Raw genomic sequence first — 71,939 nt, forward strand, 5'->3', positions numbered from 1 at the left:
AAAGGAATTTGGGGGTTCAAGCAGCAGGGATGAGAAATTTGAAATCATCTCTGATCTGGGGTGTATCCAAAGCTGCATAGCTAACATTTGCTGTTCCCAGATTTTCCATGCTTATTCCATCCATATGTCACCGGCTTGTTCTGTCGTTGCTGTGCACGTTTTCCCATCCAGTCGTTACCATAATTAAGTTTGGTACCCGTTAACTCCTGATGGATGCCCCAGCGTGCTTTTCGTCAAAGGCCAAGACAGCACACGGGCTGTGCTTTCTGAACACATGGTCCAAGTTAACAGTTTTCATTGACTATGAATCTATTAAAAAATACATATGGGACCAAGGTATATGGCTTAGTGCTGTCTCTGTGCCTCCTTCTTCAGTCTAATTGGGGTGCAAAACATTTTAATAGACACCGTGGAGTCTGTTTAACTACACCCTGTCAGAACAATGCCCTATTCACGTCCCAAACAGAACACTAGTGATTGGGCTAATATCTTGAAATTCAGAAACAAGTTTTAATTGGAACAGATGCTGCAAATACCGGCACAAAAAGCCAGCACAGGGGTGATCAAAACCAGAACTGGCCCATTGATTCATTTTTAATAGCGGCTTTCATTTTTTATTAGGGGGAGATGCAGAATTTGGTAACACGATGCAAACCGTCAGGAACAATACTTTGAGAAAAAGCACCTGATTGAAAATCAGGTTCTCTGTCAGATTTTGTTTTGGGCAAAGAGCTGTTACAGTTCCCATTGTACATGCCAGATTGTGTTGCTTGTTACGGTATGCTAGTATTGTTCCAGTGGCAGAAACTCCAGGTGATTTCTGTTTTGTCAGCAAATTCTGGCTTACACTTTCCTTTCTTTCTTTTTTAAAAAAGCTGTTTTCTCAGACTTGTTTGACCAGGCATCCAGGTACAATGAAAGAACATCCAAAACTGGCATACCTGTTCTGTTATTTAGCAATCAAATTTTTATCTCAATCTTCCTCCAAGAAGCTTTGAGTGGAATACATAGGGTTCCCCACTTCCCATGTCATCTGCACAACTCTGTAAAGGAGACTGGGCTCCAGCCGACTCAAGATCACCTGGTAAGCTTGAAGGCAGAATGGAAATTTGAACCAGCATCTCCCAGATCCCAGTTCAACTCCTGAACTGCTAAATCAAACTGGAATGAAAGGGACTGTATGCTTCCTCTAAGCTGTGGAGTTTTGTGAGCAAAAATTCTACTTTGTGAGCCACTGGCATTAAAGCTGTGAGCTACTACATAAGTTAGTTTGCTCTGGAGCCATTTTTCCTAAGACAAAATGTGTGAGCTGGAGGCTAAAAAACTGTGAGATAAGAACATAAGAAAAGCCATGTTGGATCAGGCCAATGGCCCATCCAGTCCAACACTCTGTGTCACACAGTGGCAAAAAAAACCCCAGGTGCCATCAGGAGGTCCATCAGTGGGGCCAGGACACTCGAAGCTAGCTCACATTAACTCAGCTTAGAGTGAACAAGTAGATAGGCTTTCCCAAAGTCCTCCTGGCTCATGTTGATGATGTCACTGGTTATGCAAACAACTCTAGAGGCCCATTTGCTGCACCCCTTCCAGTTCTAGATATTCCCTGCAAACATCCAGACTCTCTCACCAAGTCACCCAGCAAATGTCCTCTTTACTTGATCTAAGGTCTTTCTTGGATACCTCCCCATCTTTGGGGATGAGAAAAGCTGACAAGCATCAATTCTCTCCCTAGCATGCGCACCGTCACTATTAATTTTTAGGCACTAGATTAAGTCTGTTTAATGGTACATGTAATCCCTTTCTCAGTTTTTGATGCTTTTTATGATTATGATTTTACAGTGAAGACTGGCCACCATGGCAGGCCTGTGTTTTGCTGCCAGATGCACTTCTGCATCCTACCCACTCCAATTTCAGTGCATGAATAGTTCATGAACCTCTCAAAATATATGTACTTTTGGGACATTACAGAAATAGACCTCTAAAAGTACTCGTTTTATTGAGGCAACTGCTGATGCATGGAGGAGTTTGACTCGATCAAAAAAGGGCAGTTCAGGCACAGTAATTTCATTAATAACATTAGGTGGGAATTTCTTAAAAACAACAACAACAAACAGCCGCAACAAGCTTCCGTGACTACCGCTGTGTATTTGTACTTGTGTAACTAGAATTTTGCTTCCTTCTCTCTTCAAGCAACAGGAGGTTCCAAGCGGTCTTTGCCAGCTGAGTCTCCTTTGGAAAAGAGAACACTGGGGACTCAGGGCTATTCTTGTGGAAATCAGCTTTTCTACTCGTTTACAGGTTGAAAAAAATGAGGGAACCAGCAGCAGCCACCCACGCAAGGTGGCCAAGTTTTCCCTGGCAAATTCCCCACGCTTTTTAAGAGCTGTGTGACAGCCAAGTTTCCAACACGTGAGGATGTGAACTGTTGCCCTGGTGGATCAGACCCAAGATTCATCTCATATAGATTTTGTTTCCAAAATCTAGATGCCTTTGCATGGTCCTAAACTGTAGGATATGAACAGTGTATCCTGCCTTTGTTGCATATCCCAGTATTTGGACTAGGGGTGCTTCTGAAAGTCTCCTTGTCCACATTTTTTTCTGAATATTGGGCATTCTGAAGAAGTCCTATTAAGTTCTACAAAAAAAGCCCATAGGAACTAATGTGCATATTAGGCCACACCCACGGACATCACCATTGTTTCACATAGGGCTTTTTGTAAAAAAAAGCCCACCAGGGCCTTATTTGCATATTAGGCCACACCCCCTAACACCAAGCCAGCTGGAACTGCGTTCCTGTGTGTTGCTGCTCAAAAAAAGCCCTCAGTCCTAGGACGAATTTCTCACTAGTTGGGCTGGTCCTGACGTTGACTCATCTGACCTGTTGCACCTCCACCCCCTTCACAGAGTAAACCAGTTTGTCAGAAATGAAAACAACTGGTTTCCTTTTTTTGCTTTGGTATCACAGAAAATAATGTTTTCGTCTTGGTCAAAACTGATAAGCAGTCACTTTTTAAAAAGGAAAAGCCTGTCTTCCAAACCTCTTTCTCTTGAAAACAGCACCCCCTAGGGCTCATATTCAAGACTGCTTATCACAGATTAGTTACCCCCTGCAGAAAATGTACACATCCCTTTCTTATTCCTGATATTCAGATGCATTGTGGAGCATTTCTTTCTCTAACCTTTCAGAGCATAGCTTTGGATAGAGTAAGAAGTTGCACTCCATGCTATGAACTGTGAGAACAGGACAACGATTAAAAAAAATTTGCATACATTTTATGGGGAAAACTTAGTTTGAGGAACTGGTGTGGAAATCAAAAATCATGAGTTCAATTCATACAAAGGAGAAACAGAATATAAAAGGGATTCATCTGAAATATAGCCTGCCCGCCTGTGTATGTTTTTTTAGCTTTGTTTTACTTGTATATTATTGAGTTATTGCTGTATTTTAACTGTTTTATTACGACTGTGATCTGCCCTGAGCCGGTATGGGAAAGGGCAGAATATAAATCAACCAAATAAATAAATAAATATTCCCCCCAGTTCAAACAGCAGGAATGAGAGAATCAGACTCATCTCTAGGGACTTCCTACAGGTGGAAGCTCATTTGGGACTCCCTGCAATCTGCAGAGAGTTTAGACAAGCCCCAGAAAGGAGGGTGCTGAAATAGTTTTTCTCCTTTCCCCTCCAAGCCCCCTCCTCCTTTTGTCCTGTGCTTTGTAGAGCGGGGGTGTCAAACATCTGGCCTGGGGGCTGAATCAGGCCCTCAGAGGGCTCCTATCAGGCCCCTGAGCAACTGGCTATCATCTGCTTCCTTCTCTCTCTCTCTTGCTTCCTTCTGTTTCACAGCTTGCTTTGCCAAGCTTGCTCAATCACACAGCAGAGCTACAGACCAAAGCCTCTATTTTCTCCATTGGCTGAGGCTCCTCCCTTGGGGAGGAAAGGGGGGAGGAAGATCTTGCTTTGCCAGGCTATCACAATTGTACAGCAGAGCTACTGAGGCAAGCCTCTCTTCCTTCTATTGGCTGAGGCTCCTTCCCCTCCTGGTCTCCTGGGGAAGGAAGGAAAGAGCCAGAGCTTCCTTTGCCTAGTTCACTGGATTCCATGGGAGAAATACAAAGAAAGCACCTTTAAGACCAATGAGTGCTAATATTTTAAGCATGGTTTACGTTTTTTTTTAAAAAAAATCTCATTGTGTTTGTCTGTGTTTATATCCCTGCTATCTAATCTTAAATAGGTACACATATGGCCCAGCCCAACATGGCCCGGCCCGACAAAGTCTCATCTATAGATCCGGCCCTCATAACAAATTAGTTCGACACACGTTGAACGTGAGCCTGCAGGCAGGGATGTGTTCATTTTGTGTCTAGTAGATTTCAGGCACTTACATAAATACCGAACCATCACTGTGAGGGCAATGAGTTGTTTGCAGAGAAACTCTTCAAGTCATTTGAAATGCAATCCTAAACCGAGTTGCACCCTTCCTTAAGCATATCGAAGTGAATGGGTTTCAAAGAGCGCAACTCTATTCGGGACTGAACAGTTGGCCATTCACATTCAAATCCTGCTTTGATGATGATCATGCCTTGTTGCTTAATATTGTCTCCAAAGTGTTGCGCAGCACTTCAGGTTATTTCAATGACAATGCCTCCATCACCGCGGCAGATTTGGTGGGGGTCGAATGATTTTGAAAGGGGGGGGGGGAACGGCTTCGGAATAGCAAAACGGATGTGTGCAACTTACAGAATCTGCTTGCCAGCCTCGTTAGAAAAATAGCAATTGGGAAACAAGAACCTGCTTGCAGTCGAGGCTGGATGAAGGCCTACCCCTAGAGCAGGAGCACTTTGAGTGAGTGGGAAAGAGTTTTTCCTCTGTACAAACAGCAAGTGTTCTGAGAATGAGCCATTCCACATTATTTACCCCAAGGAACCCACTGACGTGTGGTTGCTCTTGGGAGGCGGGCTCCACTTTCCTGCAGGCCATACCTTTTGTGCTATCCCCGGGCTTTGCTGGGTGACACTGCCAGCCTTAATGGCTGCTCTGTGGCACTGTGCAGTGGGAGTGCCATCTCTTTGCTTTGTTTCTTCCCTCTCCCCCCTCAGCCCCTCACCCTGTAGGTGTTTCAGTCCTTGCTCACAATGGCAGCTTTAATTACTAGTATTTCTCAGCCAGCAATTCCACTGCGGTTGGCACTCGGAACAGCAGGGTCCTTTTTAAGTGAATAGGCCTGAGTGGTTTGCCTTACTGATGGCTGTGGGTCGAGATGCCCAGAACAGCCAATCCCTTTGGGAGCTGGAAGGCCCTGCCCCGCAAGCAGCTTCCTCACTGGCCGTAAGGTCTGCAGCTGAAGCATTATGCAAAAAAGCGGGGTGGCGTTAAAGATGGGGATCATTGCCTTTGTAACAAGAAACAGAGAAAAAGGACATGGGAGAGCAGGTTAGGGAGAAGCCTAAGATTGGATATTGAGATGTAGGAATTGGCCCTTTCTTTGGGGATTCGGATGCTGTCCTTGTGCGTTTTTTAGTTCCACCCATTTCAGGGCTGGTATTCCATATTCGTTCACTCAATTACAGGCATTTTCATTCCATTTTTAAAATACGACTGACACAAAAGTCCATTTCTGTTTTTAACAGCAACACCTCTATCAAATTTCGTTAGTGTTGTTGGAGTGGGGAGGGGACAACTAGTTTTTGTCCCATAAGGGAAGGGTCCATGTCAGAAGGTCAGGATTTTCTAATTTAAAAAAAGAGCATTTGTGAATGTTTGTAATATCCCTAATTTGACAGAAGGTTTGATGCAGCTTTTGCAGCTGAGTCAATGGAGAAACCCCTCCATGTTTCTAAGAAAAACAGCCTCCTATTTTATGCAGTGACTGAGTTTTACCAGGATCACACAGCATTTTTATACCAGTCCATTGCCCAATGCGAATGACACCAGTGTTCCCTCTAAGCTGAGTTAGTGTGAGCTAACTCACAGCTTTTTAGCCTTTTTGTCTTAGCTCAGGAAAATGGCCCCAGAGCAAAGTAATTTATGCAGTAGCTCACAAAGTAGAATTTTTGCTCACAAGACTCCACAACTTAGAGGGAACACTGAATGGCACTCACCTGTTGATAAACCAATCTTCCTTCCTTCCATTGCTTACTTTCCCTGTCTTTCTCTTCTCTTTCTCCTTGCCTCCCTTTCTTTGAGGAGGAAGGCCTTGGCACCTGGACCTTATTTGTTGACCATCCAAGGCAACTTGTTGGACTCTGTGTGACACATGCTCCAGCAGAGTTCTTCTGTTCTTCCCATTTGTTTCTTTCCCTTCCTTTGTTTCAGTTAGAAACAGCTCAAGGGTATGTGCTTGCAGACTGGAAGGGAGGGAATGGAATTGCTTGAAGAAGTTTAGAATAATTCTGGGTGCATAACACCTTACAGAGTAAAATAAAAGGTCCTGTCTTGACGAATTTACATGCACAATTTTGACTCCAGGGAAACAACACAGAGAGGGGAAAATAAGATTGCCAACCTTCAGGCGGTCTGTGGAGATCTCCTGGAAGCACAGCTGATCTCCAGATGAGATTGGATCCTTATTGGATGATGGACTCCAGGGCTTTTTTTGTAGCAGGAACTCCTTTGCATATTAGGCCACAGACCCCTGATGTAGCCAATCCTCCAAGAGCTTACTGTAGGCCCTGTATTAAGATCCCTGTAAACTCTTGGAGGATTGACTACATCAGGGGGTGTGGCCTAATATGCAATGGAGTTCCTGCTACAAAAAAAAGTCCTAGTGGACTCTATAGCATTGTGCCCTGCTGGGGTGTCCCCTCTACCAAACTCCACACCCAAATTTCCAGGAAGTTCCCAGCCAAGAACTAGCAACCCTAGGGGAAGAAAATGGAGTGATACTTAAACAAGGGAGGAACATGTATTAAACATACTTCAGTTAAGTTCCAGTAAGAGATGAAAACGAAATATGACATCACAGAAAATAAAGGTTCTGTGCCTTCAAGGAGGGGTTTCTTCCTTCCATTCTCCCCTTTCTTCCCCCACATTTGATTCTGCCTTCTCATCTCCTTTCTTGTTTTTCAGATTCTTCCCATAGCTGCCCACAATTCCTCAAGGAGTTTCAATTTTTTTAAAAAAATTAGGCATATGGAAGCAGCACAAAAGAGGGGGCTGTGTTGAAGGTCACCTTGAAGGTCACCTTCAAGGCTGAGCTTCTTAACTGCAAAAAATCCTCAGCTCTCATCTTGATTAACACGTCCCTCATTTATCCCGCACATCTCCAGACCGCTCGGATGTTGTCTGCCGGCATCAAGTTCCTGTTTATATAACGCAGCCTTACCCAGTGAGGTTTGAGGCGAGCCAAAATCCAAGCCGGGAAGAATCCTGACGGTTTTGTCTTTCATTTGGCCGATGGGTTTTAAATATTTAGAAAGGGGAAAGTAAACATCTTCGAAAGCCTCCATGCGTTTGCACTTGGAAGTTCAAAAAATCGTTAGCATTTATAAACCAGGCGGCGGGAGGGGAGGGGAATCCTCTTTGGTTGGACACTGGATGGACTCTTCAGACTTTCCACCCGAGTGTGTTTGTCTCTTGCGGCTCTTCCGACAGCTGGATCTGCTGGTGGAGTTTCCTGAAGTGTTTTTTTCTCATTAGTAAACTTTTCTTAACCTCCCTGGCTGTTAATGAGCTGCTTTGCAAAATAAATGGAAGGTGCCAGCTTGGCAGAGACAGAGCAGCGGTGTTTGCTTAGTGGAAACTGGAGGGATGGAGAAGATCAAGGAGCAATGCCCACGGCAGAGTTTTGACCTGCTTGCTGGCCATACTCCAGCTGTCTCATGTTACTGTAATCAAACAGTGAGGGCCTGTGTGAGTTAATCGTATAAACTGAGCTTTTTTTTTAGCAGGAACGCACAGGAATGCCGTTCTGGCTGGCTTGGCATCAGGGGGTGTGGCCTAATATGCAAATGAGCCCCTGCTCAGCTTTTTCTACAAAAAAGCCCTGTGTGAAACAATGGTGATGCCAGGGGTGTGTGGCCTAATATGAGCCTGCTTCGGCGGGGAGGGCGGGATATAAATGCGAGGAATAAATAAATATGCAAATAAGTCTCTGCTTGTTTTTTCCTACAAAGAAAGCCCTGTGTATAAATGTACAAAGCTGTCTTATATGTAATCTCTCTACAGGTCTATCCGGCTCAACGTAGTCTATTCTGACTAGTAGTGACTGTTCCAGGATCTGAGAAAGCGGAAGATCTTTCCTAGCACCTGCTCTTTGGAGAGCCTTGGAGACTGAACGCAACCTGTGGGACCTTCTTCATGCAAACATCCTCAGCAAGGATGTGATGGCTAAGGTTTCCAGGTCTGTGTTGGAAAATACCAGGAGACTTTGAGGGTGGATCCAGGAGAAGGTGGGGTTTGGGGAAGGGAGGGGCCCCAGCATGGTACAATGCCATAGAGTCCACCCTTCAAAGCAGACATTGTCTTCAGGGGAGCTGCTCAGTTGTAAAAGTGGGAGACCCCTAGGCCCCACTTGGAGGCTGGCAACCCTAAAACCTGACCTGTGGAGGCTTCTTCATGCAAAACATGTCCTGTGCCACTGAGCCACAGCCCTGCATAGGCAGCTCTTCCTAGTGTGAAGAATACCATAATGTAGCACCGTCCAATTGATGTCCCTGCTTCTGTAGAACTAGAGATGCTCCCAGAATTCTTATCAGAGGGTGTAATGACACGTCCAGTTCCATCACAAGAACTTTCAATCAGATGTGAGTTATGAGTTTGGGATCTAAACCCCTAGGTTGCAGGATCCCAGTTTGGATTGGGAGTGCCCAGAAAGGGTGCTGAAGACTGCTATCCTGACCTGAAATGTTCCTGGGAGGTGCTGTTTTGCTGGAGAACAGAGCCAGCCGTGCCACTAGATAAACTAGGCAATTGCCATGGGCACTGGCCTTCTGGAGGTGCTGAATTGGGTGCCCCCCATGTGACTTGGTGAGGTTATCAGTGCAGGGGGGGGGAGGGTGCCAGAAGTTAGCCTTGACTATGGTGCCAGACAGTCTATGACTGGCCCTGCTGAAGAAACTAGTAGGTATGCCATGTGAAGCCCCAACAGGGCAAAGAGACTGCAGTTTCTTAATTCTTCTGCAGGTGAATATACCAAAATCTTGGCATACTTCTAGTAGTGATAGAAACTTCATTTACACTGCAGAATGTAATACGCATTACATGATACCATGCACCACAACTGTGCAGAAATCCAACATCGATGGAACTTAACTCCAAAACAAAGCAAAACTTCCCATATTCCACTAATTCTTTCCCATGTAGTGTTTCCCTGATTAAAAAATGTCCATGAAGGAAGACGAAACAGACACAACACAGATATCTGTCCATTGTCTGTAATGGCTCTTAAGGTAAACTAGGTGGACAGTGTTCTCAGTTAAGAAAATAGCATAAGGATAACCACCACCACACTTTTCTTTAGCACTGTGGCTTTGATCTATATTGCCTCTTCCCCTTGTGGCTGTTTTTGGTGACCAAATTACACACTCAGAGATCCAATCGTGGATCTTTAGCATCATACGTACCTTGACCATTATAAGGTCTATCCGCAAAGAGCAGTAGGAAGAGCCAACAGAAAGAGAAAGAGGCAAAGGCAGCAGCAGAGTTTCTAAATATTTCAGTATTTCCACCTATTATTTGAAATGCACACATTTTCAGCCAAGCATGCCTTTGTCCATTATGCATTCCATTTTCAAGATCTATGTCTCTTTAAAAAGGGGGGGGGGGGGAGAAGTCAAACTATTTTCCCAGAGTTGGAAATAATATATGTGGCTGAAAGTGCCTCTTTTCAGATTGTTTTGAATTAAATCTGAACTCCTTTGGGGGGCTTGTACCTTCCTGGTTGTTCATCATGACCAAAGGGTTTATTACATTTCAGATGATACTATTAAACCGAGGCTCTCTCCAGAGATACTAGATAGACGTAATGGGTTTAAAAAGTAGAAGGCCATGTCTTAACATCCCCAAGGGAATTCCAAGTTACCGAATCAGTAATTTAAGTTTCCCTTAAAAGGACAATGCTAATAAGCTGGAGGTTTCTCTTCCCCTTTCCACCATCTTTTTTATTTGTATCATTTATAATTTGTTTCCCATTCACGACTCCCCTCTCCCATTTTGTGGAGCTAAAAGTGAAATAGTTTCCCTCACTGATTATTCCCCCCTTTTTCCTATTTAACAGACATTGATTTTTATCCCTTCTCCATCTCATCTCCCCACCCTCCTTTCTGTTGGCTTGGAATTAATACATCTTTTGGGATCATCAGCCTATTTAGCATTGAGAAGAGCCATTTTATTTCAGTGTATAATCCCGAACCTTTCCAATTTCCACAGTTCATAACAGCAAATATAGTAACTCAGGACTAAGAGCAACTGGGACAGTGGGTTACATTTCATGGAAAATTTCAGTTCCTACAAAATGTGCCCTCCTCCTAGTTTTGCCAATAATTCAGCAGGCCTGTAAAATGGGTCAAAAAACTGTTTTCTTGTTCAGGATGAAAGTAGGAAGCATCCTTCTCACTCTGATTTGGATACATGGTTAGGCACATCTGATTAGCTACGTGGTGCCATGTTCACACTAGCTACATGCTCCAGAATATGGCCATGCGGGTCTTAAGTGGTACTCCGCAGATGGCCTATATTCAGTCTGTGCTAGTGAGCTGAACTGGCTTCCAGAGGAGTACCAGAACAGGTTCAAGATGCTGGTTTTGACCTTTAAGGCCCTGAGCAGGCCTTTAATCTATAATGTAATTTAATGAATGTTTTATTAACTTGTATTTAATTTAATATATTGTATTTTATTCTGCCGTCAGCCACTCTGAGCCCTGCTTGCAGGGAAGGGCAACCTATAAATGGAAGGAAGGAAGGAAGGAAGGAAGGAAGGAAGGAAGGAAGGAAGGAAGGAAGGAAGGAAGGAAGGAAGGAAGGAAGGAAGGAAGGAAGGAAGGAAGGAAGGAAGGAAGGAAGGAAGGAGGGGCTGGATCATGTAGCCAGAAAGAAGAACCCCCTTTTAAAAAAATAACAAAACAGCATATTTCTCATGTTAGGGCTGCCACCCTCTGAGTGGTAACTGGTGATCTCCTGGGATTACAACTGATCTCCAGGCAACAGAGTTCAGTTCACCTGAATAAAATGCCCACTTGGGAAGGTGAACTCTGTGGCATTATACTCCACTGAAGTCCTACCCGTCCCCTCCCAAACCCCACCCCCCTCAGGCTCCACACCCAAAATCTCCAAGTATTTTTCAACCCTACAGCAGTCACTTCAGAGCTCCTTGAAAAACACTAGTTTAGCTCAAGTGGAAGTGCCTTGTGCCACAAGAAGAAGATGATATTGGATTTATATCCCGCCCTCCACTCCGAAGAGTCTCAGAGCGGCTCACAATCTTCTTTACCTTCCTCCCCCACAACAGACACCCTGTGAGGTGGGTGGGGCTGGAGAGGGCTCTCACAGCAGCTGCCCTTTCAAGGACAACCTCTGCCAGAGCTATGGCTGACCCAAGGCCATTCCAGCAGGTGCAAGCGGAGGAGTGGGGAATCAAACCCGGTTCTCCCAGATAAGAGTCTACACACTTAACCACTACACCAAACTGACTCTCCACAAAAAGTGAGCTCTGCATCAGAGGACCAGAGGCCCTGGAGACAAGTTCATACCAAGCAATGTTTGGAACTAAAAAAACCCAGAATGATGGAGAGGTCCTCCTAATGCATTTGGTTTCAGGTTTTAAAAAACTAGATGAGGACACTCAGGAAAATTTCAGATACATGTAAAAGTATATTTATTTCTCCACACAGGGCTTTTCTTGTAGAAAAAGCCCAGCAGGGACTTATTAGGCCACACCCCTTAACACCAAGGGAGCCAGAACTGCGTTCATGTGTGTTCCTGCTCAAAAAAAGCCCTGGGTGTTTCCATCTCTGCTTGAAAAGGGAGTTATGAACCAGATTTCTTTCTCAAACCATAATTCCACAAGAGCATCATTCTAATTGCATTTGTAGAAATCCAAGTTTCAATTGCTCCTTCTGCATACTTTTTTTTAAAAAGCAGTCTGTTTTCACTTAGCGGGAGTTTGGAGTTTAGTAAGCCAAACTGTGCATTGTTCAGAGATTGATAGAGAAAGGAGAAAGTTTGCCTTATTTTTTTTTTAAGAGAGAGAATTGTCAATAAAAGCACAAAGCCTTGTACAGTTCTTGAAGTGGAAAATTGTGTGCTCCGCCATTTTCAAATAAAGCAGGCAAAGAATGCCCTATAAATAGCATATTAAACTATTTATGGTTTGTGCCTTCTCAGTGGGGGAAACCAGCATCTGTGAGAAGCTGTTCACAGGTGTTTGAGTTGAAATTCTAGTAAACTACTCCTTGTTAAAAAAAAATAAAAAATCCTACCATGGACTTTTCCCCTGTTTTTCTCCATTTCTGAGTCAAAATCTTTGTCATTGGGTGCCACAGGAGGTGGAAATTAAGTTAGGTTTAAGTAAGAAAAAAAATTCTTGATTTAGGACTCACTGGAACTCACTGCCACAAGGTGAAGTGATGCTCACATACTTAGGGCCACATGCTTAGGACCCAAACCAAACATGGTGGTATCCATGGGTCTGACCTTTGAACGGGGCCATTTAAAAACAATTTAAAAAAGGGGGGGGGGTCCAATCCTGATTGGTCCTCCTGCAGCACAGTGAGCTGAGGTACTTTTGTTCCCCCATGCACCTTTTCAAATGCCAAAACTGGGGGTGGAGAGATTGTGGCCAATTTGGCACTTGAAAAGGCACAGGGGGAAACAAGAGTGCCACATCTCACAATGCTCTGACCCTCAGAGCATTTTGAAATCACTTTAAAATGGCGGCACTGTTCACAGGTGGAATCCAAGGATGCCATCACATCTGGCTTGGCCGTAAGATGGCTGTCAAAGAGAATCAGACACATTCATGGGAGCTAGGGACATTGTTGAGCATTAGTCATGAGTTCAGAGACAGTGTATCTCAAACTACTAGTTGCTTGTCTCGTCTTACGTTTTTATGATACAATTACTTTTGGTATCATAGTCATGTCCTCTTAGCCATATCCCTTCTTTAAAGAAATATATTTTAAATAATGCCATAGTGTGCTTCTGAGCCTGCAGAGAGACCCTTTCCATCACACCTAAAAAATGCAACCTGACCCTAATATATATACACACATACATGACTATTTTGTAAGCCTCTAACAGCATTATGTTTGGGTGGAGGGGCAGGGTATCAGTAAAAAATAATAATAAATATATATATATATGCTGTTAGAGGCTTACAAAATAGTCATGTTAAAAAACCATTAAGTAAAAGAGTAACACAAAAATAACCATATTATTTGTCAATAAATAAGATTCACATGACTCATAATGGCTGTTAATCAGTTAACACAAATCATCCACACAGAAATACAAGGAACCATATCTAAGAATGCATTCATTTAAGCCTCTGGGTGAGCTGAGGGTTTTGCAGAGGATTTTGCACCTCTGCAAAACCCCATGGCACAGAGTAAGCTGCAGTATTGGAGTCCATGCCCTGCTCATGACCTGAGTTTGACCCCAGGGGAAGCTGGGTTCAGATAGCTGGCTCAAGGTTGACTCAGCCTTCCATCCTTCCGAGGTCAGTAAAATGGGTAACCAGCTTGCTGGGGGTAAAGTGTAGATGACTGGGGAAGACAATGGCAAACCATGCCATAAAAAAGTCTGCCGTGAAAACATCGTGATGAGACATCACCCCAGAGTCAGAAACAACTGGTGCTTGCATAGGGGACGACCTTTACCTCTACCTTCAAATGTGGCACATCATTGGTCACGTTGGGCTACTACCCATCCAAAGAGAAGGTTTGAAGGAGGAGCTTATAAGTGTGCTCCGCCTTCCTTAAGCTTAGATGCCATGTCTGTGCTACCTACCCATCATGGAACCACATGAAATTAGCTCATCACATTTAAGAGCCAAACAGGAATTTTTCAAAGTGGGTTGAAGATGGGATTTTGTTTTGCTTGCATCCTGTTGATTCCAGGGTGCAGTGTTCTAAAAAGGCCTGGCTAGGCCATAACTAAGGCTGGCAGGGGTAGGGCCAGTTTCTAGAATGCAAGTAGGGCTGATTGTGAGCATCCTGAGGCAACAAAGAAGGAAGGACAGTTTCAAAACCAGAACTGCTTTTGGGCTGAGCATCATCAACCAAACTCAGGTGGCACATTGAGGGAGGAGGAGGAGGCACCTCTTTGAACATTTAATGTGCAGAGAAACAAAGCCAGTGGAACCCTGGCCAGGTTTGGAGCCGGGGAGGAATAGCCTGAAAATGCTGGTAGGGGATGTGTGGCCCATTGATTGCAACCTATACTTATTAAATGTGTGTAAATTTGAAGATGCAGATGAGCCATTTCATAAAGTCTAACTGTATCCATAAATGGTTCTCTTTCTCTCCTGTCTTTGTGCTGGGCGGGGGTGGTGGGAAGGAAGCCTGCTGGGACAAAATTAAGCAAAATGAAACATCCCAAAGCTAGGCATATAGACTTCATCTGGCAAAGATGGCTGCAAGTAAATATTTGCAGAGAGGGACCTCCTCAGTCAGGGTATGGCCACAGGATCTATCAGCAGGAGCCACTATCTGAAGGTGAGAACACCGAAAAGATTGGCATCGAACGTTTCTACACAGTGTCTGAATAAGACAAGGTACATTTCTCAGTGGAGTTCCACACTTCCCTGTAACCTTTTTGAAAGCAGTGAGATGGCTTATGTCCATATTTTCCCTGACTGAGAAAGTATGCCTTCCTTAGGGCTCCGGAGTCAAAGTGGTTGACTTACGCTTAGAAGTGCCTCTTCATTTTGCCTCTTTCAGCTGGGATCTGCTTCTGATTCATAACCACCTTTAATTAGGTGCAGGCACCTTTGCCACGCTGACTGCAAGGGAGAGTAATTAAATTTAATGGAAGCCACCCTCCCTTTGAAGCTGGCCATAACTTAAGGCTAGCGGGAGAAGCAATTAAAATGCAACCGCTGTGGGCTTTCTACCATTAACTACATGCTCACAGGTGACTTTTTTAAAAAGCGTATTAAAATTTTACTCTAGCTTATATTTCATGGTCAAAGCTGATAGTTTTCCAAACTACGTTCTGAGATTAAGTAATATATAATAACAACAAAAAGAGTAATAACACATTTGAATTCCTGTCCCACCCATTTTTTAAAAAAAAAACTCTTAAGAAACCTTAAAATATAATGCTACCTTTAAAAAATAACAATAGCTACAACCTGGCTACCACTATTCAATTGCTTCTAGGATTAAAGAAAACAACAGGCATGCATACTGATCCAGTTCTTGACTCAGAAGTTGGTGCTGTTTAAGACAATGGACACTTACTTGTGGTTAAGTCTCATTGGACAGTGAGACTTCTTAGAAAACATGCATAAAATTGAATTTCATGTAGTCCAGATCCAGAGAAGATGCAGTCAATTCTGTGCATGTGTTCTCACTGGGAAGTCCTATTATGTTCCATGGGAATTACTCTCAAGTATGTGTGTATTAGATTGCAGCCATACTGAAAACTAAGTCTTAAATACATGTGATGAAAGGAATGCAGATTCTTCCCCTGTTTGTCCCCACCTCCACCTCCCGCCACTCTAACTTGTCTCTCATATACAAAATTACTGATTCTAACCTCATTGTGGCTTAGGCTTGCCAATCCCCAGGTCCCAGCGGGAGTTCTTCTGCTTTCCCAGACTCCTTCCCGCTCCCAGTCAGCTGGCTGGTGGGGGGAAGCCCCACCCCCAGAGGACCATGTGCCTTTCAACCTCTGGAGGCTTCAGTCTCCGATTGAAAGGCTTCCTCTTGGGATGGTGTGTCTGTGTTACTTTGAAGAAGTCCCCAGCAACTCGTGAGTAGAGAGGCCAATCCCTCGCTTCAGAGTCGCCAGAAAAGGGGGGGGGGGGAAACGTCTACTCACTTCATTATTCCCTATGTGGAGATCGATTCTCATAGGGTACAATGGGGAATTGATCTGGAGGTTTTGGGGGCTCTGGGGGAGCTTTTTTTGAGGTAGAGGCACCAAATTCTCAGTATAGTATCTAGTGCCTCTCCCCAAAGAACCCCCCAAGTTTCAAAACGATTGAACCAGGGGGTCCAATTCTATGAGCCCCAAAAGAAAGTGCCCCTATCCTTCATTATTTCCTATGGAAGGGACATTTAAAAAGGTGTGCTGTCCCTTTAAATGTGATGGCCAGAACTCCCTTGGAGTTCAGTTATGCTTGTCACACCCTTGTTCCTGGCTCCACCCCAATGTCTCCTGGCTCCACCCCCAAAGTCCCCAGGTATTTCTTGAATTGGACTTGGCAACCCTATTGTGGCTTGAGTCTGCCTTCTTGTATTGTCATGTACAGTGAAGATCTTGTAGGAAAAAGAAGAGGTAAGTTGTGACAGTGGGTTAGTTTGGACTCACAGGTTTAATCATCTGTTTGCCAACACAATCAAGTTGCTATTCGCTGATGTGAATAAGTTGATCTCAGATTGAATACCATAGACTGAATAGATCAAGTACCTCAAATGCTGTGTTTTAAATAGAATGAGTCTGCACATTCAGCTGTTAGCCCCCAAGGGTACATGACTCAAGTGCAGAGGACTCAAACAATCTATATGTATGAACAGGTAGGCTGAGCTCTTCTGAATACTCACAGAGACACACATGACCCTGCTCTACTCCAAAAACATAGAGGGGCTTTCTTGTCAGAAATAACCCCTGCTCTACAGACAAATTCCCCACTCTTCACCTCATCCCCCCCACAGCCATCTTTAAAATCAGGGATATGCAAAATCTAGCACTTTGCTTCCACCAATATTTCCACCATCTCACTACATGTGCAGCACATTTCTCCACCAAAGCAGAACTACTTTTCCTGAACAGCTGCTGAGCAATACATGTGTATTATTTTCCACAATAGGCATAATTGCATATCAAGTTACCCATTCAAAATCAACCTCTCTCGGAGCAATATAATGCATGGATAAATCATGGCTGAGCGTTACAGCATCCATTGGCTTAATAGTACATGGACATACCATGTCATTGCTCCCCAGCTCCCATGGATTTGGCAATATAATTCTAAAATATATATAGATGTTGCAGTGGCAGTGAAAAATCAAAACTTCTAACTATCATCCTTTCATTTCTCTTTAACTTCTTTTTCTCAACCCACTATTGTGATCCATCTACAGCAGGGGTGTCCAAACTGTGGCTCTTACACACATATTGTGTGGCTCTCAAAGCCCCCACTGCTCCATTGGTTGGCTTTTTGTCTCTTTAAATCACTTTGCCAAGCCAAGCCAACTGGCAGCTTGGAGAATGCATTTAAAGTTGCTTTATTTCTACCTCTTCCTCCTCATCTATTTGTCTTCCTTCTTTCTTTCTCTCAAACATCTGACATTCATGTCTTGCAGCTCTCAAACATCTGCTGTTAATGTAGCTCTTACATTAAGAAAGTTTGGCCGCCTCTGGTCTATAGCTTAGTAACTGAAAGACACTTGAGGGAGGCTTCACACATTATGTGATAGCAAACCCAGGTTAAAAAGTAAACATACACTCCATTGGGCAGGGGAAGCAACTAGTCTTGGCTTCCAGGTAAACATAATCTTTATGATATATGTGTTTACACATGTGTTAATTGAATGTACACTTTGTATTTTTAAGAAGACACTTTAAAAATGTATATGTCATAGAGTTGCCAGCCTCCAGGTGGAGACTGAAGATTTCCCACTTTTATAACTGATCTCCAGCTGGCAGAGATCAGCTCCCCTGGAGAAAATGGCTACTTTGAAGGGTGGACCCTATGGCACTGTCCCGTGCTGAGACCCCTCCCCAAACCACACCCTCTCCTGGATCCACCCCCAAAGTCTCTAGATATTTTCCATCACAGACCTGACTCCAGTATATTATATCTCCAGAGGTCTGGTTGAGGTGACTTACAAGGTAAAAACAATATAACAATATCATCATCAAAACAACCAGAACAAAAATATTGATATTCAAACCAGCAATAATACAAAGAAAGGGCCCACTAGGGTCATAAAATCGACAATCAACATTCAAAGACAGTATTCATGAAACAAAACGAAGCCCACAAAAAGAGGTTTAAAAGATGGGATCCTTCAGCTAAAAGCTTAGATAAAAAATGCTTTGGCCTAGCTCCTGAAAAACAGTAAGGCTGGTAGTCAGGCAGCCCTCAAAGGTAAGAAGGCCTTGTAAAGATGAGACGTCACCACAGAACAGATAAATAAGTCTGGTTGCCTCCTGCCTCACCTCTACAGGTAGGGACATACAGAACAGAGTTTGGGAAGAGGATCTAAACTTGGTGAGTAGGACATACTGGGAGGGAATATTCTTGATGTTCCCAGTTCTGCCCACTCCCTCAACCTCACTCCAGGGACAATCCAAACTATGCTCCCTCTTTGTTGAGATGCCATCTATTATTTCATTCATCACATTGGTCCAAATATTAAAAATGGTCACCAGAAAACATTCCTCAGAACTTCTAGGCTACCTTCTCTTTGGTATGAGAGGATGCCATTGTATATGACATCACTACTTTAGAACCTTCATTCTCAAACATTCCGGTGGCCTCCAATCCCACCCTCTTATCAGACAACTTCTCCATGTGAGGAGTATACCATCCCAAGGATGTTTGATCCCAAAGTTCTAGACATCCCAGCAGTTATCATTGACAACGGGTCTGGATTATGCAAGGCTGGTATTGCTGGGGACAGTGCCCCGAGGTCAGTTATCACAGCAATAGTGGGTCGCTCGAAAGCCAAAGCCACCATGCTTGGAGCTGGCCAGAAGGAATTTTACATTGGAGAAGAAGCGCAGTTGAAAAGGGGGGTATTATCATTGAATTATCCCATAGACCATGGCATAGTGACATGCTGGGAGGACATGGAGAGGATATGGAGGCATGTCTATGAGTGTGAATTGAGGATCAAAGCCAGTGACAGACCAGTACTGCTGACAGAAGCCCCACTGAATCCTCTTCAGAATCGGGAGAGAATGACGGAGATCATGTTTGAAAGTTTCAGGGTGCCAGCTATGTACGTGGCTGTGCAGGCCACACTGGCCCTCTACGCTTCGGCACGTACCACAGGGATAGTCATGGACAGCGGAGATGGGGTCACTCATACAGTCCCTATCTACGAAGGCTATTGTTTGTTGCATGCTGTCTCACGATTGGACGTTGCTGGTAGGGATATCACCGAATACTTCATGAGGCTTCTTCTAGAGAGCGGGCATTCCTTTGTCAGCACAGCTGAGAGAGAAATTGTGAAAGACATCAAAGAGAAGCTCTGCTACGTGGCTCTGGACCCCATCCAAGAAATGAGAGCCAAAATGGAAGAACTCCTGAGGGAGTATAAATTGCCTGATGGAAATATCATCAAGATAGGCAGTCAACTCTTCCGAGCCCCAGAGACCCTTTTTGTACCCGCTAACATTGGAGTTGAAGCTCCTGGTATACACAAGATGATCTTCAACAGTATTATGAAATGTGATATTGATGTCCGCAAAGATCTTTATGGAAATATTCTGCTCTCTGGCGGGTCAACTCTGTTCCCAGGACTGGATGAGCGTATCCTGAAGGAAATGCAGCTGCAGGTACCAGCTGGGATATCAGTGAGGATCATAGCACCTCCAGAGAGGAAGTACTGTGTATGGATTGGGGCCTCCATTCTGACTTGCTTGACATCTTTCAAACACATGTGGGTCACTCTTGACGATTACAAAGATTTTGGCCCAGGTGTAGTTCACCGAAAATGTTTCTAAGGAAATGGATTCTCCTAACTAGTGACCTTGCTGGGAGAATGGAAGGTCCAAAAATGACCAATAGTTCCAAAATCAGCTATCTCTGGATTTATTGGCTGGACAAACTTTATAAGAAAATAAATAGAGAAGCACCTATTAGGATCATGGTGGCATTTAGGTGTATTGTTTCTCTGTTGTTCTGCAGGACAGATCTGACATTTTTCTCTTGCCTGATAGCTAAAATACAACCTCCCCATTCTACAAGAATTTTTTAAAAAGAGAAAGGTGGGGGCTTTAACCAGAATGCCAAGTATTTGAACACTTGCTAAAGCATTTACAAATTATTCATAAACTGTCATCTTTTAACAAAGTCTATATGCAAGATTCTTTCCTTCTGAATTTCATTCTGTATTTTGGAACTCCAGGTTTTTTTCCCAAAATGAAACTGATGTGTTAAGAATTCTCTATCATTTCATTCTTTAATTTCTGTGGTGCCTTATGCATGCACCATTCCTTCACGTCTTTATCCTCTGGGCATTTTACTGACAACCTCCCCCCCCCAAGCCCCGCCCCCAAGTCTGGCTGTGACTGTATGTATGGTTGCTTCAAGATTTTGCTGTGCATTTCTACAATGTGCAGGAACACTTGTGCACATCAGTAAAACACCACACACACAAAAAGAACCTTCTTGAAAACATACATTTGGTTACACTAAAATTGCACTTTAGAGTGATTTGTCATTTATCATTGTGGTAATGCACAATGGGGAGGGGGGAACGGGTGCAAACAAATAGGAAAAAATGGAAACTTGTGGTCACTTGCTGCAGTTCTGGGATTTTGTAGAAATTATTCAAGTTAGGCCTGAATTAAAGAGTAGAATGCTGATGGAATGTCCAAGAAAATAAAAGAACAGAAAAATGAAAACTGGCTCTTCCTTACTATTAATTAATTAATTAATTAATTAATAATCATTAATTTCTGATATCCCTGCAAGGTAGTTGAAAAGTCAGAGGGGCAAGGATATTGGAATATGCCAAAATTTGCTGTGGTAGACTTTTACAAAATTTTGTAAGTCTCCTTTTGACATTTTTTCCACTGTAGTACAGCCCCCTCCAAACCTAACAGTTCTTTTTCAAGTAATAATGGTACATACAAGATATTGTTGCATTTCACCAACATGCATAAAGTGGGAACAAAAATGACCATGCTGGCCCCCACCCCACATGCGGGCTAAAAGTGGGAACACAGCTCATCTGCTTTGCATGCAGAAAATGCCAGGTTCAATCTCTGGTATATTCAAGTGAAACAGCAGATCTCTACCTGAGACCCTGGAGAGCTGCCGCCAGTCAAAGTAAGCAGTGCTGACCTTGATGGATGAATGGTCTGACTCATGTATTTATTTATTTACTTCATTTATACCCCCTTTCTCCTCAATGGGGACCCAAACAGCTTACATTGTTCCCGTTATCTCTGTTTTACCATCACAAGAACCCTGTGAAGTAGGATAGGCTGACAGTGTGTCTGAGCTGAGATAACCCAACAAACTATCCTAGAGTAGGGATTTGAATCTTGGTCTTCCAGATCCTAGTCAGATGCTCTGACTGCTACATTATACTGCTTCATGTGTTCATGGCTTATATAAATACCATGATTGGGAGCATTCATGACTAATAACAAGGATGAAGCCTAGGTACATAAATGCATAGGTACCACGATGATTGGTCACAAGTAAGGATGGAGAAAAACTTAGTATCCCAATGTGACACTGTGGTGTACAGGGCCTTTGACAAATCACAAATGGGGGGACACACTTTGAAAATCTCATCCACCAGAATTCTTTAAGCTCTCTTTGTCTTAAGCAAGCTGATGCTCCCAGTCTGGTGGACTCTAATCTGGGAGAACAAATGAGCCCCGTGGCGCAGAGTGTTAAAGCTGCAGTCCTAAGCTCTGCTCACAACCTGAGTTCGATCCCCCGGTGGAAGCTGGGTTTTCAGGTAGCCGGCTCTAGGCTGACTCAGCCTTCCATCCTTCTGAGCTCAATAAAATGAGTACACACAACTCAGAAAACTAAACTAAAAAAGCTTTGAGGAGAAGTGGTTGCAAATGTAGTTAATGCCCCACAAGAAGGAAGTTATTCTCTGCCTACCTTTCTGCTTAAACTAGGCTTCCCCAGATATTTGTCCACCCATGAAGAAAAGATAGCTGGAGGTAGGATTGCCAGATCTGGGTTGGGAAATTCCTCCAGATTTAGGGGTAGAGCCTGGGGACGGCTTGGTTTGGGGGAAGGAGGTACCTCAGTGCAGGGCTTTGGTTTTTTTGCAGGAACTCCTTTGCATTTTAGGCCACAAACCCCTGATGTAGCCAATCCTCCAAGAGCTTACAGGGCTCTTAGTACAGGGCCTACTGTAAACTCCAAGAGGATTGGCTACATCAGGGAGGTGTGGCCTGATATGCAAAGGAGTTCCTGCTACAAAAAAAGCTCTGCCTCGGTGGAGTATAACACCAGAGAGTTCACCTTCCAAAGTAGCCATTTTCTCCAGGGGAACCAATCTTGGTCATCTGAGATCAGTTGTAATTCCAGGAGACCTCCAGGCCTCACTTGGAAGTGAGTAACCCTGGCCTGAGGTGTGATTGAGTAAAAAAGAAGCCAAAAGCACAAAGCAGCCCGTTCTTTCTACCAGGAGCATTCCACAGCTGCATTTGATTCTTTAAAAAAAAAATTGGTTTGGAAATGCACAACTGTATGTCATGTTGCTGTAACCTGGTGGACAAATTGGAAATCCTATCCATGGGAATAAAGAATTAAGTGGTCCCAGAAGGCAGAGGGCAGATAGATACGGTATCTCTCTTGGGGTCAGAAACACAGTACAGTCCTAGGCAGAGTAACTCCAGTTTTAGCAGACGGAAATCAGTGTCTTTAACCTAGAATGAAGTGTGGATTGGATTGCACTGATAATCCAGTTCAGAACAGAGGTGCTGCTTCTTTGATGTTTCAGCAAAATGCAGCTATGTGTTTTCTGCCTTCTTTACATTTTTAAAAGAAAAATTAGGGACATCTTTAAAAGAAAATAACTGAAGGGCAAGATTGTGTAGGCTTAGGTTGTACAGATATGACTTCCAAATCTTGACTTGCTAGGAAACAAATGCAAATATATAAGGTTGAGTTGCCAGCCTCCAGGTGGTGCCTGGAGATATCTTGGGATTACAACTGACCTCCAGACTACAGAGATCAGTTCCCTTGAGAAAGATGGCTGGTTTGAAGGGCAAATTATATGGCATTATCCCCAGTGAGGTCCTACCCCAAACCCCACCCTCCCTAGGCTCTACCCCCAAGTCTCCAGGAATTTTCCAGCTTGGAGATGGCAACCGTAATACACACAGAAACACACAGAAACAGAAGTAACTGGGCTACTCTAAAACTATTCTACCTTGTTGTGATTAAGAAGGGCAGAAATTGCTCACCTCAGATACTAAAATCTGAGGTAAAATCTACTCTTCTTTTTCAATATTTCTAGGTTGATTCCTGTGACACCTTGACATTTCTAAAGTCAACAGCTAAATAACTTAGGTTTCAGATCCTACCTGGTTCTGAGACAGACAAGAAGGGGGAAAAATGTATTTTTTGAGTCTCAAAAACCAGATCCTGCAATAGGAATGCAAACTGAGAGCCAGTTTGATTTAATGGGTAAGTAGTGCACAGATTCTTTTCTGGGAGAACCAGGTTTGATTCCCCACTCTTCCACATGCACCTGCTGATGTGACCTTGAGTCAGTCATAAGTTCTCTCAGAGCTGTTCCTCTCAAAGAGCAGCTTCTGTCAGAGCTCTCTCAGCTCCACTTACCTCACAGGATGTCTGTTGTCAGGAGGAGTGATTGTAAACCACTCTGAGACTCCTTCAGGTAGGGAAGCGTGGGATATAAATAAAATGTCATCTTTTTCTTCTTTGGAAAAGGAAAATGAAGGGACACTGCCCACAATTTCAATTCCTTGAATCCACTGAGGAGCGCCCAGTATTATTTTGCAGTTCCTGAAATAGTATGCTGTGCCACACACAGGACATCCTTACACTGTTCTCCTCAGGTTGGGAATGATGAGTTGATTCTTTACACCTGTTACAAACATTCCCCAAATGCTTCTAGCTCCAGTCAGGTGCAGAGCAGGGGAAAATCAAAGCCAGGCAGAGAAAACTTGAGGAGAAACCAGCTCTCTCCAAGGGCCTCAAGGAAAAATCAAAGCCAGGCAGAGAAAGCTTGAGGAGAAACCAGCTCTCTCCAAAGGCCTCAAGGAAAAAATCAAAGCCAGGCAGAGAAAACTTGAGGAGAAACCAGCTCTCTCCAAGGGCCTCAAGGAAAAATCAAAGCCAGGCAGAGAAAGCTTGAGGAGAAACCAGCTCTCTCCAAAGGCCTCAAGGAAAAAATCAAAGCCAGGCAGAGAAAACTTGAGGAGAAACCAGCTCTCTCCAAAGGCCTCAAGGAAAAATCAAAGCCAGGCAGAGAAAGCTTGAGGAGAAACCAGCTCTCTCCAAGGGCCTCAAGGAAAAAATCAAAGCCAGGCAGAGAAAACTTGAGGAGAAACCAGCTCTCTCCAAGAGCCTGAAGGAAAAATCAAAGCCAGCAGAGAAAGCTTGAGGAGAAACCAGGTCTCTCCAGGTGCCTCAAGTGAAAACTGGGGGGGAATGTCTGCATTACCTCAGGGAAACTCCAGATCGACACTGTCTGAGGGAGCCCTGCTGGGAAAATTCTGGAGGGAGTCTGCATTCCCTCAGTAGAACTCCACAAGTCTGATGCTCTCTGAGGATGCCTTGGAGGGAAAAATTGAGTCAGTTTTGTCAGGAGAACTGCACAGGCCTGGTGCTCCCTGAGGATGCCTTGGAGGGAAAATTCCTGCAGTCTGGTTCCCTCAGGAAAAATCCCAAAGGGGACCAATGGCTAACAAGGGGGCCTTAAAGGAAAATGTCAAGAGTCCATATTCCCTCAGAAGGGCACAGACCCTGTACTGTCTGAGGGTGCCTTGAAAAAAAAAATTCAGGCGTCCTTATTCCCTCAGAACAAGGTCACAGGCCCAAAGCTGTCTCAGGCATGCCAGCCTCCAGGTGAGACCTGGGGATCCCTTGGAATTACCGCTCATTCCCAGAATACAGAGGTCAGTTCCCCTGGAGAAAATGGATGCTTTGGAGGGTGGCCTCTATGGCTTTGCACCCCACTGAGATCCCTGCTCTCCTTAAGGTTGCCAAATCCAATTCAAGAAATATCTGGGGACTTTGGGGGTGGAGCCAGGAGACATTGGGGTGGAGCCAAGATCAAGGCTGTGACAAGCATAATTGAACTCCAAGGGAGTTCTGGCCATCACATTTAAAGGGTCTGGGGAGAGACACTAGATGCTATACTGAAAATTTGGTGCCTCTACCCCAAAAAACAGCCCCCCCCAGAGCCCCAGATACCCGCGGATCAATTCTCCATGATTTTCTATAGGAATAAATCTCCATAGGGAATAATAGAGTTCCCAGCAGACATTTCCCTCCCCTCCCCCCGCTTTCTGACGACCCTGAAGCGGGGGGGAGGGCCTCCAAACCGGGGGATCCCCTGCCCCCACCTGGGGATTGGCAACCCTAGCTCATCTTAGGCTCTAGCCCCAAATCTCCAGGAATTTCCCAACCTGGAACTGGCAGCCTTATTACTCCTATTCCCTGCCAGTGGACAGAGAGGACCTGGCAAACGCTAGCTGTCTGAGGGGGACTTGCTGTGAAAATTCCAGAAGGAACCAGCGTTGCCTCAGGAGAACGCCACAGGCCCAGTGTTCTCTGAGGAGGCCTTGCAGGGAAAATCTCAGGTTTTCATTAAATCAGTGTGCTCTGAAAATTATCTCAGTCCAGCAATCTGCGCTACAGTTTCTTCAAAACCTACCTCAGGCTTTGTATGAGGAGACACTACAATCTCTGGTAAGTTAACAAGGACTTGGGTTGTTTTTGTTTGAAGAGGAACACTCACCTGTTATTTCCCACACTGCAATGTACACTGCAGAACTCGTGTCCCTCCCTTTCTGTTGCTGCCTTTCCCCATCTTCCTCTCTGTGTATACAAAGAAATGATGACCTGTTTCCTTCAGGCTTATCAGACTCTTGTTATAATTCAGTGTTAATACTCTCTGCAACATCTTTATTTTCTTCAAAATCTCTCATCCTGGAATATTTAACCATGGTGATAGTAAAATAGTAAATAGTAAAAAAAATTATACAAAACAGAATAGGCAGCTATTCATCTTATCAAACAGATTACCATCCAAAGGTCAATATAGCACTTGACATATTTTGATATTTTTATGAATTTATGTTTTTTATGTCTTAATGTACTTTTACATTTCATGTATATACATGAACAAGCCACCCTGAGCCTGCTTTGGCAGGGAGAACGGGATAAAAATCTAAATAAAAATAATTATAACAAGATACAACACAAAACTGACCAGAAATGGGAAATTCTTACATTTTTAAAGAAGAGGAGGAAGAGATTGGATTTATACCTTGCCCTTCACTAACCCAAGAAGTCTCAGAGCAGTTTACAAATCTCCTTTCCCTTCCCCTCCCCACAACAGACACCCTGTGAGGTAGGTGGGGCTGAGAGAGCTCTGACAGAAACTGCTCTTGAGCAGAACAGCCCCGAGAGAACTTGTGGCAGACCAAAGCTCACATCAGCAAGTGTATGTGGAGGAGTGGAGAATCAAATCTGGTTCTCCCAGATTCCATGCACTTAACCACTACACCAAACAGAATAAATGAATTATTTTTTAAAATATTGTTAATTGTTATTAAGGATGTACTTCTCAGTACCATTTAAGTGTTTATATTTATATTAGGAGCAAGCCAGTCGTGAACTTCTTCTCTTGCCAGATGCACAAGCCTTCTGGATTTTGCTGACTAAATGCTCTTTGCAATTTTTATTAGGAGCAAACCATTCCTGATTGATGGCAAAATGCTCTCAATGCCACTTAAGTGTATCGTTTAGGAGCAAGCCAGTCCGGTACTTCAATTCCAGATTTCACTGTTTTGAAGAAAGAAAAGATAAAATTCAGCATTCCTATATTAAGTCCCAGAGAATATAGAGTGTATAAAATGCTAGGAATTGTTTGTTAGGGGTCAGTTTTTCCATGGCTGGTTTGAAGGACAAATTATTTTTGTTTTAAAATAACAACTCTGTTCACAAAAGAGCCATCATGTCAGAAGATGGCTAGGCCAGAACACTTCCTGGGCCAAGTTATTTTTCTGCATGCTAGGAAGATTTTTATTTAATGGAGAAGCACCCCATCATGCCACGTCAGAGAAGACTCATTAGGACCTATTCTTGAATTGGGATTGTTTTGCTGAGTTGGTATGGGGCCAGGACACTGGGAGGGCTTCTAGTGTTCTGGCCCCACTGATAAACCTCCTGATGGCACTGGGTTTTTGGCCGCTGTGTGACACAGAGTGTTGGACTGGGTGGGCCATTGGCCTGATTCAACATGGCTTCTCTTATATTCTTATAAAATACATATTAATCATGGTGTAAGACTTCCCCAAATTCAGTGCTCCTTATCTGTTATACTTTATCCTGCCCTCCCTTCAATATGCTTTGCATGACTTTTCTTCTAAACACACTGTTCTCCACAACAGCTTTGTTAGATAAGGTGATACTGAGAGGTCATGACCAGTTCTAGGGTACCTAGCCAGTTTGGTGTCAGAGCCCGTTTGGTGCAGTGGTTAAAGTGCACGGACTCTTACCTGGGGGAACCAGGTTTGATTCCCCACTTCTTCACATTGAGTTGCTGATGTGACCTTGAGTCAGCCACAAGTTCTGTCAGAGCTGTTCTGCTCAAGAGCAGTTTCTGTCAGAGCTCTCTCAGCCTCACCTACCTCACAGGGTGTCTGTTGAAGGAAAGGAGGTTGTAAGCCACTCTGAGACTCCTTCAGATAGTTAAGGGCAGGGTATAAATCCAATCTCTTCTCCTCCTCTAAGGAGTTTTATGGCTGGTCTTCCCAATCCTAGTCCAGCATTTTAACCACCATACCTCAGTGGCTCTCATTTTAAAACGTGAAAACTCGTTCAGTTACATGATTCTGAACAATTTTTTTCCTTAAGAAAGAACCAACTTTGTATATGTAATTATAATTGGGGGGGAGTATTTAAAAACACACACATAACAGATTAACATAGATGCTTACATGCATGAGGCAGTGATGCCTCCCTGCCTGTTTGAGGAGCCCTGTAACTGAAATGTATATTGGAATGGAGGCAACAAAATATGGATTTTAAGACCCCATAATTAGCATCCAGAAGTCAGAAACCAGAAAGTATTCACCAGCATCATAGCAGCTCCTCCATTCCTTGCCAGAAAGCTTAGTCCTTATGATATGCGATGGGATTTCCATATCTGCTCCAAAGAACTTTGCAAAACACTTATCTTCAAGGAGCCAAGAACAAACATAGTGCTCTTGACAGAAGCACTCAAGAAATAATTTCCTCTCTCCTGTATAAAGGCTTGCCCTCTATATGCTGGTTCTTCCTTCTCCTACTTCTCTCTCTAACCTCTCTTCTCCACTTGTAGTGCTGATATTAGCTCTAGCAGTATCGACCATTCTTCCCCTCCATCTGATGTCACTTCCTCTCTGTTACCCAGCCTCCTTCTTCTCACTGCAGTGTAAAATGGAGCCACCAAATCCCTCTTTTCTTCATTCTTTTATATCAAATTTCCCCTAGATGATGATGAAGAAGAAGATATTGGATTTATATCCCACCCTCCACTCCGAAGAGTCTCAGATCAGCTCACAATCTCCTTTACCTTCCTCCCCCATAACAGTCACCCTGTGAGGTGGGTGGGGCTGGAGAGGGCTCTCACAGCAGCTGCGCTTTCAAGGACAACCTCTGCCAGAGCTATGGCTGACCCAAGGCCATGCTAGCAGGTGCAAGTGGAAGAGTGGGGAATCAAACCCGGTTCTCTTAGATAAGAGTCCGCACACTTAACCACTACACCAAACTGGCTCTCCGATGTGATGCCAGTAGGCACCAAGGTTTTTGCAAGTATCCTTAATCCCCTCTGAGCTTTTCAGAAAGTGGGTTTGGCCATTGTAAGGCAGGGCTAATTATTGGCTGTCCTCATTTAAATAAAAGGATTTTCTGCTGGAGGATCGGGAGGACTGGGCTTTCCTTAGTCAGTGTGTGGTAGGGTTGCCAAGTCCAATTCAAGAAATATCTGGGGACTTTGGGGGTGGAGCCAGGAGACATTGGGGGTGGAGCCAGAAACAGGGGTCTGATAAGCATAGTTGAACTCCAAGGGAGTTCTGGCCATCACATTTAAAGGGACAGCACACCTTTTTAAATGTCTTCCCTCCATAGGAAATAATGAAGGATAGGGGCACCTTCTTTTGGGGCTCATAGAATTGGACCCCCTGGTCCAATCGTTTTGAAACTTGGGGGGTACTTTGGGGAGAGGCACTAGATACTATACTGAAAATTAGGTGCCTCTACCTCAAAAAGCAGTTCCCCGAGAGCCCCCGAAACCTCCAGATTAATTCCCCACTATACCCTATGAGAATCGATCTCCACAGAGGGAATAATGAAGTGCTCAGCAGACGTTTCCCTCCCTCTCCCCCCGTTTCTGGTGACTGAAGCGAGGGATTGGTCTCTCTACTCACGAATTGCTGCCAACTTCTTCAAAGTAACACAGACACCCCATCCCAAGAGGAAGCCTTTCAATCGGAGACTGAAGCCTCCGGAGGTGCAAAGGCACATGGTCCTCTGGGGGCGGGCTTCCCCCCGCTGGCCAGCTGAATGGGGGTGGGAAGTAGCCTGGGAAAGCAGAAGAACCCCCGCTGGGACCTGGGGATTGGCAAGCCTAGTATGTGGTTACATTTCCCCTTCAAGCAATGTTCCCTCTAATTTCTCTCCCCCACCCCTCCAAGTAGAGCAGTTCACATCCTGAGCAAAATATAACTGCTATAATCTTAAAATGGGAAATCTTAAAATGGGCAAGACCTAGGGTTGCCAATGCCATTCCCCACTTGGAGGTGAGGGATCCTCTACTTTTGTGGGCTCTTGCCTGCCACCAGCCAACTGGTTGCTGGGAGGAAATCCCCTCGCCCCCAAAAAGGTGATTTTCTTACAGAGCCTAATGTAAGCTCCAGGAAGATTGGCTGCAAAAAGTGTGTGTCCTAATATGCAAAGAAGTTCCCGCTGGGCTTTTTCTACCAAAAAAAGCCCTAACAAATGCAATATGCCTACATTATGTGGAAGTGACATAAACACATTCATGATGTGTGGGGGGGTGACACTCTATGGTTTGAGACTGATTTTAGCAGAGATTTTTGCCCCAAAACCAGAGCATCACCCCCAATATCTCCAGCATGCCTGTGTCACTTCTAAGTGATGTGAACACATCACGCAACAATTCCAGCAGTGCTGGATTAAACCCTGTGGAGGCCCCTAGGCAGTCAAAATCTCGGGGGGGCCCTCACAAATTATCTTAGAGTTGGAACACCCGCCCCTCTGCCTATAGCCCCCACTGCAGCCTGCAGGCACCTTCTCAAAAGCCCCTTTGACAAAGCTGCGGGGGAGAGGCAGAGTGAGGCAAACTTGGCGACAACGCTAGCAGCAGCCTCACCAGGCAAATCAGGCAGAGTGGCTCAGTTGCTGGCTGCGTGTACAGGCTGGGAGGGCTGCAAGGAGGGTGAAAACCCAGGGGGACCGAAGCCAGCCCGGGGTCCCTAAAGGCATGGGGGCCCATAGGCCAGTGCCTACTTGGCCTAATTGTTAATCCAGCCCTGGCTTCTGGTTAGGGTTGCCAATCCCCAGGTGGGGGCAGGGGATCCCCTGGTTTGGAGGCCCTCCCCCTGCTTCAGGGTCGTCAGAAAGTGAGGGGAGGGGAGGGAAATGTCTGCTGGGAACTCTGTTATTCCCTATGGAGATTTATTCCCATAGAAAATAATGGAGAATTGATCCGCGGGTATCTGGGGCTCTGGGGCGGGGCTGTGTTTTGAGGTAGAGGCACCAGATTTTCCATACAGCATCTAGTGCCTCTTCCCAAAATACCTCCCAAGTTTCAAAACGATTGGACCAGGGGGTCCAATTCTATGAGCCCCAAAAGAAGGTGCCCCTATCCTTCATTATTTCCTATGGAAGGAAGGCATTAAAAAGGTGTGCCGTCCCTTTAAATGTGATGGCCAGAACTCCCTTTGGAGTTCAATTATGTTTGTCATAGCCTTGATCTTGGCTCCACCCCCAAAGTCCCCAGATATTTCTTAAATTTGACTTGGCAACCCTACTTCCAGCACTCGGAACTCCCCCCCCCAGCCCCCACCAGTGTTTTTAATGGTCTCCAAGTCTAACCTTTCTCAGTGTACCTAAGTGCCTATTGTTACCCCACACAGCCTTTGAAACTTGCCTTACTTCTGGCCTTAGACTACCTTACCTACTACTGACTTTTAATTGTCACTTACAGAACTTATATCCTGGCCTGCTCCGTACTATGCTATTTGTCTGTGGTCCCAAGGGACTGACTGCTTCCTGATCAAATTGAGACCAGCCCTATTGGACTCTAGAAGCACGGTAAGGCTTAATCCTTCTTAATCCTTCCTAATCCTAAACCTTGAGAAAAAGAGAGAATCAGATAGCAATATTAGGGAGCACTCCTAAGCAGGTCTACGGAGAAGTTTGTCACTTTTATTCAATGGAGTTTACTCCAAGAAAAGTGCTATTAGGATCACAGCCTTAAGGTCACTACCAATGGACATCAGTAAGGTCATCAGGGGAGAGCAAGAAGCAGCTGGACACTCCTAAGCATTCTCCAAATATGACATTCTCATATTTGGAGAATGCTTAGCCAATCCCACCCCCCCCCACCCCCAATATTATGTTCTAATGCTTGATTGCATGGGTTTCTGATTCTTAAAAGCTGCTTTGAAAGCCATTGCGAGCTGATATAATAATAAATAATAACCATATGGACATCCTTTGAAGGAGGTGTCATAATCTTTGTGATAACACTACTCAAAAGTGTATAAACCTACCTTATACTATGTCAGAGCATTGGGCCATATTGTGCCTCAGTACTATGTAGAAATGTCGACTGAGGGGTGACATGATAGAGGTTTACAAGATTATGCGCGGTATAGTGAAGGTAGAGTATGAAGTACTTTTCTCCCTTTCTCACAATACAAGAACTTGTGGGCACTCAATGAAATTGCTGAGCAGTTGTGTTAGAACAGATAAAAGGAAGTACTCCTTCACCAAGCGTGATTAACACATGGAATTCACTGCCACGGGAAATGGTGGCAGCTACAAGCATAGACAGTTTCAAGAGGGGACTGGATAAACATATGGACAGAGGTCCATCAGTAGCTATTAGTCACAGGGTATAGATGGAACTCTCTGCCTGGGGTAGTGATGCTCTGTATTCTTGGTGCTGAGGGGGGGCTCAGTTGGGAGGGCTTCTAGTATCTTGGCCCCACTGGTGGACCTCCTGATGGCACTTGGGGTTTTTTTGGCCACTGTGTGACACAGAGTGTTGGACTGGATGGGCCTTTGGCCTGATCCAACATGGCTTCTCTTATGTTCTTAGGTACTTGAGCTGGCATTGGTTCCCAGGCAAAGAACTGTTCTTCTGCTTGAGATTTTATGAATAATGATGCCAGGGAGGGGTTGAATCTGCAATTTTCTGCATTCAAAGCAAATGCTCTGCCACAAAGCCACTGTCTTTCTCCTGCATAACAATTTCATCTAACAACATGCACATATTCTTAAAAAGATTTTTAAAATATATAACTTTTAAAAACACATATGATAAGTTTTCCAATCAGAGCAATCAAGTCACTTTGCATCTTAAGATTTTCTCTGTCTGTTGGTTTCCTAGAAACCACCAAACAATTACTAGTCCTTACCTCACTCATTATTAAGTATTGTCTACAAGCACCACTTTCCAGTTACCTTAGAGATTAACATCTTTAATGCAGGCACAGTGCTTCAAGAATTTGGGTGTCAGGATGTTTCTCGGTCTCTTGAGATCCTGGAAGATATGCCCTTGAATCTCCAGCACAGTAACTTTGGTGAGACACAAGCTTTGCAGACATTAATTGAAGTCTAAAATGGTGCGTGAAGCAGATGGATTCAAGTCTAAAGTCTTCAGTACACCAGCTGTGATTATTGACAATGGATCCGGGCTCTGCAAAGCTGGGATTTCAGGAGAAGTTGAACCGAGACAAAACATTGCTTCAGTTTTTGGATGCCCCAAAACCAAAGTTACGTTATCCAAAGACAAACAGAGGGAATGTTATGTAGGAAGAGAAGCCCAAAATAAGCGAGAAGCATTGTCACTGAGATACCCAATAGAGTGTGGCATTATAACTTCATGGGATGATATGGAGAAGATCTGGAAGCACATCTATGACAAAGCATTGGGTGTGAGATCCTTCGAGAGACCCTTGCTAATGACTGAGCCTCCTCTGAATCCCCAAGAGAATCGAGCCAAGCTTACTCAGTTGATGTTTGAACGCTTTAAGGTACCTGCCTTCTATCTTTCTGTCCAAGCTATCCTATCTCTGTATGCCTCAGCGCGGTACACTGGGCTTGTGATGGACAGCGGCTATGGAATCAGCCACGCCGTGCCTGTCTATGAGGGGTACTGTCTGCCCCATGCTGTCTCCAGATTGAATATTGGTGGCAGAGATATCACTGAATTCCTGCGGAAATTGCTTCAAGAAAGCGGGCAGTACTACAGGAACTTTCCAGAAGCAAACAGTGTTGTGGAAGACATCAAAGTGAAGTTGTGTTTTGTGTCCCTGGATTCCTACCCTGACCATAAGATGTCAGTGGACCTCCCAAAAGAGTATATGCTACCCGACGGTCACAAAATCAGCATCGGCGATGCTCTCTTTCTAGCACCTGAAATCCTTTTTACGCCAAGTAATGCTGGAAAAACTGGACAGGGCCTTCCCAGAATGATTGCCAGGAGCGTTAAAAAATGTGACCCCAGCATCCGCCAGATGCTCTACGGTAACGTGCTGCTTTCTGGTGGTTCCTCTCTCTTTCCAGGATTAGATGAGAGGATCTTCAAGGGGCTAGAACATAAAGTCCCCCAGGGTGTTCCCATAAAGGTCATATCCCCTCCAGACCGATGGTTCTCAGCTTGGATCGGGGCCTCCATCATTACTTCCCTGAGCACCTTCAAGCGAATGTGGGTCACTGCTGCTGACTACAGAGAGTTTGGGCCAAACATTGTGCAGAGACGCTGCTTTTAAAGAGAACACGGGAATGTATAGCACAGAGGTGCCAGTACTTTAAAACAATGCATCCATCCCTTTCAAAGGGTTAAATTAAAAATGGTTTTTACATGTGCTGGGAAGCTGTGTGGGATGTGTCATTCATTTCCTTGGTCTAGATACCTCATGTTCTTTCATTGTCCTAATCAAAGGAAGGACAGAATGGGGAAATCTCTCTGGCTCCTCTCTTCCACTCTGTAATCCCAGTTAACGTCCCATTGTGAGGCCTTAACAAAGACCCTACAGGTTTTTAGGTGTATTTCTGTAACAGCTATGGGCATTAAGAATGATTCCAAAGTTCTCACCCAAATCCCTGCACTGCTTTGTTTCTGATGAGCATCAATCTTCATTGCTTTATTTCTGAACTTCAGTATGAAGTACGGTGCATGTGCAGTTTGTTCCAGTGTTCAGCTACTTTAGTTCACATGAACCTTTTTCTCTAAAGAACCAGTGTGCACATGAACACTGATAAAGTATTGTGATCTTGGAACGTGTGTATCAAAATTCTTCTTTGGTGGTGTTTTACTAGTGCACAGGAGTGCACGTGAATCAATATTGTAAAAATACTGTACGAAAAGAAGCTTGCTGGAATCATATTCATTTATTATTTATTTATTTTATTCCATTTATATCCCACCCTATCAAGCAAGTGGGCTCAGGGCAGCTCACAACATATGATAAAAACAATGACAATTCATAAACACATCCAATAATTCCATCTAGAATAAATTAGCTAAAATAATACATGATGGCAGCTTGACAGTTCCTAATTACAGTGCATTCAGCTCACAATGCCAGTAGCTCACGAAGTAGAATTTTTGCTCATAAGACTCTGCAACTTAGAGGGAAAATTGGTTATGAGTCAACCTACAATGTTCTAAATGAAAAGCACTGCCACTGAGCTATGGCTGTACGCAGCTACAAGTCTAAGATAGTGATTTGTCTGGGGAAACTTTGGCCTGTTTGCAACCTACATAACATATTTGGAGCTGCCGAGAATGACATCAAAAGTCTGTAAGTGGGACCCATCTTCCAAAGGTCTCATTTATTCCAGTATTCGCCAGGTGTCTACTAACTGCTTTTAATTCCTCTTCCACTTTGCCACTGCAGTTGTCCCTCTCAAGAGCACATCATTTGCAACACCCACAGAGCACATTTCAGCATCTGCAATATGTAGCACCATTGATTACAAACAAAAGAATGTCTTTGTGTTGACAAATGTGGACAGTTTATGGACAATGTGCTTTTCTTTTTTAAAATTACCATTGTTCAGTTTATTTATTTTTAAAAAATCTTCAGTGTGATGAGAAGGGATGTGTATGTGTTTGCTTGTTTGTTTCAAAATTCTTGTATTATACAAAGGAAACTGCTGGAGTGGAGAAGCGACAAAAGGCCTGTTTAGACAACAACAGAGCATGTAATCTGCAGACAGAAAATCCTGGTGATTGCCCTGAGATCTCCAGGAAAAATGAAGCTTTGGCCAACAAATAGAGAGTCATTATGGACTTCAGAGAGGGGGAACTGTAGGTCTGACCCATGGAGCACAAGCTGATTGTAATCATAACTATGCTAATCAATCAAACTTGCCTTTTTGACTCAGACACCCAAAATGTTGTCTTTTCCTCCTCCTCCCATTTTTCCCACAATAATCCTATGGTGTAGATTGCACTAAGAGCAGGCTTGTAGCCATGGAGGGGGGGTGGGTTGGGGCACTGCCCCCTGACTTCCAGGAATGGCCCCCTGACTTCCAGCACACAGTCAGCTTTTGTCATTTTCTTTTTGCCATGATTGAGCTGGCAAAATGTCTTCAGTGGTAGCCAGAACCTGGAGAGCTGAGCAGAGCACAGGGCACTGCAGCAGCAAAAGCAACAGGTTTAGAGGAGGGAGGCAGAGGAATCTGTGTGGAATGGGCTGGGGAGGAGGAACAGATGGAGCTGCTGACTGCAAAGTGCCAGAATGGGAGAGAGGGAGGTGGAAGGACACGTGCCTGCTAGCACATAAGGTGCAGTCTCTTTTTCAAAGTTTTAGGGTTGGCTGCCTCGACTTGGCCACATTCAGAGCCTCCAGCTTTTACCCCTAACCCAGAAAACTTCTGAGAAGTGGCAAGCCCTGCAGTGGATGGAAAAGGGTGCCCCCTGACTTTTTAAAAAGCCCCCCAACTTGTAAAATCCTGGCTACAGCCCTGACTAAGAGATTTTGTTGGCCTAGCATTACTGAACAAACTTCATAATTCCGAGGAAGGATTTAAATCAGGTCTCCCTTACTTTAGCACTCTTCATGATGCCAGTTTAAAAAAAAATCAAGTGAGACTTCTGTCTCATTCTTTGCAAAGGTGTACAAAAGTCAAATCTTCTTTCAGTGTCTCTCTTTGACATCACGGTCCTTTTCTGATGTCACTTTTGTGATGAACTCTATAAGCTGAATGGTGTTGATGAGGACAATGCAGGGTACTGCTTTGTGGTCACTCCTTTCTAAACTTGCATGAAGTTTCACTGAAGATGAGAAGATGATTCAGCTTCACTTCTCTGGTGGAGCCTTTTCGGTCTGAATTCATATCCAGATACTGCAAAAGTGAAGGGAAATATGTAATGCTTCCTTGTATTCATGCTACTCTGCCTTCCTGAAAACCCTTCCAGAAGCCAGGCAGTCTTCAGTTTTCTACAGTGAACTTCAGTTCTTGAATGTCCTCATCTTCCTAGCTGGCTCCTATTTTCTTGAAGAGGAATGTTTTCTGAAACGTATGTAGCATGTTCATAGGGCTAAAAATATGCACTAGAAAAAGAAGAAACATCACCTTTTGTGACTCTAAGAAATCTAGAACATTGACAGCAGAACATTCTACCAGAGCTCTAAAACACGAGTGGGTGGGAAAACCCCTCCTTTCTTTCTTTCTTTTTTTGCCCAAGAATGTCTCACCGCAGAGTACCAGACCTCCCAGCTGTCATTATTGACAATGGATCAGGGATGTGCAAAGCTGGATTGTCTGGAGAGCAGGAACCACGAAGCATTGTAGCTACTGTGATTGGCTACCCGAAGTCTAAATCCATTATGTTTGGGCCTGTTCAGAGGGAATATTACGTTGGTAAAGAAGCTCAAGCCAAGAGGGGCATTTTATCTTTTAAATACCCAGTGGAACATGGCATGGTTACATCCTGGGATGATATGGAAAAGATCTGGAGGCACATATACAGGCATGAGCTCAGGATGAGGGCCAGAGAGAGACCTGTGCTGCTGACGGAGGCCCCTCTAAACCCTGCACCAAACCGAGAAAGAATGACAGAAATCATGTTTGAGCGTTTCCGGGTGCCCGCCATGTTTGTGGGCCTGCAAGCTCTGTTGGCTCTCTATGCCTCAGCTTGCACAACGGGCTTAGTCTTAGATAGTGGGGATGGCGTCACCATGACTGTCCCTGTCTATAAAGGCCATTGTTTGCTTCATGGCATTTCTAGGATGAATTTTGCAGGCCGGGACATCACCAAGTATTTAGCAACACTTCTCTTGGAAAGTGGGCATATCTTTTCAAGTTCAGCTGAGAAGGAGATAGTGAAGGACATCAAAGAAAGCATGTGCTATGTTGCTTTGGACCCTAGACAGGAGAAAGGATCAGTCCATAAATACACTCTCCCAGATGGGAATGCCGTCAAGGTTGGTGACCAACTTCACAGAACTCCAGAATCTCTTTTTAGCCCGACTGATGCAGGAGTCTCATCACCGGGGATCCACGAGATGATCTTGGACAGTATTTCAAAGTGCAATGGGAGCATCCAGCAAAACATCTGGAGCAACGTGTTCATGGCAGGGGGGTCCACTCTCTTTCCTGGTCTAAGTGACAGACTTCTTAAGGAGCTCCAGGCTCTGGCACCCAGGGGCATGCCAGTAAAAGTCACAGCACCAGAAGATAGGATGTATTCTGTCTGGATTGGAGCTTCGGTACTCACCAGTTTGGCTTCATTTAGGGACATGTGGGTGACCCGGCAGGAATACAAAGAGGTCGGCCCAACTGTGTTGCAGAAAAAATGTTTCTGAGAACAATGAATGACCAACCAGCAAAAGGCAAAAAAAAATGTCAATCAGAACAGCTGGGGAGTGGCTAGTAAACCTTTGCATAAAGAATCAATGTGTTGGACACAATTTTATAGCATGGTAAGAAAAGATCCCTTGTGGTTCAGGTTACAGAAAGAGCTCTTGTTTAGTGCATTTTGATGAGCCTGTAAGGTTTGTTTTTTGTTTTTTGTTTAAATGTATGCTGCGGGGGAAGTGTTGCATGAAACAAGAATAGCAAAATTGTTTGTTTGCCAGGCTTTTAAAATTCTAGAGAGCAAACCACCTTGGCTTCTATGCCCATGGGCATTGGTTCTTTGCCAGTCACTGTTAATAACCAAAGGATGTTAAATGGACCAATAGTGCAGAATGGGATATTCTGAACCTCTCCTTTCCTGCTCCCTTCCCCCAAAGAGAGAGATAGCTTTTGAAGAATATTTCAGTGTATTCCAGTACTGTTTTAACAGTTTGCTGTACTATTGGATAGTGCTGCATATCTGTCTCACAATTCGTTGGAGTGGCTGGCATGTAATCCATATTCCACCCATAACAGGTGAGAAGGGGGGGGGGGGGCAGGAAATCCAGGAGGCCACTCTTCTCTCTGTCACTGTGCTCAACCATATGCCTGGTAGAACATCTCAGTCTTACAGGCCTTCTGGAACTGAGCCAAGTCCCACAGGGCCTAGGTCTCACTGGGGAGAGTGTTTTACCAGGCCCTGGCCCTGCTCAAGGAAAGTCAGAACATTTTAGGACTGGGGAATACCAGCAAGTTGGTACTGTTTGAGTGTAATGCTCTCTGAGGGGTATATAGGAAGAGGTGGTCCCACAGATACGATGGTCCCAGACCATTTAGGGTGGTGGTAGTCATATGAACATATGGTGAACATATGAAGCTGCCTTATACTGAATCAGACCGTCGATCCATCAAAGTCAGTATTGTCTACTCAGCCTGGCAGCGGCTTTCCAGGGTCTCAAGCTGAGGTTTTTCACACCTTTTTGCCTGGACCCTTTTTTGGAGATGCTGGGGATTGAACCTGGGACCTTCTGCTTACCAAGAAGATGCTCTACCACTGAGCCACCGTCAAGCTATGGAGCATGGTCCAGCTGCTTCCTTTTCTAATAATCTGCCACCAGAGTGGTAACAGTCCTCTTTGGGTTGCAAGAGTCTGTGGTTTGTGGGGCCTTATTGCATTCTAATTTTTTTACATTTAAAAATGTTCACCAAACCATAGCGTCATACAGCACTGGAGACAGCCCATCCTGCTGTGTATCACCTATCTTCCACTTAAAGCCAAAGTATATGTGATGTTGACATTCCATGATAGAACTCTCAGTGTGCCTTCGGGGCCCTTTTACAAAAACAGTCAAGAGAGAACATGATATGGATTGGAGCCACTGAAATCTGGAAGGGGAGAGGGAGAGTATTCTTCTCCCCTTGTTACTCCCCAGTTGAAAATAGACCCTTTGGGCCCTAGGAAAGGGTTAAAAAATGTGAGATACCCATTTTGTGTTGTATCATTACAAAGGGAAGTATAACAGCCCTAGCCTCTTCTCTGGCTTGCTGGCTTGGATTGTGTATTTGAGCCACAGAAGAGCTCCAGTGCTTCTTCATCTATCTCTTCCTTCAGCATTCCTTCTCTCCTTCCTTGCTGCCTTCTGACCCCTTATTGGCTTTTTTTGAGTAGGAACGCACAGGAACACAGTTCTGGCTGACTTGGCGTCAGGGGTGTGGCCTAATATGCAAATGAGTCCCTGCTGGGATTTTTCTACACAAACGTCCTGTGTGAAACAATAGTGACACCAGGGGGTGTGGCCTAATATGCAAATGAGTTCCTGCTGGGCTTTTTCTACAAAAAGAGACCTGCCCCATACCTATTGGTGCTTGAAGGGCACTTGGTTTAATTAGTAGACTGATCAAAGCCACCAAGTAATACACCGTCTTTCAGTTTGCAAAAATATATTACAAGGATTGTGTACAATACATAATAAACAATACAATTATGATAGAGGCCGGCGGTGCTAGGGCCTTTTAAAGTAACAGAAACCCCAAGGGGGCCAAAAAAAACCCCATCCCCAAATGAATAGATATAAGTCCAAACTTGGAAATAGTTCAACTGAAATTCACAAGGAGGGTTCTCCTGAGGAACATAGCTTCAATGCAGCCGCTTTCTTAAAAAGACGTCTCTCTAGATTTTGATGACTTCTCAATTCCTTCTTCAGTTTAATGGCTCAGTTATTTAGGAATCCCGTTCTACATTCTCTAATCACAGCATTAAACTTCTCAGAGCCAGTGTAGTGGTGTAGTGGTTAAGTGCGTGGACTCTTATCTGGGAGAACCGGGTTTGATCCCCCACTCCTCCACTTGCACCTGCTGGAATGGCCTTGGGTCAGCCAGAGCTCTGGCAGAGGTTGTCCTTGAAAGGGCAGCTGCTGTGAGAGCCCTCTCCAGCCCCACCCACCCCACAGGGTGTCTGTTGTGGGGGGAGAAGATCTAGGAGATTGTAAGCCGCTCTGAGTCTCTGATTCAGAGAGAAGGGCGGGGTATAAATCTGCAATTCTTCTCATTTCAGTTTGAACATCAGGCTCTCTCATCCTCCTCCTCCTTCTCCTCCTCCTCCCATTCTGTAGGTCTTTGCTGTGCAGCCACCAGGTTGGGAGGGAAGGTTTTCTGGGCTAGCACCACACCAAACAACCCCGTGGCTTCCCCACCTCCTCCTGCTTGTAAATGTTCAGAATAAACAGAATACATGTTTGGAAAGAGAAACTTGCTGCATTGTCGAGGGCGGAGGTGGGCAAGAGAGATGTTCTTCCGCCCAGGTTGATCAATGTATGGTTTATAGGGCTGTTATGAAATCTGATGTAGCATATGGCAGTCTTCGTTCTCATTCAGTATGTTACATTTTAGCAGCCTGCTGGAAACACATAAACAAATGAGGTACAACTGTAGCCAGTTTAAATATTTTACAGCTCAGTGACTTCCACAGGAGAGAGGATTTACAGGAACATGAGGGGGTTCGACTCCTGCTCCCATAATCTAATGCAGAGAAAAATGCAAAACATACCACCTTGGAAATCTGACAACAGAGTAGCTTGTCCTTGGAGCTGAGAGAAAAGCAGAACCAAATGATGGCAATTTCTTCTGTATATCATAGGGGTGGCCAACGGTAGCTCTCCAGATGTTTTTTGCCTACAACTCCCATCAGCCCCAGCCAGCATGGCCAATGGCTGGGGCTGATGGGAGTTGTAGGCAAAGAACATCTGGAGAGCTACCGTTGGCCACCCCTGGTATATCACATTTTTATGCCATCCTACCTCCAAGAGGTTCAGAGTGGTATACTTATAGGCCAACAGCATGATGTCACTTCCAATGAGAACCCAGAAGTGCCATCAGTCCAAAAGATGCTATGGTTTTACCATAGAACTTCCAGTGGTTCTTATAGAGCAGGGGTAACCAACGGTAGCTCTCCAGATGTTTTTTGCCTACAACTTCCATCAGCCCCAGCCATTGGCCATGCTGGCTGGGGCTGATGGGAGTTGTAGGCAAAAAAAAACTTCAGGAGAGCTACTGTTGGCCATCCCTGCTATAGAGAACTGATGTTGCTTCCAGATTTTCCCTGGAAGTGACATCACACTGTCATTTAGGCTTGCCAATCCCCAGCTCCAGGTGGGAGATCCCCCAGTTTTTCAGGCTGCCAGCCAGCAGGGAAAGCTGAGCCCTAACAGCCACAATGTTTCTTTAGATCTCAGGCAGCGTTAGAAGCTTACAAACTGCTTCTGTTTTGGAAGGTGTGCGTGTGTGCCTTTAAATTACTGTGAGACTGAAGCTGCAGTAGGGTGGGGCAAGGAGGCAGAGCCAGGTGTGTAAGAGAGGAAGTGAGAGAGCCCAGTCTCTCTGTTCATTTTGCATTCCTTTCAGAAGCTGTTTGGGATAGTAAAGAGATAGTTTGTTTTTTGTTTTAAAAAGCACAGTAAAGAGTTAACTACAACCTGATTATGGGATAGAGGAAAACTCCGCCCCCTAGACCTCCCTCTCCTTAAACTGGTTGAAATACAACAGACTGTTACATTCAGTAACTCCAATGAGTAAAGCTATCTACACCGTTGCCCCAGGGAGATCACAAAAGTGTGGGCATGCAAACTGTTTATTTTGGCTGCTTGGTGAGTATGTGTGTTCACTTTCATTTAGTGTGTGTGTGTGTTCACTTTCATTTAGCAGCTGCTGTGGAACAAAAAAAAGAGGAGGAAGAAATGAAGATGGTATTCAGGGAAACATACTGCTGTATTCTTATTTATTTATTTGGAATGGGAAAGTCTCCTGGCTCCACCCCAAAGTCTCCTGTCTCCACCCCCAAAGTCCCTAGATATTTCCTGAGTTCAACCTGGCAACTGTATTGCCACTGGTGCCCCCATTTCCACTGGCAACCCTATATTCATGGCTTCATCTCTTCCATTTTTATCCTCACAACAACTCTGTGAGGTAAGTTAGACTGAGAGATGGTGACTACCCTAGGATCACCCAGAAAGCTTCATAGCAGAGCTGGGGTTCACATTTGGGTCTTCCTGGCCCTCATCACTGCAACATACCTTGAATTTGCCTGCAGATAATTCAGATGTAGTAGATTCTCCTAATGTCATAAGCATGTACGCATGGCTATGTTCATTTTAAAAAAAATTCTTAGTCTCTACTGGGGTTAGAATTTGGGGAGAAACATTTAAATTCAGCAAATTACATACTCCAATTTTAGAAATAATTCTAGAAATGCACCTGGCAATTTCAGAGGAATGGAATGTAGCACATAGAGAATTTCTCAAAGAAACTGCAGAGACCTAAGCAAAGTTATGCTTTTTAAAACTCTGAAGTCAGTGGGCTTTGAAGGATGTTTCTTTGTTTAGGATGAGTGCCATAATCCATCCATATGTACTTTAAATGACTATACTGAGCATGAATTTGAGGTTGGAGTGGTGCACTTGTCAGAAAGAAACTAGGAGATTATTTTAAAATATTTTAAAAAGAGTTTAGGTCTTCCTTATGGTTCCCCATCACTCTGCTGCAGTCTGGACTTGGCCTCCCCTCAATTAGAGCTTGCCGTAATTAATTATTTGAGGAAATAGAAGACTACTCCAACCAGCCTGCTAGCAGCACAATCCTTTTTTTTAATGCAGAGAGATTACAAATGGGCAACATAGTGTTGGCAAGTCCAACTCAGGAAATATCTGGGGACTTTGGGGTTGGAGCCCGGAGCAAAGTTGTGACAAGCACGATGGAACTCCAAAGGGAGTTCTGGCCATCACATTTAAAGGGACCACATTTCTTTTAAATGCCTTCCTTCTATTGGAAATAATGAAGGATGGGGACACCTTCTTTGTGGGCTCATGGAATTAAATCCCTTGGTCCAGTCTTTTTGAGGGGAGGCATCAAATACTATACTGCAAATCTGGTGCTTCTACCTTTAAAAAAAGCCAAAAAACCAGACACCCCTCCAGAGACCAAGATACCTACAGATTGATTCTGCAATATTCCCTATGGGGGTTGATTTCCATAGAGTACAATGTACTGTCAATGAACAGTCCCCCCCCCCCTGCTTTCTGATTACTCTGAAGTTGGGGGGAAGGCTTCCAGACCAGGGGATCCCCTGCCCCCCAACTGGGGATTACCAACCCTAGGGCAGCAGGAAATTACAGAATTCTTTGGTGTTATTTTATTCTTGTAAATAGATGATGGCTGGAAATAGCCAGAAACTACATCTGATCTCCAGGCAACAGAGATCAGTTCACTTGGAGAAAATGGCTGCTTTAGAAGGTGGCTGCATTATACTCCACTGAAATCCCTCCCCTCTCTAAACTGCACCCTCCTTAGACTTCACTTCTAAAATCTCCAGGTATTTCCCAACTCAGAGCTGGCAACCATGCCTGTAAATCTGCAGGGTTTCATCCAGGTTGACAAACTTCAAGGCTGGATATTTATCCATGATGCCATGATAGAAAGGCGAGTTATATGTGATTCCATATTTTCTTGATATTTCAAACTGTTTCAAAGAGGACATAATAAAGCTTCCTATTTGTCCAGCATTACGGTCTAGAAACTTAGATTGGCCTTTGCAGCCATCTTTTTTCAGACTGCACCAATAACCATGAAAAGGGTTGCTGTACCCAAGTATCAGTGGCTCAGTGCTTGTGTTCTTGTAAAACTTTAGAACTAGAAGATCTCCAGCATTATTTTTTGTATTACCCAGTTTAATCTGAACCTAGATATAAATGCCTTGCCACTATTTTAACCTGTTTAAACTTCAGCTCAGGGACAGAGAAAATAATTTACTTATGATCCCATATGGACTGCCACCCAAATAATTCCCATGGTTTCCTCTTTGTGCACTGGCAGTTCAGAACATTCAAGCTAAAGCTGCATCTGCCCAGGGAGTAAATAGCTCAGACTTGTAGATTAGGAATGAAATTAAGATGTTATTGTTGTTTTAATCATAATTTTTAATCTTTTGAGCTTATTTATTTACAACGTTTGTATCTCACTTCTCTGCCCTTACAAGGACCCCCAAGGGTAACAATTTAAGACATACACGATAAAACCATGTTTTTAATGGTTTTAAAACCATTAAAATCAACCCCCAGGACACATCATTAAAACAATTTAAACAGAATTAAAATGCATACAAAACATAAAAACAGCATAGCAGGTTGGCACTTTTTGTTTTTTTAAATTCTGTATATCGTTTGTATTTCCTTTTTTAAAAAATCTGTATATGTTATGGAGGTAGGCCAAGATGTATAGTCTACCTGTAGCAGAAAAGAGCAAGAGTCCAATAGCACCTTAAAGATTAACAACATTTGTTGCGGGCAGGGCTTTTTTTGTAGCAGGAGCTCCTTTGCATATTAGATCACACACCCCTGATGTAGCCAATCCTCTAAGAGCTTACAGGGCTTTTAGTACAGGGGCCTACTGTAAGCTCCAGGATGATTGGCTACATCAAGGGTGTGTGGCCTAATATGCAAAGGAGTTCCTGCTACAAAAAAAGCCCTGGTTGCGGGCAGGGCCGACGTGTGGGAGTCGGCCAAGTAGACGACGGCCTGGGGCACCACCTGGCCTGGGGCACCAGGAGGCACCCCCTCTCTTCACACGCCACACCCACTTCGTTCCCAACCTTACCAAGGCTGCCTGAGCCTCGGTGAATTTGGGGGGCATGACAGTGAGCGTGCTCAGAGCCCATTTCTAAGCGCACCCGCTACATAACATTTCCAACCTTGCCAAGACTACCTGAGCCTCGGCGAAGTTGAGGGGCATGGCAGTGAGCGTGCTCAGAGCCCGGCTCTAAGCACGGCCACTGCATAACATTCCTGACCTCGCCAAGGCTGCACGGGTCTCAGCAAAGTTAGGGGGCATGGCAGCGAGTGCGCTTAGAACCCAGCTCTGAGTGTGCCCACTGCCATCTGGGTGCGGTGTGGCCTGCCCTGTGCCTGGCTCTCTCCTGCTTCAGAGGGAGCTGGGAAGAGGTCTTTCCAGCTTCCTTTGAAGTGGCAGCGGGCCGGGCACAGGGCTTCAAGCCCCACGATGATGTCACTTCTGATGACGTCACTTCTGGTGATGTCATTGGGCCATGCACGCTTTGTGTATGTGAATAGAGCCCTTGGAGAGGCGGGGGCAGCCTGGGGCACTAGAACCTCTAGTGCCGAGCCCGGTTGCAGAATATGAGCTTTCATGAGTCACTGTTAATCTGAAGAAATGAGCAGTGAGTCAGTGACTCACAAAAGCACCTACCCTGCCACAAATTTTGCTAGTCTTTAAGGTGCTACTGGATTCTTGCTCTTTTCTACCGCATATGTTATGTTAAGATTGCAACCGCCTTTGTCTATCAGCTGTAAAATAAATTTACTAATCATGGATTACATTTTGAAACATTTCTTCATCTTCAGGAGCTGTGGTGAATGTGTCAGCTGAAGATTAATTGATACATTCCAATTACAGGGATCTTGAAAAAATCTCATAATTGTCCCCCCCACACACATTGCTCGCTACTTCCCCTGGCAAGGTGTGGCTATTTTGTTTGCCTGCTGCCTTCATTGGACACAGTAACAAATGTTGATGTTCCTTCTTTGGAACTGACACATGTTTAGGGCTGCCAAGTCCCCGGTCTGTGTAAGGGTTTTCCCGCCCAGGAGGTTCCCAACTCACTGGTTCACATTGGGCCTCTGGGGGGAACCTCCCCCAACGTCACTGACGCTATGATGTCACCCCCGAGTGACGTCATCGTGCTGGCAATGTCGCGCACCAGCCACTCTAGGTGTTTCCGGGAAAACTCTATGGTTTTCCCGGGCACTCTAGCAATTTGGGAGGGGAAACTCTATAGTACAATAGGTACCTACAGCCATATCTCGCAGCTAGAAGCTGGGGAGGACTTGGCAACCCTACACATGATTCCCTCTTACTTCTTTCTTTGTTAGTAAGTGTAGTAAAGCACCACTGAAAGTTGATTACAAATTCCCAGATTAATGTTTCCTGCCACTGAGAGTGTCCTTAAGATATGACCTGGGTTCAAATCTCTGCTCAGTAATGACTCTCTCTGGATGATTTCTGACCTCTGGCTAGTTGCACCCTGTAAGCCTAAATTACCTCATAGGTTGCTGTGAGGAAAAAATGGAGAAGGAAGGAACCATATGTGCCACCCTGAGTATCTTAATGAAAGCAAACGGGATGAATAGGACAGAGAGGGAGAGAAGGAACTGGGTGACCTTAACCTCCTTCCCTCTCTGGCTGAGGATGAAGGGGCTTGAAGCCTGACCTACCTATTTCTGACCCTTGGAACGCACTGTGGTTTTGCTGTGTGGCATGCCAGAGTTTCCCAGACTGTCTGAGATTCAAGCAATTCCTCCCCTCCCCTTCTGCCACCATGGTTTTATTAAGCTGTTCTGTGTTAGAACTATATACATATATATTTAATTTGGAAACATTTCACCCTACACACTCATACACACCGCATGCAGTCACTTTGCTTCCCTGAGATTCATTAGTCTTTCACTCCCATCTGCCCAGATGTGTAAGTGGATACTTCTCCGTTACGCAATGTCAGGGTTCCACCATAATGAAAAGCCATGGAGGCTTCCAAGAAAAACAATGTTTTGAACTTGGATGTGTAAAAAATTCATATTCAATAATAATAATAACTTTTTAAAAAAGAAAAACACTCATTTCCCTTTGAGAGAATGTTAATATGGTTTCAGGTTCAGGCAATTCAAGCTTCCACTATGAAGCTGAATTTTAGACCCAGTCTACATGCAAAATGAATGTATGGGGTACAACTAGATGGTAACATCATGGACTGTTCCTCAGTCAGCAGACAGATGAGGAATGACTTTTTTTTTTTTTACCATAGAGCTTGTGGCAATTTCTAGAGAAGATTGATGTCACTTCCAGGTATGATGCCATGCCATTGCCAGTGGTGCTTCCCATATCTGCACCTTCCCAGTCTCTCACGGGTTAGGAAGGATATATGCAGGGGTGGCCAAACTTGCTTAACATAAGAGTCATATAGAATAAATGTCAGATGTTTGAGAGCCGCAAGACAGGAAGGAAGGACTGGAGGAAGGAAGGAAGCTTTAAATGCATTCTCCAGGCTTGGCTTGAAGAAGTGATTTAAAAGAGAGAAATGCCTTTTCCAAGTCACCTAACAGGAGAGTGGGGGCTTCAAGAGCAGCACAATATGTGTAAAAGAGCCACATGTGATTTCCGAGCCACAGTTTGGCCATCCCTGGATATATGGATACTCTGTGCCAAAGAGCCCATAAAAATGTATTGCCATACCTCTGCTTGATAGGTAAGTTTTTTTTAAAATGGAAGATCATTTAAAGATCCTTGTAGTTTTTGAAGTGGTTGCATTGAGCTCACAAACCCTCTGTCTCTGGACTTTAGAAACCTTTTCCTCATTACTGAATTTTTTGCTAAAATTCTGAAAGGAATACAAAAGCTTTCCCTCAACATCTTCACGATCCTCTTGCATATCCTGAGCCAAAAGGATCCAGAAGGCGATGCAGTTTATTAAAACCATCCTTTCCAAATTGTAATCTTGGCATCATCTCATGATCCTGATTTGGGCAACATTGTAGTGCACATAGTCTGTTTGTCTTTGGCAGTCGCTTATAATTTTCAACAACATGATCACTCTCAGTATGTTTTACAGTTTCAGACTCTGCAGCGAGTCCATTCATTTGGGGAACCTCAGAAAATGACCTGATGGTGGCAATCCCCTGCTCAGTTTGTTTGCAGATTGCACCCTTGAATACTAAAAAAAAAAAAAAAAAAGAACATTCAAAATGTTGCTAGATGGATTCGTAAATATTTGATGTATGCATATTTTTGCACTGCTTTTCTGTGGCTCAGTCCCGTCTGATGAGGGCAGGGAGAGAAATCATTTGCAAAACAAATCTTTCCTTGGTTGTCTATATGCTGTTTTGGAGTCAAGGGACGCTATGTGACTTATCTCTTTAGTATCTCAATCCCTGGTTTTTTCCCCTCCATGTCTGAATCCCAAAGCCCAGCACGTTCATTGAGTGCTCTAAATAAGCTCACAAATGCCTTTTGCGTACTTGGGAATCATAACTCTTTTAGGCAGCCAACAAACCTTAAGTTACTGTCATGTTGGAACCATTAATTACACTATAACATATAGTGTAATCACAGTTAATGGATTTTTTAACCCTTCAAAAAAAAAAAACCTCCAGTGGGATGGTAAAGAAAAAAAAGGTAGGGGAAATGGTGACTGAAGGGAGGATGGTGCATGGAAATCACATATGGATGCTCTATTGCCAATAGAAATGCCTCTGCATTTACAGCAGCAATGAATTTGAGGAACCATTCACAAGCACTCCAATGCATGGTTCATCATTCTTTTGGAGAAGAGTGACAAGTGGAGTCACTCAAGGACCTGTCCTGGGGCCTGTTTTGTTCAATATCTTTATAAATGATTTGGATGAAAGAATAGAGAGAATGCTTATTAAATTTGCAGATGATACTAAATTGGGAGGGGCTGCAAATGCAGTGGAATATAGAAACATGATGCAGGATGATCTTGACAGGCTGGAAACCAAGTCCTATGAAGGTTGAGGGAGACTTGTCTTAGCAGTAGTATGTGTGAAAAGGATCTAGGGGTATTAGTGGACCATATGCTGCACATGAGTCAATTGTGCGATGCAGTGGCTAAAAAGGCAAATGCAATTCTGGGCTGTATTAACAGAAGTACAGTGTCCAGATCATGTGAAGGGATGGTATTGCTTTACTCTGCTCTGGTAAGACCTCATCTGGAGTATTGCATTCACACCACATTTTAAGGACATAGACAAGCTGGAATGGGTCCAGAGGAGGGCAATGAAGATGGTGAGGAGGTCTGGAGACCAAGTCCTATGAAGAAAGGTTGAAGGAGCTGGGCTTGTTTAGCCTGGAGAGGAGGTGGCTGAGAGGTGATATGATCACCATCTTAAAGTACTTGAAGGGCTGTCATATAGAGGAGGGTGTGGAATTGTTTTCTGTGGCCCCAAAAGGCAGGACCAGAATCAATGGGTTGAGATTAAATCAAAAGAGTTTCCGGCACAACATTAGGAAGAACTTTCTGACAGTCAGAGCAGTTCCTCAGTGGAACAGGCTTCCTCGGGAGGTGGTGGACTCTCCTTCCTTGGTGGTTTTTAAATAGAGGCTAGATGGCCATCTGACAGCAATGCAGATTCTGTGAATTTAGGGGAAGGTATTTGTGAATTTCCTGCATTGTGCAGGGGGTTAGACTAGATGATCCTGGAGGAGCCTTCCAACTCTATGATTATTCTATGAATGCAGAGGGGTGAATCTTTACTGTTGAGATTCAGTCCGTGTCATGAAGATAATTTTTTTCAGTGGATTTAAGAATATTTCCGCTCTGCGTTATTTCTTGCTTCTCTTTGGCCTCCTTCCACACCAACCCTGTTGTTCTCTGTTTAGTAAACTTGAATTTCTTCATTTTTTAAAAAATGAGGAATACAATATCATATTGTATATCAATTGTTCAGGGATGCCTCACAGCAAAACCTATCCAGATTTTGTTTTATTTTTTTGGCTTCTGGAAGCAGAAAGCAGGGGATGGGAATAATTTTTGAAAGTGCTTTTTGGCACCATCACATCTGAACAAAAGTAAAGTTCTTTGTTTTTAAAGAATGGATTGTCCACTAAAGACTAAAAATGTTTAGCTTTTCTTGCTTCCTTTAAACCGAAATGTGCCAAAAAAAATCTTTCCCCTGTGGTGTTTTAGCTGTATAAGCAGCACATCCACCTCTTTCACTGTTCAATATTTGCAGCAGAGTTCCATTTTAAGAGGGTGAAATGTTTAAAAATAATGTTATGCAATTTTATTGTGGAAATATCAGCAAGTTATTAAATGTGGTTTTTTAAATCTTCCCAACAATAAGTATATATTTCTCTGACACTGCACATATAATTCACAGAGTGTGGTGCTTTGTTTTTGCTTTTTTTAAAAAGCAGGAATGCACAGGAATGCATCAGGGTGTGTGGCCTAATATGCAAATGAGTTCCTGCTGGGCTTTTTCTACAAAAAGCCCTGTGTGGAACAATAGTGATGTCAGGAGGTGTGGCCTGATATGCAAATAAGTTCCTGCTGAGCTTTTTTTTTAAGCCCTGTCACAAAGTAACTGAATAGCGTCTTGGGGAAGGGTAAGTATTCAAGGTCCAGCCTGAACATGCTAGACCAGGGGTGTCAAACATGCAGCCCGGGCGTTGAATCAGGCTCCCGGAGGGCTCCTCTCAGGCCTCCGAGCAACTGGCTGTCATCTGCTTCCTTCTTCCTCTCTCTTGCTCCCTTCTGCATCACAGCTTGCTCAATTGCACAGGAGCTACGGAGCAAAACCTCTATTTCTCCATTGGCTGAGGTTCTTTCCTTGCAGAAGAAGGTGGGAGGGGGGGAGGTAGAGCTTGCTTTGCCAGGCTCTCTCAGTCACACAGCAGAGCAACTGAGGCAAGTCTCTCTTCCACCCCCTCCTTGTTCTCTGGGGAGGGAGGGAAAGAACCAGAACTTCCTTTGCCCAGTTCCCTGGATCCCATAGAAGAAATACAAAGAAAGCACCTTTAACACCAATGAATGCTAATGGTTTATGGATGTTTTAAGGCTTTTTAAAAACAAACAAACACACCTTTAATTGTGTCTGTCTGTGTCCTCTATAAAGTTTACATCTCTGCTACCTGATCTTAAATAGATACACACATGGTCTGGCCTGACATGGCCCCATAAGGTCTCATTTATGCCAGATCTGGCTCTCATAACAAATGAGTTTGACACCCCTGTGCTAGATCATGGTTATATTTTGTATATTTTATTAACAATAAAAGCCCCCTGAAGAATATTTTCATTGAGAGATCAGGATAATAACTGTTTATAATAGATAAATAGCAGTAATGCTCTGAATTCAAGCAGACTTATTGGTGATGTATTCATTTACTTTCTTATTTCATTTATAATATACCTTTCTTGCTGAGCGTCACAGTGGATTGTGTGTTAAGTGCCGTCCAGTTGCTTCCAACTCATGGCAGCCCTATGAATTAATCTTCCAAAGATGGATTGCAAAATTTAAAACAATGCAATAAAACAGTGTAACACAAGACAATAAATAATGCAATAAAGACGTTTCACAGTCATTAAAACTACAACCCTGTTATATTCATTTTTATTAAAATACTTCCTGAACCATTCTGTTTTATGCAAAACTTAAAAAGTGGGGGGTCTTCCTGACCTCATTGTGCAAGCCATTCCATTTTTATTTGGGAACCATCAGAAACATACCAATATGACTATCCTTCCGTTTTCTTCACTCTCTAGTTTGCGGGGGCGGGGGGCAGAAGGAAGGGCAATCAAGAGAGAGAGTATTTCAACCAATCTGTGCCGAAAGGGGAGTGATCCAACCAGCAGTGTTTAGGAGTCTGACACTGGTACCAGCTCTTGAATATCTGGTTCTCATAACTTTTTTTTAAAGAGTTGGTTTCCATCTAATACCTCAATAGATGGCCATTGGCAAACCATTCTGCTTCAGCTCCTTCCATCTGCAATATGAGGATAATCACAGTGACTGGTTTTATAGGGCTGTTGTAAGATACAAGACAATTAGCATCTGTGAAACTGAACATTGAAATCACCATATATATGTTCAGGATTGTATAGCAACTTATTTAATTGAGTGATATAGAAAACGTAGCAGAAGAAGCTGATCCATCCCATATCTAGCAGGCATTGCCTCATCTAAGATGGTGCTTGCATTTTGTAGGAGTTTTTAAAATTCTATTAAAATAACTTTTTAAAAAAATCTTCCTTTTACTGTATGTGGGGCATTCAATAAAAATATTTTAATTGATTAATGTAATGAGCGGTTAGGCAAATTTTACATTTTTAACACTTGAAAAGCTATGAATGTCACATATTACATTTTTCTCCAGTAGCTCTAAAAGGCCGCCCATGACATTATATCCTAATATCTTTATTTTTAACAGTCAAGCGGGAATTCCCTCACTCTTGGCCTATTCCAGCTGGCACTGCTTGCAAATTGGAGCTCTAAGATCAGTCTTGCCTGTAACATTTCCAACACTTTCAGGGACGGATTACACAAAATCAAAACAGTTCTTTCCGCAGTGGGGATTGCACAGCTGCTGATATGGCTAATATCTACAAAGTCCTTGGCGAGAATTCATTCCATTCCAGGCCCACTTGCGCTTCTGTGGTATACTATGGAGGTGTAAACTCTTGCAGCCAGATTCTGTGCTGGTGCTTAAAAGTAAGTTCCACAGAATTCAAGGAGACTTACTTCCAAGTAAGTGATCAATTCTAGTGTCAGAGTTCTCAGGCCATTTTGAGTGGATTCCATTAGCTGAAAGATTCTGTAGCTGTGAAACAGGGAATCTTGCCACTTTGTTACATTGCTGATTGGGCTGTCCAAAATTTCATAGAAACATGTAGCCAGTCTTATACACATGAAACTGCCTTATGCTGAATCAGATCATTGGTCCATCCCAGTCAGTATTGTCTATTTTGACTGGCAATAGCTCTCCAAGATCAGAGCTGGCCCTAGACTGTCTGGCACCCTAGGTAAGGCTAATTTCTGGTGCCCCCTTTGCACTGATAACATCACTGAGTTACATGGAGGGCACCAAATTCAGCTCACCCAGAAGGCTAGCGCCCTAGGCAATCACCTAGTTTGCCCAGTGGCAGGGCCGGCCCTGTCCAAGAACTTAGGCTGAGGTCTTTCACATGACCTACTATCTGAGCCTTTTAATAGGAGATGTCAGGGATTATACTGAGATCTTCTGCCTGACAACCACTGAGCCCATGGCCCCTCCCCAGTCTTCTTTTCTAGCTAGGGGTCACCATACTTCTATTCTAGTTGTGGATTTATGAAAGAATCTGTGTCTTTCTCACCAGTTAATCTCAACTTGCCCTGTTATTGGTCTGTATCTTGGGGTCGTGGTAGATAACTCCCTGAAAATGTCAAGACAGTGTGCGATTGCAATAAAAAAGGCCAAAGCCATGCTGGGAATTATTACAAAGGGAACTGATAACAAATCAGCCAGTATCATAATGCCCCTGTATAAATCGATGGTGCGGTCTCATTTGGAATACTGTGTGCAATTCTGGTCACTGCACCTCAAAAAGGATATTATAGCATTGGAAAAAGTCCAGAAAAGGGCAACTAGAATGATTAAAGGTTTGGAACACTTTTCCTATGAAGAAAGGTTAAAACGCTTGGGGCTCTTTAGCTTGGAGAAATGTCAACTGCAGGATGACATGATACAGGTTTACAAGATTATGCATGGGATGGAGAAATTAGAGAAAGAAGTACTTTTCTCTCTTTCTCACAATACAAGAACTCGTGGGCATTTGATGAAACTGCTGAGCAGTCGGGTTAAAACGGCTAAAAGGAAGTACTTCTTCTCCCAATGGGTGATTAACATGTGGAATTCACTGCCACAGGAGGTGGCGGCTACAAGCATAGCCAGCTTCAAGAGGGGATTGGATAAAAATATGGAGCAGAGGTCCATCAGTGGCTATTAGCCACAGTGTGTGTGTGTGTGTGTATATATATAATTTTTTTTTTGCCACTGTGTGACACAGAGTGTTGGACTGGATGGGCCATTGGCCTGATCCAACATGGCTTCTCTTATGTTCTTATGTATCCAGTTTGTGGTTCCTTTGCAATACCTCCTGCAGATGAGGAACTTTAGTGTCCCTCTAGATTAGGGTGCTGTTGACTCAAGGAGAGCCAGTTTGGTGTAGCGGTTAAGTGTGCGGACTCTTATCTGGGAGAACCAGGTTTGATTCCCCACTCCTCCACTTGCACCTGCTAGCATGGCCTTGGGTCAGCCATAGCTCTGGCAGAGGTTGTCCTTGAAAGGGCAGCTGCTGTGAGAGCCCTCTCCAGCCCCACCCACCTCACAGGGTGTTTGTTGTCGGGGAGGAAGGTAAAGGAGATTGTGAGCCGCTCTGAGACTCTTCGGAGTGGAGGGCGGGATATAAATCCAATATCTTCTTCTTCAGTAGGGAAAGGCATTCAAATGTTGGTGTGCCTCAGCTAAGAACGGCCTGCTATTTATTGACATGTGCTTCACTGTCATAAAATAAAGGGCTTCATATGCAGATCTTAGTGGATGGATAGGAAAACATAGAAGAAAATGGCCATGGTCCCAAACGATTTAACTTTTCTCTTTCTTGGCATGCCAGGACTGGAGTTCTTTACTCCTTTTGTGCCTAGTTAGAAGCAGACCCCAGAGAGAAATGGTTTAAGTATTTGAGGGTGAGGGCCTCCAAACAAAGAATAATATGTCCTCTCACTAGCTAAGTACATGTGCCTCAGCCTGACAACAATATGATGTCATGGAATGTTCACAAACATTCTAAATTCTCAGGGAATAACCAGCTGTGTGTGGAGAAGCAGTTACTGGAATTACACATAATTACAAAGTGATCTGATTTGTAGGATCAGAGTTGTGCTGTGAACTCAGAAGGAAATGGTTATAGAATTTGTTTCTTTCTTTGGGGATAACATACAGCCAGATTTAGCCTGTAATTCCATGTGCTCCTTTTTGTGTGTGTTCAGCTTTCAGGAATGGGAAAATTGAGGAAAGAGTGTAGGAAAGAGTGCAGCTGCTTTTTCATGGAATTCATTGTTTGATTCATTCTTGATGCTTCTGAGAAAGGCCCCCATTCACATTTCCTTTGAAGCTCAACTTGCCTTAAAACCCAGTTCTCTGTGGAAAATAGGTTCATGATTAAATTTAGCACTGAAGAAAATCCTCCCTCTTATTTATGAGTTGGAGAGCAGGAGGGGTCTCCACACTAGAAGGTAAGAAGAACAGAGATCCAGGTGGGCAGCTGTGTCTGAAGTGGTAGAACAGATTTTGAGTCCAGTGGCACCTTTAGATTCATACCTCGAGTAAACTTTGGTTGGTCTTAAAGGTGCCACTGGACTCAAAATATGTTCTAAGATAAGAACAGTTCTTCTCCTTATAAAACGGGACGGGCTGTTCTTTTTATTCTGAAACATGATGCATGTCACAAAAGCATGCACTATTACAGTTTCACCTTCCCAACAAGCAGCATACCCTAATCAGTTGGGAGGGATAATGCCTGTCCCACATTGGTCTTGTCAGCCACCAGCGAGCCTGCAGCAAACGTGGACTATTGCACCCTTCTTAAATCTTCGTTCGCGAAGCCGAGCCGAGAGAGAGAGGTAAGAATGCCCTGATGTCATAGAGGGGCAAAGCAAGCCGGAGACTGTTTGTCTCGTCTCAGCTGAGCTGATCCAAAGGGGTAGTAAGCAATACTTCCTCTAAGCTGTAGAGTCTTGTGAGCAGGGCTTAAATTCAGCAGGAGCTCACAGGAGCACAGCTCCTGAACCTCCAGCCAGGGTCTGCATGTAGTAGGGAGTTCTTTCCCTGCTGCACACAGATCCCGGGGCATATGCAAATGAGATATGCTACTGAGCTCCTGCACCTTTTCTCCTGCAAAATGACCCCTGCTTGTGAGCAAAAATTCTACTTCCTGAGCTACTGGCATTCAAGTTGTGAGCTACTGCATAAATTAGTTTGCTCTGGGATCGTTTTTCCTGAGCTAAGACAAAAAAGTGTGAACCGGAGGCTAAAAAACTGTGAGCTAATTCACACTAACTCAGCTTAGAGGCACATGATTGCCTAGGGTGCCAGCCTTCTGGGGGTGCCAAATTGGGTGCCCCCATGTGATTTGATGATGTTATCAATGTCGGGGGGGGAGGGGTACCAGAAGTTAGCCTTGCCTAGGGTGCCAGATGGTCTAGGGCTGGCCTTGCTTAGAGGGAACATTGGTAGTAAGGCAGGAAGAAGAAAAAGAGGAGTACAAGAAGTTATTTACAGAGACGGCCAGGAACTGCAAATAAGGAGATTTACAGTACAGTCTTCCTCAGTGGAATTAAACCCTTATAAGTCCATTGAAGCCACTGGGCTTAGAAGGGTGTAACAGCATAGAAGTGGAGACCATCAGTGTTCTCTGCCATACATGTTTGGACTTCACCTCTGTTTTATTCATGTATCAGAAAAGAGTTGGTGGTTTGAGTGCTGATCATTTTATTCCCACCTCCAAAACCAAATTGAGTTTTGATTCATTTGCAGTCATTCTTTACACCTTGCCAATAAAGATGTGGCAGACAATATACTTTCCAAATGACACCCTTGGCCACCTGGAAAATAAGAAATGTCTGTAATGCTTCTGGGACAAAACCAGTGGATTAATATCTCCTTTCCTCTGAAAATGTGGAGTCTTTTGTTAATTTTCTTTTTCCGTTGGCTCAGATTCTGGGTGGTTTAGGAACTGAAGATTTATTTTTTAAAAAATAGTTTAATAATCATTTTATTAAAAACTACATTCTTATGCACAAATGCCATCCCACTTGTGATTACAGCTCCAACTGAGCCAGTACAATACCTGCCAATATTGTAAAGATCCATTTCCGACTTGAGACGAGAGACTCTTTAGATTTAAGTCACTTAAAAACAGTCGCATGGGTGAGCTCACTCAATTACTTTTTAGAAACTTCCCAGTTCACTCTATTTAACTTTATGCTTTAGGGAAATGGAATTCTTGTCCTGCTTCCTCCCACAATAAAAGAATGAAACTGATGCAGATAGGCAATCTGAAAAAGGGGGCTTGGGTGAGGGGAAACAAACTGAACTAAGCTCTGTAAAAGGAATTCCTTACAGGAGCATTTGCAAACATGGGCAGTGCATTGCCATAGGAAATAAAATATTCAGAACTGGAGAGTTTTGTGCTCATCCAAACTTTAGAGCTAGCCCTGCCACTAGGCAAACTAGGAGACTGCCTAGCGTGCTGGCCCTCTGGGGGCACCAAATTGGGTGCCCCCATGTGACTTAGTGATATCACTGTGGGAGGGGACCAGATATTAGCCTTGCCTAGGGTGCCAGACAATCTAGGACCAACCCTGCTTATGTAGACTTAATGGAGAAGTGTCTGGTCCCCTGGATAGAAGAGTTTCCTATTACAATAAAGAAGGTCCTTTCTCTGCTTGAGACCTGGGAGAGCCACTGCCAAGCAGAGGAGACAATACTGAGCTGGAATAACCAGTGCTCTAAAGGAAGCTTCTAAAGGTCAGAGTGGCCTTCAGCTCAGTAGTAAGTCTCAACTTAAAAATCTTAGACTGAATTCTTTTTGGGAGCGATGGCAGAGGCAGATAAGGGACAGGTGCCAAACTGACAGTGAAATTTGCAAAGTTTCAGTGCAAGTTGGGTTCCTGCAGGGGTGTAGATAGATGTACTCCCCCCCTCCCCAACATACCTGAAACTCTGGTTGGCACACACCACCTTTTCTTACTGATTTAATTTATTACTGAATTAATTTTTTTAAAAAATGTTTTAATTTCAAAAAAGAGAGTTTATTTTTTTAGAATAGGAAATATTCTAGGTTTTTAAATAACATAAACAGGGGCACCCATCCAACAGTATTGATGTTCAAAATTCCAGCTACCTGATCAGAAGTGGGTGCTCAGCTTTAGGGAAGGGGCTTTGTATCAGCTTGGTATGCAGAAGGTCCTGGACTCAGTATGGTGTAGAGGTTAAGAGCAACTGACTCTGATCTGGAGAACTGGGGTTTGATTCCCCACTCCTCCCCTTGAAGCCAGCTGGGTGACCTTGGGCTAGTCCCAGTTCTCTGAGAACTCTCTCAGCCTCACCTGCCTCACAACATGACTGTTGTGGGGAGCAGGGAAAGTGACTGTAAGCTGCTTTGAGACTCCTTTGAGTAGAGAAAAGCAGAATATAAAAACCAACTCTTCTTCCTCTTCCCAATGAAGCCAGATGAGTGACCTTGGGCCAGTCGCAGTTCTCTCAGAACTCTCTCAGCCCCACTTGCCTCACAAGGTGCCTGTTGTGGGGAGAAGGAAATAGGATTGTAAGCAAGGTATAAAAACCAACCAGCGATGGTGGTGGTGGGGAGTTATGATTTGGGAAATGACCAGAAGATTGCAATCCTGCCCCCATCTCCACAGCTAATTTTTGAGATGTACCATGCAACAGTCCCAAGCAAAGCTACCCCCTTTAAAGACTATTGACTTTAATGGGCTTACAAAAGAGCAACAGTTTAGGATTGCACTATAAATTGTATGCTGAAGGATCTGATCCCTAAATATTGCATGTAGTTTGGCTTTCAAATGGTCAGAGACACATGAACTTACTGAGAAAGCTGTAGAAGTGTATATAGGCTATGAAGTAACTATTGGTTCTGTTCAGTTGCCAGCTGCCTGGTGAAAAATGCCCTGCCCCTTTAACAGGAGCTTTCTAAGGTATACAGAGCTCCATGGCACAGAGTGGTAAAGCTGCAGTACTTCAGTCCTGAGCTTTGCTCATGACCTGAGTTCGATCCTGGTGGAAGCTGGGTTCAGGTAGCTGACTCAAGGTTGACTCAGCCTTCCATCCTTCCGAGTACCCAGCTTGCTGTGGGAGGGAAAATGTAGATGACTGGGGAAGGCAATGGCAAACAACCCCGTAAAAAGTCTGCCGTGAAAATGTTGTGAAAGCAACGTCACCACAGAGTCGGAAATGACTGGTGCTTGCACAGGGGACTACCTTTACCTTTATGAAAAGCTTCAGCTGCCCATTTCCTTACACCAGGGGTGGCCAACGGTAGCTCTGCAGATTTTTTTTGCCTACAACTCCCATTAGCCCCAGTCATTGGCCATAGGCAAAAAACATCTGGAGAGCTACCGTTGGCCACCCATGCCTTACACTAAACCTCAGTTCAAGGGAGAGGACATTTTCCTCAAGGCCAGTTGGCAACCCTATGGTTTTGCCTTCTTTCCTTTCTTAAAGCATCACTTGGAAATATAGCAGGCCTCATCTAATGAAGGAGGCTCTCTATCGCCAGGAGTTCCTTCCTTATGAGAAATTCAGTGGACTGCTGGCTTCCATAGAGTTGCTTCTCATGTTAAAAGGGGGGGGGGGCAGCACTTGAGGGAAGATAGGAAACATGAGCTAATTCCATTTCAAATTATTACATCCCATATCGTCTGCAATCTGCAGATCTGTATGTGCTTGTAGCTTTGTGGAGGGCCATCTGTGCTGAAAAGTGGAATACAAATATTTTAGTAAATAGTCAGTGGCAAGGAACAGCACCCAAAGCACTATATAAATGTGACATATTGTCATAAAGGTCCTTGGTGTGAGCTTCCTTCGATGCCACCTTCCATAAAGTCTATCACTGTTGAGGATGATACATCTTGATGAAAGCGACTGTAGTAGTTGGTGTGAGGGGGGCAGGAATTTAAAAAGCAACACTGCCAAGCCCAGCTGGAGCATGGCTGCCCTCCCTGTGGTATCCCTCTAGCAGAACATGATTGATTGCATCTTCTTTAAAGTCACGTCTTAGAGTGTGTAGCCTCAGGGCTTTCCTGAGGTTTTGCCCTTTCCTTGCTGGCTGGCCTGTGCTTCAGCACACAGATTGCTCCTTCTTAGTAGGGGGGGAAAATGATTTGTTTTCAACCAAAGAGAGGCTTTGACCTGGACTGATTAAAAGGGGAGGGGCTTGGGTTAGAGAGAGAAAAGCTGAACCCACCCCCACTCTGAAGGCTCTGCATAGATAATCTCATGGGGTGACAGAAAGCATTTGATTGACAGATGAAACCATCACCAAAGGCAGGATGGGAGGGGGGAGTAATATGAGCAGAGTGACTTTGCTGTTGATTTGTTGGTTATGGTGCACGGAGGTCTGTGCACCCCCACCCATTCCTGAGATTCTGCTTCCAGGACTAAGATGGGTAGCCAGTCCCTTTAACAAAGAATTAATGGACATAAAAGACTGACATCAGAAACACAAAAAACAGTGGAGGAACATTTTAACCTTCTAGGATATTCTGTCACTGACCTAACAGTAGCGGTTCTCTTACAAAGGAAGTTCAGTGGGAGATTTGAAGGAGAGACTACTGTTGCAACTGAAAGTAAAGCTCAAAACTATGCATCCACATGGACTGAATCGAGACCTAGGTTTCCTGTCTCATTACCAATACTGATTTCTCCATGCCTACTTCTTGTAGGCTTCTCTGTGCCTACTTCCTGAAGGCTTCCTGCCAGTTTGGTGTAGTGGTTAAGTGTGCAGAGTCTTATCTAGGAGAACCGGGTTTGATTCCCCACTCCTCCACTTACAGCTGCTAGAATGGCCTTGGGTTAGCCATAGCTATCACAGGAATTGTCCTTGTGTCTGTTATGGGGGGAGAAGATATAATAGATTGTAAGCTGCTCTGAGTCTCTGATTCAGAGAGAAGGGTGGGGTATAAATCTGCAGTCTTCTCTCTGCATACCACACCTAATCCAATCACACCTGCTATTGTCATTTGCCTGCTGATGTCATTTAGTATCTGAAATATTCCACTTTCCAGTATACAGATGGACTCACATTCTAGCTGTATTTGAAGAAGTGAGCAGTGACTCACAAAAGCTCACACCCTACCACAAATGTTGTTAGTCTTTAAGGTGCCACTGGACTCTTACTCTTTTCTACTGCTTCCAGGACTATTGAGCAGAGCACCCTTTGCTTGTTATTCTGAATGTGATATCAGTTGGTTGCTAGGCATGGAAATGGTTCTGAGGTGAGGGCAAGGATTGGTGCAATGGCTCTGATACTACGGCACTGATGGCTGCCTGAAACTGGGGAGAACAAGAGAAAGAGAGAGAGAGATTGTAAGCCTTTAGACAGAGGTTATTCTTTTTAGTATAACAATTGTATAGCATCTTGCTTCTCTGCTTCTTTGAGGTCCCACTAAATAGGATAGAAGAAGAAAGGAGGGTTTATAAATGAACAGTATTATTGTCCTGCATTTCCTAGAGAGAACAGGACTATGGAAGCTGCTGTTTCCTACCAACAGATGAGAGAAGGCAGCTAGTATGGATAGAAGAAGGCTTGTGTTATTATCACGTTATGGGGTTCTGAAAATTCCTTCCATTGCAAACACCGATTCTGCAGACATCCAGATGGTAATTTATCCCAGGAAGGAGAGATGAGTCAAAGGTCACCGATCTCACCTCAGGTTGCTGACCTCATTTAAGAGAGCAATCCTAAAAAGGTCTACTCAGTGCGGTTTACTACCAGAAAGATGTTCTTAGCATTGCACTGTTGGGCTCTGATTCATGACTTAGCTGATCAGTGGTTAAGGAAATGCCAAGCTTGTCACTGCAGAAGTAAGAACCCAGGTTTCCTTACTTCTCTCCATAGATTTGGAATTAGGGTTGCCAAGTCCAATTCAAGAAATAGCTGGGGACTTCGGGAGTGGGGCCAGGAGACATTGGGGCTGGAGCCAGGAGCCAGGGTGTGACAAGCAGAATTGAACTCCAAAGGGTGTTCTGGCCATCACATTTAAAGGGACCGCGCACCTTTTTAAATGCCTTCTTTCCATAGGAAATAATGAAGGATAGGGGCGCCTTCTTTGGGGACTCATAGAATTGGACCCCCTGATCCAATCTTTTTGAAACTTGGGAGGTATTTTGGGGAGAGACACTGGCTGCTATACTGAAAATTTGGTGCCTCTACCTCAAACAACAGCCCCTCCCATAGAGTTCCAGATACCCGCAGATCAATTCTCCATTATTTCCTATGGGAATAAGTCTCCATAGGGAATAATAGAGTTCCCAGCAGACATTTCTCTCCCCTCCCTCCACTTTCTGATGACCCTGAAGCAGGGGGAGGGCCTCCAAACTGGGGGATCCCCTGCCGCCACTTGGGAATTGGCAACCCTATTTGGAATCATATCCACTGGTAGACCAGGCTGACAACATTCTGCCCACCAGCCTGACTTCCCCTAAATATCTCCTGATCTGCTCCTTCCTGATAACCTGCCAGTACCCATAATCAACTTAATCAATTCGTATAACAGTTATTGAATAACAATATACATAATGAATCCAAGGTCTTTTTAAAAATGGTTTATATAAAAGGCATTGTTCCTCTGGAAAAATAAAAAGGAATTATTATTTAATGTGATCATGGAAGGAAAACCGGCTAAGGCAAAAGCTTTGGAAACAGAAGAAAGGTCACGTCATATATTCTGCATTTCAGGAAAGGCAGCCAAGATAATGATACCATTTTTCAGCTAAATCATTGCCTCGCAAAGCAGCTTCTGGGAATTAAAAATTTAATACAAATTATAATTCAAATTAAATATAAAAATTAAAATGTTCTCCAGGGAGGTGGTACTCAGATGGAGTCAGATTCAGGCTTGTGGGCGGGGGGGGGGAGGCTTGTCTGCTTCATGCCATCATTTGAACGGTCCTTCCAATGGTATGTGGAAGCTGGAAAGGGAAGGTCTTCCGCAGGTCCATGCACAGTAGAGGATGGATGCAACATTCAGGTCTACACCTAGAAATGTAATATGAAATGTGACCCCATTAACAAAGTCACGCCAGGCCGTCCTGTCTTCCACCATCCTCCGAAGTCTGCTCAAATTCATGTTTGTTACATCAGTAACACTGTCCAGCCATCTCATCTTTTGCCGTCCCCTTCTTCTTTGGCCTTCTGTCTTTCCTAGCATCAGGATCTTCTCCAGTGAGTGCTCCCTTCTCATTTGGTGGCCAAAGTATTTGAGCTTCAGCTTCAGCATCTGATCTTCCAGGGAACAGTCTGCGTTGATTTCCCTTAGGACTGACTGATTTGATGTTCTTGCAGTCCAAGGGACTCTCTGAGGGACCTGAGGGACTCTGAGGACTACCTGAGGGACCGTCTTTCCCCATATGAACCCCAGAGAGCACTGAGGTCAGTCGGGAAAAATCTAATGACCATCCCTGGGCCGAAGGAGATTAAATATCAGAATACTAGAGCACGGGCATTTTCAATCGCGGCCCTATGGAACCGACTCCCCGATGAGGTGCGGGCCCTGCGGAACCTTGATCAGTTCCGCAGGGCCTGCAAGACCGCCCTTTTTAAACTTGCATACTTGGACTGCTAAGAAGATCGGTAATTAAGGATCCTCCAATGCAGGTTGAAGATCTATACCGCTGAATAACTGTACTTATTGGATTGGTTTAATGTTATTAAGTTTAATATTTTAATGTTTTATATTGTTAAATCTAAAAGCTTTTATCTACTATTGTATGTTTTTATAAAATGTTGTTAGCCGCCCTGAGCCTGCTGAGGTGGGGAGGGCGGGATATAAATAAATTTTATTATTATTATTATTATTATTATTATTATTATTATTCTCAAGAGTCTTCTCCAGCACCACAAAGTATTTGAGCTTCAGCATCTGACCTTCCAGGGAACAGTCTGGGTTGATTTCCCTTAGGACTGACTGATTTGATCTTCTTGCAGTCCAAGGGACTCTTGGATCCCAGAAATGTGAAGTCTGTCACTACTTCCATGTCTTCCCCTTCTATTTGCCAAGGTGTGATGGGGCCAGATGCCATGATCTTAGTTTTTTTGATGTTGAGTTTCAAGCCTACTTTTGTGCTGTCCTCTTTCATCCTCAACAAGAGGTTCTTTAGGTCCTCCTCACTTTCTGCCATTAGAGTGATGTCATCTGCATATCTGAGGTTATTGATGTTTTTCCCAGCAATCTTAATTCTGACTTCTGCTTCATCCAGGCCAGCATTCCGCATGATGTACTCTGCATATAAATTAAGCAGGGTGACAATATACATCCTTGTTGAACTCCTTTACCTATTCTAAACCAATTAGTTGTTCCATATCTGTTCTGATAGTTGCTTCTTGACCCTTATAAAGGTTTCTCAGGAGACATGGGAGGTGGTCTGGTACTCCCATCTCCTTAAGGACTTGCTACAGTTTGTTGTGATCCACACAATCAAAGGCTTTAGTGTAATCAATGAAACAGAAATAGACTTTTTCTGATACTCCCGTGATTTCTCCATAATCCATCGAATGTTGGCAGTTTGATCTCTAGTTCCAGCTTGAACTTTTGGTAGTTCCTGATCTACATACTGCTGAAGCCTAGCTTGTAGGATCTTTAACATGACCTTGCTGGCATGTGAAATGAGTGCATTGGTGCGATAGTTTGAACATTCCTTGGCATTACCATTCTTTGGGATTGGAATATAAACTGATCTTTTCCAGTCCTGTGGCCACTGTTGTGTTTTCCAAATTTGTTGATATAATGTGTGCATCACTTTAACAGCATCATCTTTTAGGACTTTGAATAGCTCAACTGGGATACCATCATCTCCGCTCACTTTGTTGTTAGTGATGCTTTCTAAAGCCCATTTGACTTCACACTCCAGGATGTCTGACTCAAGGTCATAGATTTTACTGTCATGGTTGTCCAGAATATTGAGATCCTTCTTGTATAATTCTTCTGTGTATTCTTTCCACCTCTTCCTGATCTCTTCTGCTTCTGTTAGGTCCCTACCATTTTTGTCCTTTATCATGGCCATCTTTGCATAAAACATTCCCTTGATTTCTCTAATTTTCTTGAAGAGATCTCTTGTCCTTCCCATTCTATTATTTTCCTCTATTGCTTTGCATTGTTTCTTCAGGAAGGCCTCCTTATCTCTCCTTGCTGTTCTCTGGAAATCTGCATTCAGTTGGGTGAATTTTTCCTTTTCACCTTTGCCTTTTACTTTCCTTCTTTCCTCAGCTATTTGTAAAGCCTCATCAGACAGCCGCTTTGCTTTCTTGCATTTCTTTTTCTTTGGGATGGTGCTGATTGCTGCCTTCTGTACAATGTCACAAACCTCCATCCATAGTTCTTCAGGCACTCTATCAACTCTAGTGACTTAAACCTATTCTTCACCTCCACTGTATATTCATAAGGGATGTGATCAAGGTCAAACCTGAATGGCCTAATGGCTTCCCCAGTTTTCTTCAGTTTAAGCCTTAATTTTGCGATGAGTAGCTCATGATCTGAGCTGCAGTCAGCTCCAGGTCTTGTTTTTGCTGACTGTACAGAGCTTCTCCATCTTTGACTGCAGAGTATATAATCAATCTGATTTCTGTGTTGCCCATCAGGTGATGTCCATGTGTAGAGTTGCCTTTTAGGTTGTTGGAAGAGGGTGTTCACTATGACCAGCTTATTCTCTTGACAAAACTCTATTAGTCTTTGCCCAGCTTCATTTTGTTCTCCAAGGCCAAACTTGTCAGTTGTTCCGGTTACCTTTTGACTTCCCACTTTGGCATTCCACTCCCCTATGATGAGGAGGACATCTTTTTTTGGTGTTAATTCTCGAAGGTGTTGTAGATCTTCATAGAACTGGTCCACTTCAGCCTCTTCTGCATCAGTGGTTGGGACCTAGACTTGGGATGTTTTCGCACTCACGTTTTACTGGCGCCACGACCCTCCTGACGCCGGCGAATCTGCATGGATTTTGCACCAGAAGCGCCGGCGCTCCCAGAAGCGCCGGCTACTTCCGTCGCTAAGCCAGCGCAAACGTTTTCCTGCATCTTTGCGATTTCCGTTTGCGCTGGCTTAGCGACGGAAGTAGCCGGCGCTTCTGGGAGCGCCGGCGCTTCTGGTGCGAAATCCATGCAGATTCGCCGGCGTCAGGAGGGTCGTGGCGCCAGTAAAACGTGAGTGCGAAAACGGCCTTGGATTACTGTGATATTGAATGGTTTGCCTTGGATACGGACCGAGATCATTCTGTCATTTTTGAGATTGTATCCCATTACTGCCTTCCTCACTCTCTTGTTAACTATAAAGGCCACACCATTTCTTCTACGGGACTCTTGGCCACAATAATAGATGTAGTAATCCTGAGTTGAATGGGTGAATTTAGTTCACTGATTCCCAAGATGTCGATGTTCTGTCTTGCCATCTCTTGTTTGACAACATCTAGCTTACCTTGATTCATAGATCTTACATTCCACATTCCGATGCAGTATTATTCTTTGCAGCATCGGACTGTTCTTTCACCTTCAGACATATCCACAGCTGAGTGTCCTTTCGACTTTGGCCCAACCGCTTCACTCTTTCTGTGGTTACTTGAACGCTTTTCCCCAGTAGCATATTGGGCACCTTCTGACCTGAGGGGCTCATCTTCCAGTGCCACATCTTTTAGCCTTTTGTTACTGTTCATGGGGTTTTCTTGGCAAGGATACTGGAGTGGTTTGCCATTTCCTTCTCCAGTGGATCACATTTAGTCTGGGTTCTCAGCTGTGGCCTGTCCATCTTGGGTGGCCCTCGCCACAACAAGGTTTGATGCTGCCTAACACCAACATATCCACAGAAAGGGAACATCTGTTGTAGAAAAAGAATGTGGGACTCTAATAGGTTGCTATGTGATCCTGAGTATGCTTACTCAGAAGTCCCATTCAATCCAATAGGATTTAGTAATGTTTACAACCATCCTGCCCTGTCCTACATATTTATTCAGGCAACAGAGTTGCACTGTACAAAATGATTCACAATGGTCTATACCAGTGATGGCCAAACTTGCTTAAGAGCCACATAGAATAAACATCAGATGTTTGAGGGCCACAAGACATGAATGTCAGGTGTTTAAGAGCTTCAAGGAAGGAGGGAAGGCAGGCAAATAGATGGTGGGGAGAGGTGGAAAGAAAGCAACTTTAACTTTAAATGCATTCTCCGGGCCCTGACTAGCTTGGGTTGAAGTGATTTAAAAAGACAGATGTCTTCTCCAAACTGGCCAACATAGCAGTGGGGGCTTCAAGAGCCACACAATATGTGTGAAAGAGCCACATGTGGCCCCAGAGCCACAGTTTGGCCATCCCTGGTCTATACTACTGTGTATAACCTGCTGAAACTAGGATCCACGGAGTTGTACATCATTTTGTCATGTTAATATTTAAGCTTGCTTATGTTCTGTTTTTAGGCTTCTGATTGGTCCTACAGCCCTAACTTCAGGCCTTTTTTTGTAGAAAAAGCCCAGCAGGAACTCATTTGTGTACTAGGCCACACCCCTGACACCAAGCCAACTGGAACTATGTTCCTGCGTATTCCTGCTCAAAAAAGCCTAACCCTATTGCACTCTTCATTGAATGTCCTTTCCTATTGATTACTGCCTAACCCTATTGCACTCTTCATTGAATGTCCTTTCCTATTGATTACATTGACTCATAATCTGCCTTGAATCCAAATGAGAAGGATGGACTACAAAGAGTGAAATAAATAAATGGGTCCAACTAAATGCATTGCCTGCATAATTGAGCATAGGACTTCCTTTATATCTCCAACTCAGCTCATTATAGGCAAGCAAAAGAAACTGACTTAATGCAGTTCCTCAGGGCCTATAACATGGAGATGTTCTGCCAGGCCTATGGTTGAGGCAGTGGGTACCTAGATTGTATTGGCCTCCTCTGCTCTGGTTTGCTTCTTTGCTTGCATTATTCCATCTGCATTGTCCCATCTGGCACTAATCTCATCCGCCTGCCACTTCTCATTGGTGTTATTGGTGCCATCGGTAGTGGATTATCAGTCGAATAAATTATGATATTGACTTTAAATTGTATTTATTGGTATTATGTTGTGCTTTTGCTCTTGTAAGCTACCCTGTGCCACTGTGACTTAGGGGAAGTTGAATCCATTACACATGTAATTCTTAGGTGTTCCTGGTATAAAGAGGCCCGTGTGAAATATATAGAGCCTATATTAAGGGCAAATTCTGGTCTGCTGGAGTCAAAATGTCTCAATCTCATGCTTTCAGATGAAAACCAGCTCATTTCCGAAGCTGTTGCCAAGTTCTGCGTTGCTATAGCATCCGAAAGACTCGTTTTACTGCTTCTCAGTTTTAAGATGTTCAAACTTGTGGCTTGATGTAACTCTTTTCCTGAACATATTAAGACAATTGTCTATCCTAATACTTATTATAGCATAGATTTTATCTTTTGTCTTGAAGCTCTTAAATTCTTGTATTTCAATTGGTTTGTGACCATAAACTGTGTGCCTGTCTGCCCTGAGCCTGCTTGTGGGGGAGGGGTAACTAAGAGCCTAATAAAAATAAAATAAATTAGAGTTGGCCTGGTGTAGCAGTTAGGAAGATCCAAGTTTAAATCCCCAGTCTGCCATGGAATTCACTGGGTGACCTTGAGACGTTCATTTTCTTTCTCAGAGTAACCTACCTCATAGGGTTGTTGTGTGTATACAATAAAGATGAGAAGCATGTCTACCACCCTGATTTGCTTGAAGGCAGGGTGGGGTATAAATGTGAAAGGAAAAAATGCTGAATTGACTTGAATAGATAAGTGATCTTTATTTATTGAGTTTTGGACTTTAAAACATAAAACGAAACAGTGACAATGTCAAATGGTCCAATATACAAGACTCCAAGAAGTACAACACCTGCTGTGTCAACATGTACTGTTTGATATTTGAAGTTAATTGTATACTAAAGTTCCTAATATCATTTTAAACAAACAGAAAATGAAAAACAAATTAAGTAGACAATCTAAACAGGTGAGATCAACTACCAGAGAGTCTAAAATGAAAAACAATATTTTTAGAAAGATCTTTGCTTCAGTTTGGAGAGCCAGTATGTCCAAGAGGTGTTGGACTGGACAGACCCAGGTGTGACTTCATACTCAGCTAACAAATTCATTAGGTAATCTTGGGCCATTCATTATTATTTTACCCTTCATCACAGAGCTGCTGTAAGAAAAGGGGAGAGGGGGCGAACTGTGTTTGCCACCCTGGGCTACTTGGAAGAAGGAATGAGACTGACATGTTGATCGATTTGCAGCAAATGTTCCACCCCTGTAATTATTCCATCTCTTTGCTCTGCAACATGTTCTGCTCCTTATGAATTGCAGTTTAATTCAGCAGACAATTTCTAAAAATGATACCAGAACTGGAACGATCACAGTGCTTTGCATTCATTTGCACCCTGGTCCCTGCAATCTGCAACTCTCAGCTTAACCTACCTCACAGAGGACAAAATAGGAGCACGATGCCCTATGTTCCTTGGAGGAAAACAGCAATTAAAAATGGCAATAAAAATATGCCAAATTATGTGGTGATAAAGCACTGCCCAAACCCACCCCCCCTCAAATCATACAACTGCATCAAGATCCTTTTGGTTTGGCTTTTCATTTATGTACATATAGAAGAAAAAGTTAGCAGATTTATACCCTGCCCTTCTCTCTGAATCAGAGACTCAGATCAGCTTACAATCTCCTATATCCTCCCCCCACAACAGACACCCTGTGAGGTGGGTGGGTCTGAGAGGGCTCTCACAGCAGCTACCCTTTCAGGGACAACTCTTGCGAAAGCTATGGCTGACCCAAGGCCATTCCAGCAGCTGCAAGTGGGGGAGTGGGGAATCAAATCCGGTTCTCCCAAATAAGAGTCCGCACACTTAACCAGTACACCAAACTGGCTCTCCATTATATTCCACTGAGCACTGTCATTGTGCATTGGTGATGCAGAAAGGACTAAAAGCAACAAATGCTATGAATGAATGGAAAGCTTTGGCAAACCGCACATACAAAACCTGGACATTTGCAAAAAAAATTAGACAAAAGATTCCTAATACATCTGTTCCACTTTGGAAACAAGAAAAAGTCATCTTGAGTTCCAAAATGCAGGGAGAGATTCTGACAAAGAGAAATTACAAGGGATCCACCTAAGGAAATCTCTCTTTTATTCTGCTCTCTCATTACACCTCAAAATTATTTTCCTTTAAAAAAAATCCCATATATTTTTCTCTCCATCCCCAAGTTCCTAGTCCTCCCCCCCCCCCCTTCTCTCATGTCTCCTGCACTCCCCTCCAGCAAATCAGAGCTTACTGGAAAATCACCTCACACCCCATAAGTTCTTCGTCCACCTCTACTGAATTATGCCTCTAACTGGCTTGCATTTGAAGGTTTCATTGTTTTCTAAATGAACAAAATATGTTGCCAACCCTAGGAAAGTCTTCCTCTGCTCACCTTGGAAGTGAGGGGAGTTATTCACAGCCCCACCCCCAGATCCCATACTTTCTTCCTTCCCAAAAGAAAAGAAAGGGCAAAATATTTTGCTTTTTCTATTTGTTTAATGATTTTCTCAGTGTTTTCAGTTCTCTGCTTGTGCATGATTGGTCATGTATGTCCATTTGTATTGTGTGTGCACATTGAGAAGGGTTTTGCATGCTCCTTGTATGTAAAAATCATCCCTAATTCAGAGAAACAAAATCCTATGGATCCATCCTGCAGTGGCGGAACCCTCATGCAAGGATTCTATCTCTGTTGCAGAAGGCTTTTGCATTTTGCACTGCCATCATTCAGATCCTCAGTATTGAGCCCAATGAGATTCTGTCAAAGCTTGACAAAGGAAAACTGCTTTTTATCTGGCACCTTAATGTGAGTAAAGTAGTAATCTGCTGGGCATGTTTGAGGCTTTCCTAGCTGGAATACCAAGATAGAAAAGGCCCTGTCCAAAGCTTCTGGGTGTTTTTTGTTTCTTTTTAGTTTGGAAAATTAAAATGAGCAATCCTAAACCCAGCATGGTGTAGCGGTTAAGAGCAGCAAACTAATCTGGGGAACTGGGTTTGATCTCCCACTCCTCCAGCTGGTTGTAAGCTGATCCAAGACTCCTTTGGGTAGTGAAGGGCAGGGTATAAAACCAAATCTTCTACTCCTTCTCCTCATCCTCCACTCAAAATGCCACTAAGGTACATTCAGTGGGTCTTACTGCTAGGAAAGTGTTCTTGGGATTGCACTATAAAGGAAGACTTGACAGAGCTTTATGAAGTTATGGCTACTGTGGAGAAAGTGGACAGAGAGAAATTTCTTTCATTCTTTCATAACACAGAACAAACAGGAAAAGAAAAGTGACAGGAAGTCAGGTCAAGCCAGATAAAAAGGAAGTATTTCATACTAACAGGTAATTATTTCATACTAACAGGTAATTAACATGGAAGTCACTCCATGAGATGGAGGAATAGATGAAAGCTTTAATGGCTTTTTAAAAAAGGACTGGACAAATGTATGAAAAGTGAGTGTATCAATGGCTATTGGCTATGATGGCTTCCTGGAACCTCCATATAAGGTGCAGAAACACAGGCTGAGTACCTGATGCTTGGTGGGCAGTGGGTGGAGTCGCAATCTTCTTTATACTCTGGTTGTGATCTTTCTGAAGCATCTGATTGGCTGCTGTTGGGGGGGGGAAGAATGCTAGAGTAGATCCATTTCTGTCCTATCAAACAAATCAGTTTTTCTCATATTATTTTACATATTTTTGTTTTATTTTCCTGTGAGGCTATTTTTAGAGGAAAATCTTTTGATGAGTTTCCTGCTGTGGAGTATAACGGGTTTCCTTGTGCAGTTTCGATCTTGCATCATTTGGGGGATTTAAAAAAAGAACTAAACTGAAGT

At 43.8% G+C, this 71,939-nt stretch overlaps 3 protein-coding genes across 3 annotated transcripts; all 3 read left to right on the plus strand.

Moving 5' to 3' along the window:
- The first annotated feature begins 18,442 nt into the window (after window positions 1-18,442).
- Window positions 18,443-20,085, plus strand: LOC132586819 (actin-1-like). Its single transcript, XM_060258939.1, has one exon. It carries the CDS (start codon window positions 18,706-18,708, stop codon window positions 19,837-19,839), a length of 1,134 nt encoding a protein of 377 aa, XP_060114922.1. The 5' UTR covers window positions 18,443-18,705; the 3' UTR covers window positions 19,840-20,085.
- Window positions 20,086-32,790: 12,705 nt separating this feature from the next.
- On the plus strand, window positions 32,791-34,097 carry LOC132587196 (actin-related protein T2-like). Its single transcript, XM_060259444.1, has one exon. It carries the CDS (start codon window positions 32,926-32,928, stop codon window positions 34,075-34,077), a length of 1,152 nt encoding a protein of 383 aa, XP_060115427.1. The 5' UTR covers window positions 32,791-32,925; the 3' UTR covers window positions 34,078-34,097.
- A 2,893-nt stretch (window positions 34,098-36,990) lies between these two features.
- Window positions 36,991-38,205, plus strand: LOC132586859 (actin-1-like). Its single transcript, XM_060258991.1, has one exon. It carries the CDS (start codon window positions 37,006-37,008, stop codon window positions 38,122-38,124), a length of 1,119 nt encoding a protein of 372 aa, XP_060114974.1. The 5' UTR covers window positions 36,991-37,005; the 3' UTR covers window positions 38,125-38,205.
- The last annotated feature ends 33,734 nt before the right edge of the window (window positions 38,206-71,939 follow it).

This window comes from Heteronotia binoei, chromosome 18 (genome assembly GCF_032191835.1).
Source record: "Heteronotia binoei isolate CCM8104 ecotype False Entrance Well chromosome 18, APGP_CSIRO_Hbin_v1, whole genome shotgun sequence".
Classification (NCBI taxonomy): domain Eukaryota; kingdom Metazoa; phylum Chordata; class Lepidosauria; order Squamata; family Gekkonidae; genus Heteronotia; species Heteronotia binoei.

Coding starts and splice junctions, on each gene's coding strand:
- LOC132586819 (XM_060258939.1), top strand. CDS start 18,706: ATGTTTGATCCCAAAGTTCTAGACATCCCAGCAGTTATCATTGACAAC.
- LOC132586859 (XM_060258991.1), top strand. CDS start 37,006: ATGTCTCACCGCAGAGTACCAGACCTCCCAGCTGTCATTATTGACAAT.
- LOC132587196 (XM_060259444.1), top strand. CDS start 32,926: ATGGTGCGTGAAGCAGATGGATTCAAGTCTAAAGTCTTCAGTACACCA.